The following is a 72,089-nucleotide window of genomic DNA, read 5'->3' as shown; positions in this document are numbered from 1 at the left end:
TCCAACCTTGTCCATTTTTAAACTCATGGACTTCAACTCCCAGAATTCCTCCTGCCAGCATGTGCTGGCTGTGAGAATTCTGGGAGTTGAAGTCCACAAGTATTAAAGTTGACAAGGTTGGGTCCCAGTTCTAGAAAACTAGAACAAAGGTAGCATTAATCCCTGGTTGGGAGTAATTGCCTGTTTCACTGATCAGTCAATGAACTAGTAATTCATTGTGTAATGTGTAATTCACACTAGTAATGTGTGGTGTTTTGGCAATTTTCCATTACCCAAGCTAAATACTGTGTTTTCCCGAAAATAAGTCCTTCCCTGAAAATACCATTTCCTCTGGTTAAGGTTAGGGAGACAGCTGGAAATCAGGTAAGACGGCAAGAGGAGCCCTGTTTTGTTCCATGCACCCCCAAATAATAAGACCTCTTTGAAAATAAGGCCAAATGCTTATTTCGTGGTTCAAAAAAATATAAGTCAGGGTCGTATTTTAGGAGAAACATGATATATGGATGGATTTTCTGAAGAAGGGCCTCTAAGTTTTTAATGCTTCAAAGTATTGATTGATTTGAGGAAAAAAGAGCAAGAGATTATGGGAGAAAATTATCAGAGAACAAAGAAATAATCTCAAACCAGGTATATTGTCATTTTGTTGTTGTTAATCCCATTGTGACCCCACCATGGGCAACGTTCCTCCAGACCTTCCTGTCCTCTACCATCCCCTGGAGTCCATTTAATCTCACACTGATTGCTTCAGTGACTCCATCCAGCCACCTCATTCTCTCACCTCAATCATTCCCAGCATTGGGCTCTTCTCCAGTGAGTCCTTCCTTCTCATTAAGTGGCCACGGTATTTGAGTTTCATCTTCAGGATCTGGCCTTCAGGGTTGATCTCCTCTAGGACTGACCAGTTGTAGGGGTTGTATATACAGTGCAAAAACAGAACTAACCTGCTGCTCTGGGTTTACAATCCTGTCAGATTTGAGCAGCATGCCTCATGGCAAGTAATGTATGGCAACTCTATTTTAGAAAATCTGAATGGGAATTACAGGGTTGCCTGTCTGATTTTCTGTACAAGTAGTCCTCAACTTACAACAGTTCATTTATTAACCATTTGAAGTTACAAGATTGGGGAAAGTGATTTATAACCATTTTTCACACTTACGACCGTTCTAATATTCCACATGGTAACGTGGTCAGATGCTGGGGAACCAATTCATATTTATGAGGAGTGCAATGTCTTGGGAACACGGGATCACCTTCTGTGACCTTCTAATAGGCAAAGCCAGTGGGGAAGGCAGATTCCATTAACAACTGGGTTATTATCTTAACAACTTCAGTGATTCAATTAACAACCATGGCAAGAAAGTAATAAAATGAGTCAAAACCCATTTAACAAATATTTCACTTAAGAACCAAAATGTTGGGCTCAGTTAGAGAATTTTAGAAAAAATTGAGTGTTTGGCCTTCTTGTGTCTTCTTTCTACCGTCAAGAAAAAAATAATGGCATATTTTAATTGGCAATGTATTGATTCATTGGGGTCACCAAAACAAAAAATGAGCTGTGGGCCAACAGCCTGTCCGATGTCATACTACGTCCATAACAGGCGTGGGTTCCACTTACTTTTGCCACTGGTTTGCATCTCAATGTTTTGCTATGTTTGTGCGTGCGCACATCCCCTCATGCAATTTCAATTCCACACATGTTCGGAAAGTGGATTCAGCCCGAAATACAGCTGAAGAGATCATCAGCTGTGCTTCGGGAGAAGAAATAAAGGTGAATATTAACCTGGGGGCAGGCGGGAAGGTTTTTAGATCAGAGAATGAAGAGAAGACATCCAAACACATTGATTGATTCTTTGATTCATTGATAGATAGATTTAGATTCAAATTTAGATTCAGATTTATATTCAGATTTAAAAGCCGACCTTCTCCTGACGGACACAGGGCGGCGTACAACAATAAAACCAAATATAAAATTTAAAAATCCAATACAGGAAAACACATATCCATCTATAATTCATACTACTAGCTGGAGCAAAGCGTTGTCGCTCAACGGTCCCAGGCCTGCTGGCACCGCCATGTTTTTAGAGCCTTTCAGAAGGCCAGGAAGGTGGGGGCGGTATGAATGTCTGGGGGGATATCCAGAGGATAGGAACTGCTACAGAGAAGGCCCTTCCCCGCGGTCCCACCAGTCGGCATTGCTTGGCTAACAGGACCCAGAGAAGGCCAACTCTGTGCGATCTAATCGGTCGCTGGGACCTGTGAGGCAGAAGGCATTAAAATTCACTGAAAAATCAGGGAAAAAATGACAGAACAGGATCCGTGACACCAACGTTTTATCACCAGCGGGTCACTAACAGTTTGGGCTATCTTGTAAAGAGGAATTCATTTGTGTATATGAGAGCTCTGTGTTGCTTTCAAGAAGAAGAAAATTTTGTGGTATAATTGATGGTAGTCTGGTCCATTGCTTTCTCTGTTGAACTTCGTTCTTCAGGGTGTGATGTGAGTCCAGTGACTTTCCAGATTCCTGACACTATGAACTGGGAGCAGTAATAAAAACAGCAGTTCCCAGCTGGAAGTTAGTCAAAACTCCAATATCAGCACTGTGGATGCCAAAATGGAAAAAACCAAGTTTCTTAGCCTTTGTTTTCTCTCCACCTCTTGGAGGAAAGACAGAGGATCACTTGCTTGACATCGTGCAGAATCTTAGTGAGGCAGTGAGAGTGTATGGCTTTTTATTTGTAGCCTCCATTGGCTGTAATAAAGCATAGTGGGAGATGTAGTTCAATATAGAAGTCTCTGTGCTGCAGATAAGACCTTGGAGAAGGCTGGATTTTCTTATTTAACAGCATGTGTAATAAATACATCTGTTAATTCGTTCACTGACTTCCTTGGTTAGTGGGGTTTATGTACCACTAAACTTTTGATAATTCTCTTTTTAACAGTGTTAAGGTTAAATACAATATAATAAAATAACAACACTAATCACTAATAATAACAAAAATTACTAAGAGAGAAACTAAGGCCTCCAAGAAGAAAGTCATCTAAAAACAGCCGAGGGTGGGGATTCTAATTTATTCTCGATCCCCTCCCAGGACTTTCTTTATAGGCCATGGGTGATGATTCATTATATGATGTAATGAACTAATAATTGGCTTGAGCATTTTGTGCAAACTTCCACTATTATACTTGTGAAGATGAATTCTCCCTCTACTAGCCTATGGTCCTAATTCATTTCAGTATTCCCCAGATTTACCGTACTTTTTGGAGTATAAGACACACCTTTCCCTTCCAAAGAGGGTGGAAATGTTGATGGGTCTTATACCCCAAATACTGCCATTTTTGGCCTCCAGAAGCCCTGGCTCAGAGTCCCATTTTTGTGGAAAAAATATTTTTTGCACAAATGGGGGCGTTTTTGCTTTCCCCAGCCCCTAGGAGCACTCTGCAGGCCTCCCAAGCCCTCTGTGTGCCCCATTTTTTGCAAAAACAGGTGGAAAAAGCAGGACACGCAGAGGGTTTGGGAGGCTTGCAGAGTGCTCTTGGGGGCGGGGGAGGACAAAAACCTTTTTTTCTTACTTACTTACTTGAAATGTTGGTGCATCTTATATACCGGTGTGTCTTATAGTCGTCCGAAAAACACGGTGTATGTGGAGAAAGAGCCATCCAGAAGATCTGAGCATAGATCTTTCCACATTAATATCTCTATGAGGATTGTAGCCAGACCTAATCTTTTTGGAAACATTCTGGCCCAGCCAACACGGGACCCTCCAGTTCCTCAATTTTTCAATGCTGCTTTAATTTGGCAATAAAAATTGTAAATTAGGAGTTAATAATCCTACATCTGGAAGGCCCAAGGCTAATCTGGTTGGTCATTAACAGAATGTTGGACTACAGGGAGTTGTTGGATCAGGACTTTTCTGGTTTTTCTCGGACAGCAAAAGGTCTGTACTGTTTCCTCAAGCAGCCAGTATGAGGTATAACACCAGAAAAGAAATAGAGAAAAAAAGGCTAAGTGATTTTTAGATTCTTTAACCTATTCAGTTGTTTCCGCCTTTGAGGAAAATTAAAAACTTTGGTGTCAGTTTGCTATTTGGTGTTTCAGTCAAAGCCTGTGATCTTTTTGGGAGTTGTGCAAATTGCAGTTTTACTGTCTTAGTTTCCTAGCATTCTATAAGCTTTGAACTTAGTTAAAATTGAATCACAAAGAATTTGAGGTCTATTTGAATGGCCTTTCAGCTTAAGCGTCTTTTATTACCACAAGAGATAGACTTCTGAGTTTCCTGGTTGGGCATCTTTGATTTACCCCATCAATCCGCTGTTACTCCCCGATGCATAATTACCTGCATCAACAAAAAATGCACTATATCTTTGGGACTGAAAATGGGTCACTCTTCTGAGATTAGACAAAGATATAAGATGGCTTCTCAAAGGAACCATTTCTTATATACAAAATTCCTTTTACACAGAATAGTTCAGCAGGAACTATTCACAAAACATTTTTTTTAACCTGTAGTGTTTATCTCTTTCAATGGCAACAGTGCCTGGTCCCGGGGACAGAGACATTTAAAAAAACAAGTTGCGTGAAGATTGGACACTTCGCTGTAGGTTCAACCAACTATCCTTCTTATCCATCTTGCATTTTGATGCAAAGATGGTAGTCATCAGGAATCCTCCATTTTTATACTTTACAGTTCAGTTGCTCAGAGCTCATCTTTCAAAATCTATCTATCATCTATCTATCTATCTATCTATCTATCTATCTATCTATCTATCTATCTATCTATCTATCTTTTATTTATTATTTATTTATTTATTCGATTTTTATGCCGCCCTTCTCCTTAGACTCAGGACAGCTTACAACATGTTAGCAATAGCACTTTTTAACAGAGCCAGCATACTGCCCCCACAATCCGGGTCCTCATTTTACCCACCTCGGAAGAATGGAAGGCTGAGTCAACCTTTTTGCAGTATTCGACAGAAGAGTTTATTTATCTCATGTTTAATTTTTTTTAATGATAATTTGATTTTATGGATTGCTTCTTCAGATTCATTATGGAGTTTTCTTACGGCTTTTATATCACAATTTTTTGTTTTTTTTAAATGTGTTGTTTGGTTTATTTCTTATTTGCAGAGTGACCAATTTTAGCTTGCATGGTTTTGTTAGCATTCTTGGATTTTGCTAAAAGCAATGCTAATCACACAGAAAGCTCCCCTCTCCCGCTTAAAAAAAAACTTTTAAAAGGCAGTCTACACCCAGGTTGTTACTGCGGCATGTATGGATCAAATGTGGTTCTGCTACCCTAAAGATCTGCTGAGCAGCCATTTGCTTCAGGGGATTCTTGCATGGTCCAATACCTGGCGTTGTGGTTTTTGAACTTGCTGACATCAATGTGACTTCTTCAGGCTGTTACTGTATAGCGTTAGAGAAATATCAACAATCCAATACTGTTGACTGGATTCACCATCACACTGAACCAGCACGAAACAGATCTCATTATGCTTTACTATATATCATATGATCCCAGTCATTAGATACATACACTAGCTTTTTGGATTGGCTTTTGTGGGCTGGGTTTCATACATATTAAATTAAAATGAGGGGTTCTAGTTGGCAGTTTGGTGTATTGTGCACAGGGCCGCCATCAGGAATTTTGGGGGCCCATACAGCCTAAGTGTCTGCCCCCCCGCCATTTTAAAACTACTTTTTTTAAGTTTTTAAGAAGATGTTAGATAATCATCTGAAAATAGCTGTAAATAAAACCCGATGTTCCCAGAATTAACTTTATTCATAAGATTATGATAGCAACAACTTGACCTTAGTTTTACTGGAACTATAGAATAATCATATAATAATCGCTGATGTTACATGCCGTATAACTATATAAAGAAGGAACTGTGAGGATAACAGTTCAAAAGGGACGGGGGTGGTGTTTGTTATGTTGTGTTGTTTTGTTGCTTGTCTTATAAAATGCAAATACAAAATTTAAACAAACAAATAAGTATATTGTAAAATGATAGATTATGTACTATCTTATTTTTTTAATGTTTACATAATAACTACTTTTTTAAAAAAAAATCATCTGTCTGAAGTAGTGTAGGATTCCTGTCTAAGCAAGGGGTTGGACTAGAAGACCTCCAAGGTGCCTTCCCAATGTTATTCTATTCTAATTATCCAGGGGGTTGTGTAGTTATCAGTGGTATTAAAATAGGAGCTGTTTAAAAAAAACCAAATACAATTTCATATTGCTTCACATCTCAATATCCTTTTCGATCTAGTTTTTACGCCCATCGGTGAACGCAGGTCTGAACGAGCCCGTGGTATCCAAGTTAATTTCAAAGTACACTGCTCAAAAAAAAGTGAAGGGAACACTTAAACAACACAATATAAACTCCAAGTTGTCAATCAGCATTGCTTCCTAAGTGGATAGTTTGATTTCACAGAAGTTTGATTTATATTGTATTGTTTAAGTGTTTCCTTTATTTTTTTGAGCAGTGTAGATAGAGCAGGAGGTCTCCAATCTTGGCGACTTTAAGACTTGCGGACTTCAACTCCTAGAGTTCCTCAGCCAGCAAAGCTGCCTGGGGAACTCTGGGAGTTGAAGTCCGCAAGTCTTAAAGTCACCAAGGTTGGAGACCCTCTGATAATACAGGGATTCTATCGTTGTATAAGTCAGTGTTTCCCAACCTTTTTTGAGCCGTGGCACATTATTCATATTTTCAAAATCCTGGGGCGGGGTTGTCTATCAAGGCGGAGGAAGGCGGATCTTGGCAAGTCGGAGCGACGGAAGCGTCAGCCAATTAGGGGGCCCTGCCCCAAATGTGTCAACTTCGGAGAGCGGTTCTGCTAGGCGAAGTTGCCACTGGCGGCAGCAGGGATTTCAGTGGGAGCGATGGAAGCTGGTGAGTGGGGTAAAGGCAGGCAGCCGGCAAAAGAGGGAGGGTACAGACTGGGCATGTGCAAGGAGCCGTTGACTGCGCCCCCCCCCCCCCAATTGTTCAATTTGCCCGGGCCCGGGACGGCACTCCCAGTAATACCGGTCTATCGGCAGCCCTGAGTGTTGGTTATGATCTATAAAGCCCTTCATGGCATCAGACCAGAATTTCTCCGGGACCTCCTTCTGCCGCACGAATCCCAGTGACCAGTTATGTCCCACAGAGTTGGCCTTCTCAGGGTCCTGTCGAAGAAACAATGTTGTCTGGTGGGACCCAGGGGAAGAGCCTTCTCTGTGGCGGCCCTGCCCCTCTGGCATCAACTCCCCCCAGAGATTAGGATTGCCCCCATCTTCTTTGCCTTTTGTAAACTCCTTAAAACCCACCTCTGTCATCAGTCATGGGGAAATTGATTCCCCTGGGCCTTTTCTGTTTTATGTATTGCTTATATAAGATTTATAATTGCTTTTTATATTAAGGGTTTTTAAATAGTTTTAATCAATTGGATTTGTACTGTTTTATTGTTGTGAGCCGCTTCGAGTCATCGGAGAGGGGCGGCATACAATTCAACTCAACTATAAATAAATAAATAAATGTGGTGAGCTTGTTCACGCCCCTTACAGACCTCGTAGAAATGGGGAGAGGTTGACTGTAGACGGTCTAAGGTTAAAGTTTTGGGGCTTTGGGGAAGAAACCACAGAGTCAGGTAGTGCAGCGTTTCCCAACCGGTGTGCCGCAAAGCTCCTAGAGAAGCTCCAGCTGGGCGGGGTGCTGCCGTTGCCGTTGCTTCCGACCTGGAGCTCCCACTCGCAGCTGTCCCCCGGCTACTGCCCGATGCCGCTGTTTCTGGCGCTCTCCTGCTGGGCCCCAAAGAAGGAAGGCGGGAAAAAGGAGGTGCGAAGAATGAAGCGGAGGGAGGTCTTACATCACAAGGGGCTACCTTCCACCCCATTGAATGCCACTGAGTCAGAAGACCTGCCTTGACTTAAGCCAGGACTAAAAACTCATTACCAGATGAGAACTGAAGCTCAATAGGTAAAATGAAAAGAGGCACATACCCCAGTCTTACTCACTATATGCCTGCTGAAAGGTGAGTAATTCTGAATTTTTTTTACCTGGACATATTAAGAAACACACACATTTTAAATAACTATGAGCAGCCCTGAATGGAAAGGTGACTTGGAATGAAGAAATTATGCAGCTTTAGGCAGAAATGGGTCACTGGCTCCCAGTTCATTATTTGCTCAAAAACTTGAATAAAAATTTCAATCAGTATGCACATATGAAAGAAATGAGAGCTATGTGATTTCCCTAAATAAAGTTCATCCCATATCAGTTGGATTTGAAGAGCAGATGGCAGTCATGGCTAGGAGGGCCCTTTGCACAACTTTGTGTCTTATGCCACTTGCGATTCCTAGATCAAGGGTGCCCACTCGGAGTCATTCACATTCATGCTCACTTATTATTATTATTTATTATTATTTATTAGATTTGTATGCCGCCCCTCTCCGGAGACTTGGGGCAGCTCACAACAGTAATAAAAAACAGTATAATAATGGAACAAATCTAATAATAAAAGTTACATAAAACCCCCCAACAATTAAAGCCATACAACACATACATACCAAACATAAAATATAACAAAGCCTGGGGGAGATGTCTTAGTTCCCTAATGCCTGGCGATATAGGTGGGTCTTGAGTAACTTGTGAAAGACAAGGAGGTTGGGGGCCGTTCTAATCTCCGGGGGGGGGAGTTGATTCCAGAGGGCCGGGGCCGCCACAGAGAAGGCTCTTCCCCTGGAGCCCACCAAACGACATTGTTTGGTCGACGGGACCCGGACAAGGACAACTCTGTGGGACCTTATCAGCCACTGGGATTCGTGCGGTAGAAGGCGGTTCCGGAGGTATTCTGGTCCAATGCCTTGAAGGGCTTTCTATGTAGTTCACATGGAGTTGTCCTTGAAGAGCATTTGAAAGCTTCAACTGGTGCATAATGCAGTAGCACAGGCAGTTACAGTATGTGTTTATAGTGGAGCTGCGTTGGTTACCAGTTTGTTTCTGGATCCACTTTAAAAGTGTTGTTTTGACCTTTAAAATGTGTAGCTGCCCGGACTTCCGGTCTGGCTCGGGACCGCAGCGGAGTCTCCTGGGCAGGGCTCTGCCCCGAGACTCCTTTCACCTCTGCAGAGGTCGCTGATTGCGATCGGATCGAGTCCGGATGGCTCAATCCTAGAACAGGGGACTTCCCTCTGTCCGAGGAGCCGTCGCCGAAGCTCCGGGGACAGCGATCTGCTCTGCAGCTCTGGAGTAAGGCGAACCGATCCCCTGCGAAGAGGATACGGCCATTGCGATCCCCCCAAACCATCGGGAAGCAAGAAAAGCTCAGCGAAAGTAAAGATTTTGAATTCTTTTGAAGTGAAAAAGGAATACACAAAGGCAAGGAAAAACCAAGGTAAATTCTTTTTTCGTTCCATGTTAAAATAAGAAGATTGGAGTTAAAGAAAGTTGAAAGTAAAAGTATTTCGAACAAGGCGAAAGAGAAAGTTATTTAAAAATTTGTATCCAAGCGCGAATCAACATCCGGATCTATTTCTTTCCACTTTCACCTATCGCTTTGAAATTGAAACTTGAACTTTTGAACGTTTAAAAATGAGAGAAAACTGCTTACAAAATATTTGAAATGAGATTATAAAAGATCAAATACATTTAAAGTGAAATACCACCAAATAAATTTTGAAATCAATTTTTTACTAAATATGGAACAATGAATCCCAGGCTCTAATTTGATTAGCGGAGGGATTACGACTGCTTTTGATTTAACTACTAACTTTTAAAAAGAAGATGAAGTAAACCTGCAACTTTAAAACAAATGGAAAGTAAAACGAATTGATACAATAAGACAAGGAATACTTTTCTATATTCTGGACTGTCTTTATTTGGATTGCTACATTTGGATTATTGGTGATTTTGTTGGATCTGCAGTGGAGAGATCGTTCACATTGTTTTAAGCAGAGAAAGATAGACTGACTCCATTTTAAAAATTTGGCAACTGACTTGAAATTAATTGGAGAATCGGGACAGTACAAATTTTAAGAAGATTTAATTTCCATTTTTAGCCAATGGGACCTTTTTAAATTTACACTAAAATCTTTTTTTTTGGCAAATTGACTAGATCTCCAATCAACAAGGATTATTTTACTTATAAGAAGAACTTAAGTATATAAATATTTGTATTCTGCTTTTTACATTTTACAGCGTTAATTTTTAATTTTTTCTATTTTTTCTCCTTTTTTCCGTTTGTTCTCCCCAAAAGAAAATTAATTCAGAACACATGCACTGCTAACAATCCTTGGTTTCCTGCTCTACCTTAGCGAAATTAAAACCTCCCTTTCTTTCTGAGACTGCTCCTTTTTTAATTTTCCCTTTCCCTTTTCTCCTTTTAGTTATACAGCTATTTTTCTATTTTTCTTCTCTTCCTATTAATATTTTTTCTTCCTTGTGCTGAATTTCTCGTTCTCCTTTCTCTTTCAAATTGTTTTATTTGTCTTCTCCCTTCTTGGTCTTGTTAATTTAAGGTAATAAGACAACGTATTGTGATAGTTGCTAATAATTTCATTGATATTTTTGTTATATTATTAGTTAAATTTTATTGTGATATTTTAAGGCAAATTTGTTGAAAAATTAATTGAATAGGTTTGGAATTTATAGTGATTTTCTCCTTTTCACTAATATAAAATAATAATAATTGTAAATTTGGAAATGTCCAGTACTTCAACCTATACTTCAACCTATACTATGGGGAGGAAGCAGGGGTGGGCTATTGCCCGGAGAAGGGGAAACGCAGTGCGGTAACGAAAATGGAGCTCCAGCCCAGAGCACCCAATTTGCACTGAAAGATGTTGAAAGAAAATGCAGGGCGTCTTGCATAAGCCACGCACACAGTGTGGTAGTAAAAATTTTGGTAGCCATTCACTGGGACGAAGTCGGGGGGAGGGATATTTCTGCAGCTGTGGCCTGGTTCACTAATGCAATAAATGGAACGTAGTTCCTTTTGTTGTGTCAACAGCCAATTGTGGTTTATATTTAATATAACATGGTTCATTTAGTCATCTGAAGCGTAGATATCAGAGGGTTGTTGTTAATGGCGAGCATTCTGAACAAAGCCTGGTTATCTTTTGAAAGTGACACAGGGGAAGGTTTGGTAGGGAAGGTTTGCCTATTTGCCAATGACTCTAAAGTGTGCAATAGGGTTGATATTCCTGGAGGCGTCTGTAATATGGCAAATGATTTAGCTTTACTAGATAAATGGTCAAACCAATGGAAACTGCAGTTTAATGTTTCCAAATGTAAAATAATGCACTTGGGCAAAAGGAATCCTCAATCTGAGTATTGTATTGGCAGTTCTGTGTTAGCAAAAAACCTCAGAAGAGAAGGATTTAGAGGTAGTGATTTCTGACAGTCTCAAAATGGGTGAACGGTGTGGTCAGGCGGTAGGAAAAGCAAGTTGAATTCTTGGCTGTATAGCTAGAGGTATAACAAGCAGGAAGAGGGAGATTGTGATCCCGCTATATAGAGTGCTGGTGACACCACATTTGGAATACTGTGTTCAGTTCTGGAGACCTCACCTACAAAAAGATATTGATAAAGTTGAAAGGATCCTAAGATGGGCTACAAAAATGGTGGAAGGTCTTAAGCATAAAACCTATCAGAAAAGACTTAATGAACTCAATCTGTATAGTCTGGAGGAGAGAAGGGAAGGGGGGGACATGATTGAAACATTTAAATATATTAAAGGGTTAAATAAGGTTCAGGAAGGAAGTGTTTTTAATAGAAAAGTGAACACAAGAACAAGGGGGCACAATTTGGGGTTAGTTGGGGGAAAGATTAGAAGTAATGTGAGAAAATGTTATTTGACTGAAAGAATAGTAGATGCTTGGAACAACCTTCCAGCAGACATGGTTGGTAAATCCACAGTAACTGAATTTAAACATGCCTGGGATAAACATATATCCATCCTAAGATAAAATACAGGAAATAGTAAAAGGGCAGACTAGATGAAACATGAGGTCTTTTTCTGCCGTCAGTCTTTTATGTTTCTTTGTTTCTATGTCTTAATGGCAGTGCAGGAACTTAATTTCGTATAAGGGAGATGTATTAACAAAATAACAGAGTTGGAAGGGACCTTGGAGGTCTTCTAGTCTAACCCCCTGCTCAGGCAGGAAACTCTCCATCAGGGATGTTATACCCACACCGTCACACAGCATCACATGAAGTATCAGGACTTTTTCCCACTTTGCTAAATTGGGAGTGGCCAGCGGGTGACCCGGGCGGATTACCATTACCGCCACTACCAATGAGCTGCACATACAGCTTCCGTTCTCTTGCGTGCATGGATGTGCGCCCCAGCATGTTTTTGCTTCTGCGCATGTGCAAGAAGCAAAAACACACTGAAAGGGATGTGCGCGCGAGAGAGATTTCGGCAATTATTTTGCTTTAGCACATGAGCAGAAGCAAAAAATTGATGAAATCTCACGTGCTTGCCCTCTTGTGAGATTTTGCTTCTGCGCATGCACAAAAGCAAAAGTACGCTGGGATGTGCACGGGTGCACGCAAGAGAACCAAAGCTGCGCTTACAGCTCACCATGTGCTACCGGTATGCAATGCACTACCGTAGTGGTAGCAACTCACTACTAGGTGTGACCAGTGATGGGTAGCCAAATTTGTACTGCCACACCGTGAGTATGGCTTATTATTCAATTCAATTCAATTTATTAGATTTGTATGCCGCCCCTCTCCGAAGACTCGGGACGGCTCACAACAACAACAAAAACAGTATAACAATGGAACAAATCTAATAATAAAATTACATTAAAAACCCTCAACAATTTAAAAACCATACAACACATACATACCAAACATAAAATATAAGAAAGCCTGGGGGGGATGTCTTAATTTCCCCATGTCTGGCGATATAGGTGGGTCTTGAGTAACTTGCAAAAGACAAGGAGGGTGGGGGCCATTCTAATCTCCGGGGGGGAGTTGATTCCAGAGGGCCAGGGCCGCCACAGAGAAGGCTCTTCCCCTGGGCCCCACCAAACGACATTGTTTGGTCGACGGGACCCGGAGAAGGCCAACTTTGTGGGACCTTATCAGCCACTGGGATTCGTGCGGTAGAAGGCGGTTGCGGAGGTATTCTGGTCCAATGCCATGAAGGGCTTTAAAAGTCATTACCAACACTTTGAATTGTGACCGGAAACCGATAGGCAGCCAGTGCAGGCAACGGAGCGTTGTAGAAACGTGGGCAAATCTAGGAAGCCCCACAATAGCTCTCACGGCCGCATTCTGCACGATCTGAAGTTTCCGAACACTTTTCAAAGGTAGCCCCATGTAGAGAGCGTGGGTGTGGCTTGATGATCATGTGACCAGATGGGAGTGTCTTGAACGATCATCATCGTTCTAGTGAACTCTTAAGTCCTCAACTTACAACCTTACTAGTGTTGCTCTCTGCGGTGACAATTTGCTTTGTGTTTCCCGCGCTGTCTTTCCTGGGACGCCCCCTGCCTCAGGCTAAGTAGCTAGGCGAACGGGTGCCGATCAGTTGTTGAGAAAAGAGGGGAGAGGAAATGGGCCCCCTGCAACACCTGTTTGTGCTGCTCTCCCTGCCGCTTTCCGAGGAGGAGGATGGGAGGTGGGCATGGTCAGCTAAAGCTGGGCACACAGCTTCATTTCCGCCCGTGGAACTGTGCTCCACGCTGTCCTGCCTGCTTCCCACCCCTGCGTGTGACCCATCCGACCCATAAGCTTGGAGTTTGATAGTCCTGCTCTACACCATTTCATACAAATGGTTATTCAATCTCCTCTTTAAAGCTTCTAGTTTTTTCACAACTTCTGAAGGCAAGCTGTTTTACTGATTCATTGTTCTGTCAGGAAATTTCTCCTTAGTTCTAAAATGGTTCTCTCCTTGATTACTTTCCATCCATTGCTTCTTGTCCTGATTTCAGGTGCTTTGGAGAATAGGTTGACTCCCTCTTCTTTGTGGCAACCCATGAGATATTGGAACATTGCTATCATTTCACCTCTAGTCCTTCTTTTCATTAAACTAGACACACCCAATTCCAGCAACCGTTCTGCGTTTTCCAACAGTGGCAGTTTCCGTGTGTAGATTTCAGTCCCCAGAATTCCACAACCAGCATGGCTGTTGAAACTAATTCTATGAGCTGACATTCACACTAGAAGTTGTCAAGGTTGGAAGACATGGGGTAAACTCCTTCAATCTTGGTGTAGGAATCGGTTAATAAAACAAAGAAAATGTTGCTTTCTAAGTTTCCATTTTTATCATAGGATAAAAAGTGAAACCCTTAGTATAAATAAGCTTTTCCACTTCTCCTACTGCCCCACGAAGGCCTATACTACAAGGGGCCAGTTGATGGATAGGGACCATATTACTGATTAAGATTATCAGGTAGTATGTATATATACTTTAATGCATATGTTATGAAATGTAACTTGGACAACAAGATACTTATCTCAATGGCAAAGACAACCTTCTGTATACTTTAAGGCATACAGTATCATTATGCATTAATATGTAACAATATTTTTATTTTCCTACATCCTTTTGACTTTATGTACCACCCTTCCCCCTTTCCCATTTAAAACTTAATAAACTATTTTCAAACAAAAAAAAAGAGTTGGAAGGAACCTTGTAGGCAGTGAAGGGTTACAATTTTTTTTACTACCACACTGTGGGTGTGGCTTGCTGCCTATGTGACTAGGTGGCAGTGGCTTGATGATCATGTGACTGGGGGTGGCTTAAAGGTCATGTGACTGGCTTAAAGATGGCCAACTTGACGTCACTCACGTCAAGGGTTTGGGTTAGGATGCCTGGCCTCTCCTCGCCTCAAAGAGATATAATTTCCCTATTTACTATTACTGTACATTCAAAATATACCATTTAATTCTATGTATATATGCCATATGTATACATACATATTACACACAGGCACACAAAAATATACATTATCTACTATATAAACTGTATGTGTATATACACACATGCAGGTATAGCCCTTCTGAAATTATACACATTCAACCTCATTTACTGTGATAGGAAAAACATACCCAGAGCCCAGAAGGGGGAAAAAATTCAAAATTTTGCTACCGGTACTGTGTACCTGACTGTACCTGTAGGAGCCCACCACTGCTTGTAAATCATCTGGTCCAAGCCCCCGCTCAAGCAGGAGAACCTATACCATTTCCAATAAATGGCAGTCCAATCTCTTCTTGAAAGTCTCGAGGGTAGAAGCTCCCACAATTTCACTGGTTGATTGTTCTCACCGTCAGAGCGTTCCTCCTTATTTCCAGGTTGAATCTCTTCTTGATCAATTTCCATCCATTATTCCTTGTCTAGCCTTTGGGTGCTTTGGAGAATAGCTTGATCCCCTCCTCTCTGTGGAAGCCCCTCAAATATTAGAAAACTATCATGTGTCCCCTGGTCCTTCTCTTCTCTAGACCAGCCATGCCCAGTCCCAGTTCTTCATGTTTTAGCTTCTAGTCCCCATTTCCTATATGCTTCATGAAAAACTGGAACAGATAGTATGTCACACAGAGAGAGAGAAAGAGAGGGGGAAGGAGGGAGGGAGGGAGGGAAGGAGATCCAACAAAACTGTTGAATTTTGAAAGTGCTGTATGTCTGACATTTCCTTAGTGAACATTCTCCACCCTGGCTTTCATGACGGTAAGGGGGTGATTGCCTAATCTGATTACTTTGTGTTTAAAAATACCAATGTATTGTGCAATCTCAAACACTGAGATTTTTTTTAAAAGGGTAGTGTCTTGTCTAAACACAGCTCATCTATGAATGTTAAAGGACCTAATCACCTGGATCGCTTTGGCTCTATTGAATAGGAATCTCTGGGTGAAACTATACTGGTTAGATTCCTGCTATCCTAACAACTGTTTAAGAAAGTCTTCTTTTCTTTTCTTTTTGACAAAACCAGCCTGATATTTGCTCACTTTTTCAACCCGATTCTTGAGTAAAGAGGGAAACTTTTCCAGAAAGTCCATTGGCAGGCAAATAAAAATCCCTTGCTAATGTCTTGGGGGGACATTATTCCCATGGAAGATACTTCCTCCAATTGCTGGACTGCCAAATGGCCAGCACTGCCCCATGTTGTCCTTAGGACCAATCAGAAAGGTGTAAGCCTTTAGCTTCCCCTCTAAGTCTTATTTGATTTCCAAATTCCATAACTTTTAGGGATAGAGGAAGAACTCTGCATTTATTAGGCATAGCATCACTATCTCAATTTTCTCTTTCCTGGGAGACAAAAAGCCAACACAGTTCTAGGCTGCATTAAGAGAGCGATAGAATCAAGATCTATCAAGATATTGTTGTGAGCCGCTCCAAGTCTTCGGAGAGGGGCTGCATACAAATCTAATAAATTATTATTATTAAATTAAGATAATGTGAAGTGTTAATACCATTATATAAGGCCTTGGTAAGGCCAATATTGGAATACTGCATTCATTTTGGTCACCACGATGCAAAAAGGATATTGAGACTCTAGAAAGAGTGCAGAAAAAAGAGCAACAAAGATGATTAGGGTCTGGAGGCTAAAACACATGCAGGAACTGGGCATGGCTAGTTTAATGAAAAGAAGGACTAGAGGAGACATGATAGTAATGTTCCAATATCTCATGGGTTGCCACGAAGAAGAGGGAGTCTACCTATTCTCCAAAGCACCCGAGTGTAGAACAAGAAGCAATAGGTGGAAACTAATCAAGAAGAGAAGCAACTTAGAACTAAGGAAAAATTTCCTGACAGAACAATTAACCAGTGGAACAGCTTGCCTCCAGAAGTTCTGAATGCTCCAACACTGGAAGTTTTTAAGATGCTGGATAACCATCTGTCTGAAGAAGTGTAGGGTTTCTTGTCTAAGCAGGGGGTTGGCCTAGGCCCTAGAAGACCTCCGAGGTCCCTTCCAAATCTGTTGTTATTATTATTTATTATTATTAATTTATTATTATGATTACAATTATTGTAAATAATAGCAATACTAATATTGTTTTTGTTTTTGTTATTATTATTATTATTATCCAGCAAATACGGTTGAGTTGGATTCCTCTCACAAGCACAAATTCCAAGCCCAATTTATCTTTGCAACTCTGCGAAGTGAATGTTTGTAGCTTAGGGTTGAACCGTCCCTGATGTCTGGATCGTTTCCTCACAGCCCTTTCTCTCATCACCCGATTCACTGATGATGTTATCTACTCGGGCCATGAAACATCTGCCACCTCAGAGAGCATCAAGGACCTGGGCGAAGTGGGACTGAACGTTTCTCCCAATACGTCTTAGAGTTAGTTATTATATGACGTGTATTATAGGGGAGTGTCGCTGGCAAGTCAGGCTGAGCGGGGGAGCCGCCCGTGGCAAGTGAGGCGGGCGCCGGAGCGGAAGGGGCGGGGCGGTCCGGGGATGAGCCCACAAGTATTAGAGCTGCTCCGACGTCCCGCCCAGCCTGAGTTGTTCTCTGCCGCTCCGCCGAGTCAGCCTAGGGATCCGCGCCGGGTAAGTCGCGGCGGGAAGCCGAGGACTGGACAACTTTGAATGGGTGGGCAGGGTGGGTAGGTGAGGGCGGGGGGATGGACGCGGCTTCGCCCTCGCGCGCCTCCACCGCCAACTTTTAATGTGGGAGGAAAACAAAAAACTCCGGAGCTCGCTTGGAAGGAAAAGTCTGCCTGTATCTGGATTGGGAGGCAGATCCGTCCCGCCTTTTCGGGAAGCCGTGTGGAAAAGTTGGCCGGACTTTTTCTTCTCTTCTTTCTTCTTTCCCGCTCCGCCCAAAGCAGCAATTTTGGAGAAGGGGTGGATTTCCCCAATGGAGGCTCCGCGAGGAGCCGCCAGTCAGGGCTGATCGGAGGGAGGAAGCCGCTCGAAGGGTCGAGCGCCGTGACGCGGGAGCTTCTCCCTAGAGATAATATAAAACTAGGGGTGTGCATAAGGGCACACATTGTGCCTATCGTCCCTGTCTTACTATCCTATTGTCCAAATTTACCTCTATCTACTTTGCTTTTGTTTATGTTATATTTGCCACCTTATACATGTTTTGACAGACAGAAAGATGGATGGATGGATGGATGGATGGATAGATGGATGGACAGACAGACGGATGGATGGATAGATAGACAGATGGATAGATGGATGGACAGACGGATGGATGGATGGATGGATAGACAGATGGATAAATGGATGGACAGACATAGGCGGACAGACGGATGGATGGATGGATAGTCGGATGGATAGACAGATGGGTAGATACATATAGTACAGGTAGTCGTCGATTTACAACAGTTCATTTAGTGACCGCAGTTACAACGGTCCTGAGAAAAAGTGACATGCCCACTTTTCACCCTTATGACCAGAATATCTGCGAGACTACCTTCTGCCGCACGAATCCCAGCGGCCAGTTAGGTCCCATCCCACAGAGTTGGCCCAGCGGCCAGTTAGGTCCCATCCCACAGAGTTGGCCTTCTCCGGGTCCCGTCGGCTAAACAATGTCAGCTGGCGGGACCCAGGGGAAGAGCCTTCTCTGTGGCGGCCCCGACCCTCTGGAACCAACTCCCCCCAGAGATTAGAACTGCCCCCACCCTCCTGGCCTTTCGTAAACTGCTTAAAAACCCACTTCTGCCATTAGGCATGGGGGAACTGAGACATCTCCCCTTGCCTATATAGTTTTATGTATGGTATGTTTGTGTGTATGCTTTTTAAATAATGGGGTTTTTAAGCTTTTAATGTTAAACTGTTATTTTAGACTTTTAATATTAGATTTGTTATTGTATATTGTTTTATCACTGTTGTGAGCCACCCCAAGCCTGCGGAGAGGGGTGGCATACAAATCTAATCAATAATAATAAATAATAATAATAATGATGAGCCGCACTTACCTTTTCCTACTAGATCGGTCCCAGAGGTCTGCACAGGTGTGCAAGCACGCGGGTGGCAGGCATACGCACCCCATGGGGTGATTTTGCTTCTGCGCATGCGTGGAATCAAATCAGCAAAAATCGCCGAAATCTCACAAGAGGATGCTTACACACATGAGATTTCAGCAATTTTCGGCAATTTCTTTGCTTCTGTGCATGCGTGGTCCATGGTCACATGATCAAAATTCAGAGTTGCTTGGCAACCAGACTCATATTTTTGACGGTTGCCAGATGGTCCCCGGGATCATCTGATCCCCTTTTGTGACCTCCTGACAAGTAAAAGTCAATGGGGAAGCCAGATTTGTTTCACAATCATATTACTGACTTAATAACTTTGGAGATTCTCTTCAAAACAGGGGCAGGCCAAAGTCATAAAATGAGGCAAAACTCACTTAACCAATGCTTAGCAACAGGAACATTCAGCTCAATTGTGGCTGTACGTCGAGGACTATCTGTACATGTGAATGATCAAAAGTAATAATGGTAATAATTCTTTGCACCACCAACGTTATGGCAAACTTTGCTGAGGGAGGCGAAATGGTAAACTGTTTGTAGTTAAACTAAGAACAGCCTACCTTTAAAAAGATCCCATCCTTCACCCCAGTTGTCACCCATTCAAGGCATACCTTCTTTTCAGTCTTGATAATGAGGGTCATTCAACAGTCATAGAATCCTACAATTGGAAAGGACCTTAGAGGTCATCCAGTCCAACCCCCTTCCCACTGCAGGATTTACTTTCCTATCCCTGATAGATGACCATCCACAGGAGGGGGAAATCTTTCATATACTCTATTCTACTCAAATAGGTAGAATTTCTGTCAAGGATTTCTTCCTACTTTCTAATAGGTACCTTAACATCTTGACATGATATTCCATTTCAATGTTACAGTATTTAAATAGCATCAGGTAACTGCAAAATCCCCCCAGTTATCAACTTCCTGAAAGCAGCCACCCCTGTAGAAGGTCAGACCAGGAATGGTTTAGATCAGGGGTCTCAAACTCAATTTACCTGGGGGCCGCTGGAGTCTGGGTGAGGCTGGGCCGCATCAGGTTTTCCGCAAGGAAAGCTCTTACAAACACATTCCAATGTTATCAAATGTCTTTATTTTTTCATCTTATTTTGTATTAAAAAATAAAAATAAATTAACAAATTCATAAGAAAAAAACAAATAAAACAGTAATAAATGAATAAAAGGAAAATGATAATGATATTAATGATAATAATACAGCAGATATAGAAGACTGAAGAAACCACATTCAGCTCCACACACAACACTGAAAAGTGCCATTCGTATCAAACTTGGGCTGCACTAACATTAAACTTTGATATTGAGGTGGCGGCTGCAAACTATTGTCCCGAGGGCCGCAGTTGGCCCGCGGGCTGCGAGTTTGAGACTCCTGGTCTAGATGCAGAATTTGAAACTTGCCATTATCAGACAGAAACAACAGAGAATACAGTGATCCCTCGAGTTTTGCGATCTCGAGTATTGCGAAACGCTATATCGCGAGTTTTCAACCCGGAAGTAAACTCCACCATCTGCGCATGCGTGCCCTTCCACGCATGCGTAGATGGTGGAGTTTCCCCGCCGGGCAGAGGCTTCCCTGGGTCTTCCCCCTCTTGCCCCGGTAAGGCGCGAGCAACGGCGTGGGCGGGCGGGCGGCACGCGTGCGGGGAAACCCTGGGGCCGCTTCCCAGCTGGGAAGCGGCCCCAGCAATGGCGTGGGTGGGCGGGCGGCACGCGCGCGCGCGGGGAAACCCCAGGGCCGCTTCCCAGCTGGGAAGCGGCCCCAGCAACGGCGTGGGCGGGCGAAGGGTGGGCGGTGCGCGCGCGGACAAGCGGCAGCAGCGAGGCGGCGGGGAAACCCAATCTTCGGCTCCTCGCTGCTGCGGTGGAAGTAAAAACACCATCTGCGCATGCGCAGATGGTGTTTTTACTTCCGCACCGCTACTTTGCGAAAAATCGATCATCGCGAGGGGTCCTGGAACGGAACCCTCGCGATGATCGAGGGATCACTGTACTGCAGTTTCAATCTCTACCTACTGTGCAGAAATCAAATGACAAATGGTGTCTTTGCCCCAAGTTTTAACAAATTGGGGGTAGCTCAAGTACAAAACAGTACTTTGATTGGCTTTCTATGTCACTAGTAGCCATGGTTAATGCTTAATTATGTATTGTGCTACAGTGAGTTAAATTAATGCAATATGCTAAATTATTAACTATAATTTATACATGGTATGCTTGTATGTATGAGTGGTTCTTTAAATTGGGGTTTTTTAGATTATTTTTAATATTAGATTTGTTTTCCATTGTCTTTTTATTGTTGTTAGCCGCCCTGAGTCTTCGGAGAGAGGCGGCATACAAATCTAATAAATAAATTTAAAAAAAAAATTAATGTTCAAATTACATTAGCTAGGTTCATGTAAGATATTCAGCCAAAGCTACATTTTGAGTTAATATAATATGTAAATCCAGACAAAGCTTAATTTCCTTCTCCTTAACTCTTCCTTACTTTATTACATTTAGTGCAAATTCAAATGTAATCTTTGTGTAAAGCATGAGTCTGAACTTATTACCTATCTGCAAAAGTTACTTCAGATTCCAAAATTATATACACACCACAGTTATATGGTTGCATTTTGGATACTCTCCAACCAGTCTGCATTTGCAGTAGTTTGCAGCACCTATGGTTGCATTACTGCAGTAGGCTACATTTTTTCCCCAGAAATCAGCATATGCTTTCAATATGTGAAAAAATATGCCCAATAGGGGAGATTGGTTTCATATCATGATCACAATTTATGAGCATAATTGCCAGGCTCAATTATGGTCACAACTTGAAGACTACCTATACAAATTTAGTAAACTTCAGCCAATTTTTATGTTACTCTATAAATGTGATATGGATATATTACTCTTTATATACAGTGATCCCTCGAGTTTCGCGATCTCGATCTTCGCGAAACGCTATATCGCGATTTTTCAGCAATTGTGACCATCTCGATCTTCGCGAACGCTATATCGCGATTTTTCCCACCCGATGAGGTCACTCTCTTCCTTCCTTTCTCATCTTTCTTTCTCTCTCTCTTTCTCTATGTTGCTTCTTCCTCTCTCACACTCTCTTCCTCCCTCTCTCATCTCTCTTTCCTTCTCTCTCTTTCTCTCCCCCTCTTGCTCTCGAGTGGCCGCCTAGCAGCTGATCTGCTCGGCAGCGCAGCAGCAGCGAGGAGCCGAAGATCTTCGGCTCCTCGTTGGTGCTGCGCTGCCGAGCAGATCAGCTGCTAGGCGGCTGAAGGAACCTTCCCTGGGTCTTCCCCGCCGCCTCGGATCCCGCTGATGCCCGCCCGCCGTTTGCCGCTTGCCCCGTTCGCCCGCCGCTCGCCTCGTTCGCCCGCCACTCCCCTCGTTCGCCCGACGCTCGCCTCGTACGCCCGCCGCTCCCCTCGTTCGCCCGCCGCTCCCCTCGTTCCCCCGCCTCGTTCACCCGCCTCGTTCGCCCGCCTCGTTCGCTCGCCTCGTTCACCCGCCTCGTTCCCCCGCCTCGTTCGCTCGCCTCGTTCACCCGCCTCGTTCCCCCGCCTCGTTCGCTCGCCCCGTTCACCCGCCTCGTTCGCTCGCCTCGTTCACCCGCCTCGTTCGCCCGCCTCGTTCGCTCGCCTCGTTCCCCCGCCTCGTTCCCCCGCCTCGTTCGCTCGCCCCGTTTGCTCGCCCCGTTCCCCCGCCTCGTTCGCTCGCCCCGTTCGCCCGCCTCGTTTCCCCGCCTCGTTCGCTCGCCCCGTTCACTCGCCCCGTTCCCCCGCCTCGTTCGCTCGCCCCGTTCCCCCGCCTCGTTCGCCCGCCCCGTTCCCCCGCCCCGTTCACCCGCCTCGTTCACCCGCCTCGTTCGCCCGCCTCGTTCGCTCGCCCCGTTCACCCGCCTCGTTTCCCCGCCTCGTTCGCTCGCCTCGTTCCCCCGCCTCGTTCGCCCGCCCTGTTCACCCGCCTCGTTCACCCGCCTCGTTTCCCCGCCTCGTTCGCTCGCCCCGTTCACCCGCCTCGTTTCCCCGCCTCGTTCGCTCGCCCCGTTCCCCCGCCTCGTTCGCCCGCCCCGTTCACCCGCCTCGTTCCCCCGCCTCGTTCCCCCGCCTCGTTCGCTCGCCCCGTTCCCCCGCCTCGTTCCCCCGCCTCGTTCGCTCGCCCCGTTCCCCCGCCTCGTTCCCCCGCCTCGTTCCCCCGCCTCGTTCGCTCGCCCCGTTCCCCCGCCTCGTTCCCCCGCCTCGTTCGCTCGCCCTGTTAACCTGCCTCGTTTCCCCGCCTCATTCGCTCGCCTCGTTCCCCCGCCTCGTTCGCCCGCCTCGTTCGCCCGCCCCGTTCACCCGCTTCGTTCACCCGCCTCGTTCCCCCGCCTCGTTTGCTCGCCCCGTTCACCCGCCTCGTTCCCCCGCCCCGTTCGCCCGCCCCGTTCCCCCGCCCCGTTCACCCGCCTCGTTCGCTCGCCCCGTTCCCCCGCCTTGTTCGCTCGCCCCGTTCACCCGCCGCTGTCGGGACACCCCCCACCGCAGCACTTTGAATCCCGCCGCTTCTGCTGGATACGTGCGATGGGGGGGCGAGCTGCCACAGCCCTGGCTTCCGCGCCGCTGGTCCCACCCACCGCCCGCCAAAGACGCCCAGCGAGAAAGAGGCCTCCGAGCCGGACTTGTTGCTTCTGCCTGCCAAGAGAGCCGGGCGTAGGCAGCAGCCGAGAAAAGTCGGCGCGGAGGTCTCTTTCTCGCTGGGCGTCTTTGGCTGAGGCTGCTTTCTTTTTTCCGGGGGGGGGAGGGAGAGAGAGCTTCTCCCCGCCACCTCTCCTCCGCCGGAGCTCTGCCGCGTGCGCCCCTTCGCAGCCCCCTCGCTCCTTGTTCTGACAGCCCCCCCCCCACCGCAGCACTTTGAATCCCGCCGCTTCTGCTGGATACGGGCGTTTCACTTTCCCTCCCAGGCAAAAAGATCCGGCCCCATCATCCCAGAATGCCGGCATCTTTTTGCCTGGGAGGGAAGGTGAAATGCCCCTCGTAGCAGCTGCTACGAGCGGCGTTTCACTTTCCCTCCCAGGCAAAAAGGTGCCGGCATTCTGGGATGATGGGGCCGGACTTCCCAGGCGGAAGGCGTGCCCCTCTCCCCGGCATCTTTTTGCCTGGGAGGGAAGGTGAAATGCCCCGCGTAGCAGCTGCTACGAGCGGCGTTTCACTTTCCCTCCCAGGCAAAAAGATCCGGCCCCATCATCCCAGAATGCCGGCATCTTTTTGCCTGGGAGGGAAGGTGAAATGCCCCGCGTAGCAGCTGCTATGAGCGGCGTTTCACTTTCCCTCCCAGGCAAAAAGATGCCGGCATTCTGGGATGATGGGGCCGGACTTCTCAGGCGGAAGGCGTGCCCCTCTCCCCGGCATCTTTTTGCCTGGGAGGGAAGGTGAAATGCCCCTCGTAGCAGCTGCTCCGCTTCTCAGCTGGGAAGCGGAGCTGGCAATGGTGGACGGCGCGCGCGAGCGCGGGGATACCCCAGCTCTGCTTCCCAGCTGAGAAGCGGAGCTAGGGTGTCCGCAAGCGCGCGCGCGCTTCGGGAAACCCCCAGCTCTGCATCTCAGCTGGGAAGCGGAGCTGGCAATGGCGGACGGCGCGCGCGAGCGCGAGCGCGGGGATACCCCAGCTCTGCTTCCAGCTGAGAAGCGGAGCTAGGGTGTCCGCTAGGGTGTCCGCACCCCCCCCGCTCCGCTTCTCAGCTGGGAAGCGGACCTGGCAATGGCGGGCGAAGGGCGGGCGGCGGTGGAAGTAAAAACACCATCTGCGCATGCGCAGATGGTGTTTTTACTTCCGCACCGCTACTTCGCGAAAAATCGATCATCGCGAGGGGTCCTGGAACGGAACCCTCACGATGATCGAGGGATCACTGTATACACATATGTATATACGTGTATATATATGTGTGTGTGTGTGTATGTATATATATATATAAGGCCGAAATAGATCTATCCTAGTCTCCCTTAATTTTCAAATTCAGCTTAAACATGTGACATATACATATATACATACACACACACACATATATACATAATGGATATATGTATGTATGTATGTATGTATGTATATGTATGTATCAAATGTTTTTAGCTGGAATTTTAAAATTAAGGGAGACTAGGATGGAACCATTTCAGCCTTGTTCTAGCCTCATCAGCTAGCCACACCCTTCCTTACTGGGATTCGATCTGGCAGCCTCTGCCTTGTAAGGCAGAGAGTTAGCAGTTAAGCCACCATACCCGTGAAAATCTATGAAAACATATATATATATAGACATTCAAAATATTACACAGGGCAAAACCCGAACTCAGAACAATCTACATATATATATGTATATCCATTATGTATATACTGTACGTGTATATGTGTGTGTGTGTATGTATGTGTATATATATATATATATATATATATATATATATATATACACACACACATACATACATACACACACACACACACATATACACGTATATACGTATGTGTATATATATAGAGTAATATATACATATCACATTTATAGAGTAACAAAAATTGGCTGAAGTTTACTAAATTTGTATAGGTAGTGTGTGTGTATATTATATATATATATACACATACATACATACATACATACATACATACATACATACATACGAAGGGATTGGATACTGTATCCTAGAGGATAATTCTCTGCCTTACAAGGCAAAGGTTGCAGGTTCAAGTCCCAGTGGGTTGGCTAGCTGATGAGGCCAAAATAAGGCCGAAATAGATCTATCCTAGTCTCCCTTAATTTTCAAATTCAGCAAAAAAACAATACGTGACTTATACACACACACACACACACACACACACAAACATACAGGTAGTCCTTGACTTCATTTGATGACTGTTTAAAATTACAACAGCACTGAAAAAAGTTACGTACAACCGTTTTTCTCACTTATGACCTTTGACTCATCCCCATAGTCACATAATCAAAATCCAGATGCTTAGCAACTGACTTAATATTTATGATGGTTGCAGTGTCATGTGATCGATCCCCTTTTGAGACCTTCTGACAAGCAATGTGGAAGCCAGACTCACTTTACAACCGTATTACTACCTTAACTGCAGCAAGTCACTTAACAACTGTGGCAAGAAAGGACATAAGATCAATTAAAAGGTCAAACTCAATTAACAATTGCCAAGCTTAGCAAGATAAATTTTGGGCTCAATTGTGGCTGTAAGTCAAAGACTAGCTGACTATAGGCCTGGGGCCATTAGGTTATCAGCTTGTTGTTGTAAGCCAGTGTTTCCCAACCTTTTTGGAGCCGCGGCACATTTTTCATATTTTCAAAATCCTGGGGAACATGGAGGGGGGGGGGCGCTAAAAAAAGTTTGGACAAAAAAAAATCTATCTTCCTCCCTTTCGCTCTATTTCTCTCTCCCTCCCTCTTTCTCTTCCTTCCTTTCTCTCTCCATCCCTCTTTCTTTCTCTCTTCCTTCCTTCCTCTCTTTCTGTCTCCTCCTTCCTCTCTCATCTCTTTCCTTCCTCTCCCTCCCTTTCTCTCTTTCCTTTCTCTTCCTTTCTGTCTATCCTTTCTATCTCTCACCCCTTCTCCCTCTTTCATTCCCTTTCTCTCCCTCCCTTTCTCTCTCATTCCTTTCTCTCCCTCTTTGCTTTCTATCTCTCTTTCTTTTTCTCCCTCCTTCATATCTTCTTTCTCTCTCCCCTTCCTCCCTCTTTCCTTTCTCCCCCTCCCTTTCTCTTCCTTTTTCTCTATCCTTTCTACTTCTTACTCTTTCTTTCTCTCCCTCCTTCATTCAATTTTCTCTCCCTCCCTTTCTCTCTCTTTCCTTTCTCTCCCTCCCTTGTTCTCCCCTGGGGCTGCCTATGCCTGCCCTGCACCACCCAACACGGACGGACAGCCCCCGGTCGTCGGTTCGTCGCCCCCCACCCTCCCACGGAGGGAGATCAGGCTGGCAAGGGCGGTAGATCTGCGTCACCAGCCATTGGAGGGAGATCGGGCTGGCGGGGGCGGCGAATCCACCTCCCCAGCCACGCGGAGGGAAATCAGGCGGGCGGGTGGCCGCGGCTCCCTGCATGCCCCTGGAAAAGCCTACAGAGAACGGTGCCCGGGGCCGCTGCAGCCGGCAGCCTCCTGTTTCCGCTGCCATTGCCCTCCCGCCGGGCCCCAAAGGACAATTGTTGCCACCCCCGCCAGGAAAGCTCCAGCTGGGCGGGGTGCTGCTGGTGGCTCCGCCCTGGAGCTCTTGCTCGCCGTTGCCATCCCCCAGCAACTGCCTGGGGCCGCTGCAGCCGCCCCCTGCCCCCCGCTCCCCCCGCCATCTCCCCGCGACTGCCCAGGGCTGCTGCAGCCGCCACCCCCCCCCCACTCCCACCGCCAGCATGATGTGTATATATACACATATACACATGTACTATATGCATATATGCATACATATGTATGCATACATGTATTACACACGCATATGAAGCAAACCATATTTGCTGTATGAGGAGATTCACTTGAGTAACATCTCAAGTAGCTTCAAGGCATTAAGTATCCGGCGAGGTTCCGCAGCCAAAAATGACCATCAGTTTCGTTTGCTAAAGCTACTCGGGGCTTTTGAGCTCCTCAAACTCCCAACTCCATTGAAATCAGGGAACTTCACTTCCTGCCAAGTGCTCTGGGAAGGTAGCTCGGAGTTTACCTCGGGGCAGGGCCGCCGATAGACGGGTACTACAGGGAGCCCCGTACCGGGCCCGGTGATTAGAGGGCCCCCGCATTAACGCCATCAATCAGAGCTTCCCTTCGGTAAAAGAAAAATAACCCGGATGAATGGACGTGAGGGAAACTCGAGGCGCCTTCCCAAAGCAAAAGAAGGGAGGTTTGTTGTCGTGTGGGGCTGGTCTTCAGAACCCGGTTGTAACTTATACCAGCGTTTCCCAACCGGTGCGCTCCTGCTCGATGCTGCGGTTTTCGGCGCTCTCCTGCTGGGCCCCAAAGAAGGAAGACAGGAAGAAGGAAAGCTTCATTCTTCGCACCTTTTTCCCACCTTCCTTCTTTGGGGCCCAGCAGGAGAGCGCCGAAAACCGCGGCATCGAGCAGAAGCCGGGGGACAGCTGCGAGCGGGAGCCCCAGGACGGAAGTACCGGCAGCACCCCGCCCAGCTGGAACTTTCCTGGCTTCAGCGGCAAGTGTCTCCCCAGCTGGGGAAACCTGTCGTGGCTCGGTGCAGGCAACGCTTCCGCGGATGAGAAGGTGTGGGAGGGCACTGGCGGTAGGAGGGGGGGCTGCAGCGGCTGCAGGCAGTCGCGGGGAGATGGCGGCGGCGAGAGGGAGCGCTCTCTCTCTCAGCTGACTGCAAGCGGGAGCCCTGACGTGGCGGTTGGACGTGCTGCTGGACATTGTACATGCTGGCACTGCGGGCCTGGCATATACGGTGTCCAGCAGCACGTCCAGCTCCCGCCGTCAGGGCTCCCGCTTGCAATCAGCTGAGAGAGAGAGAGAGAAAGAAAGAGACACATATAAAAGAAGCAGAGAGAGAGAGAAAGAGAGACATAGCAAGAGAGGCAGAGAAAGAGAGACAGAGCAAGAAAGAAAGACAGCAAGAGAGGCAGAGAAAGATAGAGAGAGAAAGAGAGAGAGAAAGAGAGACATAGCAAGAGAGGCAGAGAGAGAGAGAGAAAGAGAGACATAGCAAGAGAAAAAGAGAGACTTAGCAAGAGAGGCAGAGAGAGAGAGAGACAGAGCAAGAAAGAAAGACAGCAAGAGAGGCAAAGAAAGAGAGATAGAGAAAGAGAGAGAGAAAGAGAGGCAGAGAGAGAGAGAAAGAAAGAGAGACATAGCAAGAGAAAAAGAGAGACTTAGCAAGAGAGGCAGAGAGAGAGAGACAGAGCAAGAAAGAAAGACAGCAAGAGAGGCAGAGAAAGATAGAGAAAGAGAGAGAGAAAGAGAGACATAGCAAGAGAGGCAGAGAGAGAGAAAAAGAAAGAGAGACATAGCAGAGAAAAAGAGAGACTTAGCAAGAGAAGCAGAGAGAGAGAGAAAGAAAGAGAGACAGAGAGAGAGAAAGAGAGAGAAAGAAAGAGAGATAGCAAGAGAGGCAAAGAGAAAGAAAGAGACATATAGCAAGACAGTGAAAGAGAGAGAGAGAGAAAAGCAAGAAAGAGATAGCAAGGGAGACAGAGAGAGAGAGAGAGCAAGGGAGAGAGAAAGACAGAGGAAGGGAAGGAGGGAGAGAGAAAGAGAGCAAAAAAGGGAGGAAGAAAGAAAGAAAGGGATGGAGAGAGAGAAAGAAGGGAAGGAAGGAAAAGAGAGAAAGAGGGAGAAATAGAGCGAAAGGGAGGAAGAGAGAGGGTTTTTTTGTCCAAACTTTTCTTTAGCCCGCCCCCCCCGCCCCCCACTTTCAATGTTCCCCAGGATTTTGAAAATATGAATAATGTGCCGCGGCTCAAAAAAGGTTGGGAAACACTGACTTATACAACGATAGAATTCCTGTATTATCAGAGGGTCTCCAACCTTGGCGACTTTAAGACTTGCGGACTTCAACTCCCAGAGTTCCCCAGGCAGCTTCGCAAGTCTTAAAGTCGCCAAGATTGGAGACCTTCTGCTCTATCTACACTGCTCAAAAAAATAAAGGAAACACTTAAACAACACAATATAACTCCACGTAAATCAAACTTCTGTGAAATCAAACTGTCCACTTAGGAAGCAACGCTGATTGACAACTTGGAGTTTATATTGTGTTGTTTAAGTGTTCCCTTCACTTTTTTTTTGAGCAGTGTACTTTGAAATTAACTTGGATACCACGGGCTCATTCAGACCTGCGTTCACCGATGGGCGTAAAAACTAGATCGAAAAGGATATTGAGATGTGAAGCAATATGAAATTGTATTTGGTTTTTTTTTAACAGCTCCTATTTTAATACCACTGATAACTACACAACCCCATGGATAATTAGAATAGAATAACAGTGGGAAGGCACCTTGGAGGTCTTCTAGTCCAGTGTTTCCCAACCTTTTTTGAGCCGCGGCACATTATTCATATTTTCAAAATCCTGGGGAACACTGAAGGGGGGGGCGCTAAATAAAAGTTTGGACAAAAAAAATATCTCTTCCTCCATTTCACTCTATTTCTCCCTCCCTCTTTCTCTCTCTTCCTTCCTTCCCTTCTTTCTCTCTCTCTATCCCTCTTTCTTTCTTTCTTTCTCTCTTTTTTGCTCTCTTTCTCTCTCCCTCCTTCCCTCCCTCTATGTCTTTCTCCCGTGCTCTCCCTCTGCCTCTCTTGCTATCTCTCTTTCATTCTCTTTCTCTCTCTTTCTCTCTCTCTCTCTCTCTTGCTATCTCTTTCTTTCTTTTTTTCTCTCTCTTGCTATGTCTCTCTCTCTCACTCTGTCTCCCTCCCTCTTTCCTTTCTATCTCTCCCTCCCTCTTTCCTTTCTATCTCTCTTTCCTCCCTCCCTCCCTCTTTCCTTTCTATCTCTTTTCTTTCTATCTCTCTCTCCTTCCCTCTTTCCTCCCTCCCTCTTTCCTTTCTATTTCTCCCTCCCTCTTTCCTTTCTATCTTTCTCTCTGTCCCTCAGCGGCGGCAAAAAAGAAGGAAGGCAGGCTGCAGAGGGCACCGAGGACAAGAGCGCTCGCTCGCTCCCTCGCCCTCTAACTTCCCTCCCTCGCTGCTGAAGGGACGAGCGCGGGCACGCTGCAAGAAAGGCTTTTTTTGCTTTTTTCCCCCCTTCCCCCGCCTCACGGGAGAGAGAGAGAAAGAGCAGCGCCCTGTCGGTTCCAATCGCAGCCAGGGAAAGCGGCCTCGTCAACCAAAAAAGGGGTGGGGGTGGCAAAGGCAAAGCCTGGGAGGCGGGGAAGGGAAGAGCGGGAGACCCCCAGACAGAACGGCTGAGGGGAAGGAAAGACGGAAGGAGGGAGGGATTGAGAAGCGAAGCCAGGGAGGGCTGAGAGAAAAGGGGAGCGGCGCGCGCGCGAGAGGGGCGGGGCGTGCATTCCCGAAACGGATGGAGAAAGCCCTCTCTCACAGCGAAAGCGCTCCCAGCCAGGGGGCTGCGAGAGAGGGCTGGGAGCGCTTTCGTCTCGAGGAGCTGAAGCTGCAGCCGCAGCCGCCGTGAGAGAAGTCGCGCCCCAAGGCAGGGGGCGGTGGCGGAGGAGAGGGGGCAGATCAGGCGGGGAGCTTTGCGGCACACCTGCCTGTGTCTCGTGGCACACTAGTGTGCCGCGGCACACCGGTTGGGAAACGCTGTTCTAGTCTAACCCCCTGCTTAGACAGGAATCCTACACTACTTCAGACAGATGATTTTTTTTTTTAAAAAGTAGTTATTATGTAAACATTAAAAAAATAAGATAGTACATAATCTATCATTTTACAATATACTGTACTTATTTGTTTGTTTAAATTTTGTATTTGCATTTTATAAGACAAGCAACAAAACAACACAACATAACAAACACCACCCCCGTCCCTTTTGAACTGTTATCCTCACAGTTCCTTCTTTATATAGTTATACGGCCTGTAACATCAGCGGTTATTATATGATTATTCTATAGTTCCAGTAAAACTAAGGTCAAGTTGTTGCTATCATAATCTTATGAATAAAGTTAATTCTGGGAACATCGGGTTTTATTTACAGCTATTTTCAGATGATTATCTAACATCTTCTTAAAAACTTAAAAAAAGTAGTTTTAAAATGGCGGGGGGGGCAGACACTTAGGCTGTATGGGGCCCCAAAATTCCTGATGGCGGCCCTGAGCATGACCTTTAGGAAGGGAGGGAGGGAGGGAAGGGGGAAGAAGGAAGGAAGGAAGGGACACAAATTGGCATAATCTAGTGGCAGATAGAAGAAGTAATTTGGTGTGGTAGTGAGGACATCAAGCTAATAACTGGGAAACTGAGTTCTTTTTTATTTTATTTTTTTTATAATGTATTTAATTCTGGGGGTTTTCACCATCCAAATAAATTTCCTGTCTGCATTATCCAACTGATTATAAAAATGTTGTTCATTTCTTATTGGGGCGGTTTGGAATAAATAAAAAACTTTTCTCATAATTATTTTCTTTTATCAAATTACATTTAGCTGATAGCCAAATTCCTAAGTATTTCACTTTTTAAACAGATTTAATAATAATAATATTTTCTTCCAATTCCTGTATATGCTTTTTTGACATGTTTTTAATTATTATTTTTGTTAATTTTGTATCTTTATTAATTTTGAGATTAATAAAATTGGTCTCGAAACTGTGAGTTCTAATCCCATTTTAGGCAGAAGTCAGCTGGGTGACCTTAGACTTGTCACTTTATCTCAGCCTTGAAGGTAGAAAAGAAAAAGGAAAAAGGAGTTGGATATTTTACATTACAGTAAATGTATGGTCATTACTGTATTTGTATGTTACAACAATAATAATAAAATAATAATAAATAATAATAAAAACAGCATCTTTAATCAGCAGCTAGGTAGCCATCCAGCAGGCATACAGTAATACCTCATGATACGAACTTAATTGGTGCAAGGAGGAGGTTCGTAAGACGAAAGGTTCGTAAGACGAAACATTGTTTCCCATAGGAAACAATGTAAAATCAATTAATCCGTGCAACCAACCCCCCCCCCCCGCAAAACCCGGCTTTCGGCGACTGCTGGGAAGCCGCGCGGCTGTTTTAAAAGGTGACAGCCGGCCTGGGGGGCTTCCCAGCACCCCCTGAACCCCGAACCCGGGTTCTGGGGGGTGCTGGGAAGCCCCCCAGGCCGGCTGCGACCTTTTAAAACAGCCGTGCGGCTTCTCAGCTGTCTCCCGAAGCCGAACGCCAAAACCGAACTTCCGCCTTCGGCGTTCGGAGACAGCTGGGAAGCCGCGCGGCTGTTTTAAAAGGTGACAGCCGGGCTGGGGGGCTTCCCAGCAACCTCCCGAACCGAACCCGGGGTTCAGAAAAATTTTGCCTCTTCTTACGAACTTTGTTCGAGTTACTAACCGGCGTTCGGGAGGCTTCTGGGAAGCCCCGCCGCCCGGCTGTCACCTTTTAAAACAGCCGCGCAGCTTCCCAGCAGTCTCCGAACGCCGGTTCGTAACTCGAAAAAAGTTCGTAAGAAGAGGCAAAATTTTTCTGAACCCCGGGTTCGTATCACGAGTTGTTCGTAAGACGAGGAGTTCGTATCTTGAGGTACCACTGTATTTTAATTTGGATACCCCACTGAGAGGTAGTGTGTGACTTTTTGTAAATCTAAGCTGTTTTTGCCTCCCTCCTGTCCCCACCCTTCCCCTGGGGCTTTGCATTCCTTCTCAGATGAACCCTGATGTTAGAAATGAGAACATTGCAGAACAGGAGAGATTGCAGTAAGAACAGGAGGTTTCTGGCCTACTTCCCCTTCCCCCTGCCAAAACGTCAGGACCTGGTATCCCTTCCAATTGGCTGTATGGCTGCAGGTGTTGGAAATAGCACCAGAATACCTTCAGGACCGCCTTCTGCCACACGAATCCCAGCGACTGATTAGGTCCCACAGGGTTGCCCTTCTCCGGGTCCCGTCAACTAAACAATGCCATCTGGCAGCACCCAAGGGAAAGAGTCTTCTCTGTGGCGGCCCCGACCCTCTGGAATCAACTCCCCCCAGAGATTAGGACTGCCCCCACCCTCCTTGCCTTTGGCAAACTCCTAAAAACCCACCTTTGCCACCAGGCATGGGGAAATTGATTCCCTTCAGCCGCTCCATTTTATGTATGGTTTGTTTGGGTTGTATGAGTGTTTTTAATCAAGGGTTTCTAACTGTTTTGCTTTTTTAATCATCGGATTTGTATTTTGTATTCCTGTTGTGAGCCGCTCCGAGTCTTCGGAGAGGGGCGGCATACAAATCTAATAATAAATAAATAAATAAAATATGTAAATAAATGATCCTTCAGCAGTACAGAGCCATAGGTTTCAGTACAGGAAAGAAAACTGCAGTGTGAGGGGAATCTTACCACTTACTCTTACCTTTCGAGGAAGGCAGATCATGGTTCTAGCAAGTGGATCTGATTCCCTCAGCTTGGTTCTTTTCTTGTAGGGGTCTGGTTTACCCTAAACTAGGTAACTTCGTTAGTACTAATGATGTTACCTAGTTTTAGTAATGAAACGTTTGCTAGTAAACAACCAAGCTCAGAGAACATCAAGGACCCCTCATTTCAACGTTGAGCTATTTATTGATTGATTGATTTTGTCCATTTATTTATTTATTTTATTTATTTATTAAATTTGTATGCCGCCCCTCTCCGCAGACTCGGGGCGGCTCACAACAGCAACAGAAAACAATATATAATACAAATTCAATAATTAGAAAGCTAAAAACCCATAATTTTTTTAAAAAAATTACACAATGAGGGTTATAGTGAGTATACATATAGTAAATACATAATGAAGGTTATAGATGATATACTCATAGAAAAATATATCTAAGAAAGAATAGAAGACAAGATATAGGAATAAAATATATCAGTGAAAGAATAGAAGAAATATATGAAATGAAAAATGGTAAAGGATAGTGTTTCCCAACCTTGGCAACCTGAAGATATTTGGACTTCAACTCCCAGAATTCACTTATGCACTTATGCCCGCCCATTATTGACCTCTTAGGAATCTGGAAATGTCTATAGTTATTTCCAGATTCCTATTTCCAGATTCCTAAGAGGTCCGTAAGGAGCGGGCATAAGTGCACTAGAGTGCCTTCCACCCCCTGTCCTATTGCTCTCCTATATCTCCTATACCAGTGTTTCCCAACCTTAGCAAATTGAAGATATCTGGACCTCAACTCCCAGAATTGTAGTTATAGCTATAGTTGTTCTCCTTTATTATTTCTATACAACTACATAGGTATAGTTGTACTGTAGTTATAGGTATAGTTGTTCTTTATTATTTCTGTTTCCATGGCAAGGCTGGGCCTCTTTGGAAAAGAAAAGAAATTTTACTCGTGGTCAGGTATTATGTCCCCTGACAAATACAGCTGTGTGTTACTTGATCGGCGTTCTCCTATGACACACTTACCCAGGTCAGTAGGAGGAAGGTGAGTGTGATACAAGAACAGCACGAAAGAGCCAGTCAACTGAATCAGCTAACTCTGAGAATTAGATTTAGCCCAGAATAAATTCAGCCATTCATAGGATTAACTAGTGCTACAATCAGTTGTGTTGCATAATCAGTTGGGGGGTAGGACAGATCAAGATTTTCCATCATAGAACACAATGTGGACATCTAGCAATGGAGAACACGCCTGCGGACATTGTATACAGTGTCCACCTTGAGGCTACTGCTGCCTGGTTTTCCAATGAAGAAGGAGCTAGTGATGCAAGGAAGTGTGTAAGGGTTCACTTGGTAATTCCAAAATGCTAGTTAGTGTGATTATGTGCAGCTAGAACCATCAGGAAGAGGATTTGATTGAGATAATTGATGATGATAATGATGGTGCCAACAGGCCTGGGGCCATTAGATCCTAGCCCCTGGCTGATGAATGAAATGTATGTTTGATTGTTTGAATGAGAGTGATTGATTTTTAAGAAATTGGGATTTTAGACCAATTAGTTTAATTTTAAAATTGATTTAGGATATTTAAATTGTTCATTTATATGTTGTAAGACGCACCGAATCCTCAGAGAGGAGCAGCATATAAATCCTATAGATAGGTAGGTAGGTAGGTAGGTAGGTAGGTAGATAGGAAGGAAGGAAGGAAGGAAGGCTGACTGATCTAAGGATGTGGTGGGAAGGAATTACTATTCTCCATTGCATCTGGAAGGAGAGTCCAATATGGGTTATTCTCAATCCTATTGGTCGAGACTGAGTTTAAAATTAACATAATATTAGGCACCGCCCCTTGCCTGCCCCCAGTGAGCTCAGTTTTAAAAACTCAGTCCATGTAACGAGACGTATGAGTTAGTTGTTGTGAAGAAATGGTTTTAATTAAATGGCTTTACCTTGCTTTTAACTTGTTTTAACGTTTTTTCTTCTTGTTATTTCTGTTGTTACAGGTGCTGCAGAAGACAGACGGGGTTTCTTCCCTCCGTGGGCAGATTCCCCCATCGAGTTTCCCCAGGAGACCTCTTCCCTCATAGAGGGTACCGTCCCACAAGGGGATCAGCCCGGTGTCACTGGCCTCCGTGGCCAAACTCGGCTGGGAGCCGAAGGTGGGGGGGTCCGCCCCCCCCACTGGGAGGCTCGGGGACACGGAGTCCCCCGAAGATAATATTATTTCCCTCACGGCCCCCCAGAAGTGCCGTTCACAAGATCCCGAGGGAGAGAAACCTTTAACAACAGCAATAAAGGGAAGTCAAGCGCAGCGCCGCAGCCGCCGTTTAGACAAGTCGGCAGACTTCAAAGAGGCAATTACCGCCGACCATATGTTTGGCGGCCAGGCGCGCGCGCAATTAATCTGCCGGGTGAGGTGGCCGGCTGAGCCGGCCTATTAATCAGCATGTGTTTGGCGGTCCTCCGAACCGCGGGGAATGCGGAGGCATGATTCCCCTGTAAATTCAAGCCGGCAGTGGGGACTGTAGGGCGAGCAGCCCTCTCGTTCCTCTCGCTTCTTAAGCTGCAATCCGCGCCCGCCATTTTGGACGGTTGGCGGGAAGCCCTTCCTCCCCCCGCCTGTGTTCTCCCAGCGGCCTCATCTAGGCGCGAAAAGCGGTTGGGAAGGCTGGGACGCGCATGCGCCCTTCATAGCAGGCACGGGGGGCCATTTTGAGGAGTTTTGTTTGTCGGTGAAAACAGCAGTTATACAGAGCTCCGTGCTTATTAATTGCCTTCTATTACCGTCTTGTTCTACCTCACTGTGAGTACTATGGATGCCTGTGGCACTACAGATTCAGCCCCTGCCTTGGGGTCTGTTGTTTCTGCCCCGGTGCCCAAGCCCAAGGATAAGGGGAAGATAAAGGTGAAATCATCCCAGTCATCTTCCTCAGCCATCAAGGAGGCCGAGAGGCGAATTCAGGCCCTTGAACAAAAGTTGGAGGCAGCCCTCAATAGTGCTCCCTTGGCCAAGTCTGGACCACCATTGGGCCTTGATATGGCTGCTGGCCCGCAAACCCCAAGAGAGAGAGTTGATAGGGACTGGTCTCCTGATCACCCAGTTCTGCCTCAGCTTCATGCTCCCAGAAGTAGGCCGGGATCAGCGAGCCAGGACAGACCAGTGTGGGGTTTCTCCCCTCAGGCCACAGCGGTGCCAGCAGCTACCTTCACTCCTACAGCTGCGGGACTCAGGGATCACCCTGATACGTGGCAGGACATGCCATTGGCCTTTCAGGAGTTACTTACCAATGTCTATACAAAGGGCATAGCAGTTGGAGCACAACAGGGGCCTCAACAGCCAAAACAAGCCACAACCCGGGATCTCTGGTCTGCACCGCCCCTTTCAGGTTTGGGATCTGTGATTGAAGAGCCAGTGTTAATGGAGGATAGTGACAAGGACTATGATATGTCAGAGGATGAGGCACCTCCAGAACAACCGCTGGTAGCGGGGCTGTTCAAACAATCCTCGTTCAGGACTCTTCTATATAAGGCAAAGCAGACAATGGAGTTGAAGGATCCGGCCCAGCCATCCCAGGCCGTACCATCTAGATCCTCTACTCTGTTAAAGGAGCCTAAGCCTGAAACAGACCATGTCCCGGCATCAGAAATTTTTGTACAAAGTATTAAGAGACCGTGGCAGTATCCGGCGGCAGCCCAGGGGCCATCAGTGATAGAGAGGAAGTTCTACACGTTTGACGACGAAGTAGAGGCTCTTCTGCAATTTCCCCCAATAGACCAGCCAGTGGTGACACTGGTTTCCAACGCTCTGGTTCCTGCTGAGATGGGTGACAACTTGAAGCCAGAGGACAAGAAGGCTGAGGTGCTCCTCAGGAAGACCCACATGATGGCCGGATGGGGGTTTCGCGCAGCGGCGGCTGCCTCGTTCTTTAATAGAGCCTCCATCGTCTGGATCGAGGACATGATGTCTCGCTTGGGGCCAGAGGACGTACGGATGCGCCAAGACCTTAGTAAGTTGTTGGCTGCGGCAGAATTTTCCGCTGATGCCACCTTACATGCTGCCAAGTTCGCAGGGAGAGGGATGTCTGCTACCCTCGCATCACGCCGTCTGCTATGGCTGCGCAGTTGGCAAGCTGACACCAAATCTAAGTGGCGCCTGGCATCATCGCCCTTTCAGGGGTCTCAGCTTTTTGGAGACATCTTAGAAAAAGTCCTCATAGAGGACAAGGACAAACGGAAGATACTTCCAAGGTCCAGGAGGGGGCAAGATCGTCGCCAGACTCCGTACAACCGACGTCAGTCCTTTCGTTGGGACACCTCACGGTCAAATCAACAGTTTAGGTCTTCCTCTCAAGGCAATTTTAACCAAAACGCCTACAGGAATGACCGTACCTCATTTCAAGACAGGACCAGAGGCTATCAGCCAAACAGACGCCCATTTCGGGGTTCCAACCAGCGCGGGTTTAAACGCCCCAAGTGACTTTACCGTGACACAGCCAGTAGGAGGGAAACTCCATCTTTACAGTACCTCCTGGCGTGCCACATCCACAGACAAATGGGCACTATCGACTGTGACACAGGGACTGCGGTTGGAGTTCATTCAACCCCCGCCCAACCGATTCCTACGCTGTCCAACACCAAAGAATCCCACCAAACGGACAGAACTGCTCCAGGAGGTCAGCCACCTCCTGCAGATCCAGGCCATAGAACCTGTGCCAAAACACACAGAGGGCACGGGATTTTACTCTATGGTGTTCACAGTCCCCAAGTCATCCGGGGGCTGTCGCTTGATTCTAAATCTAAAGCAATTAAATCAGTTCATTCTTTACCGGAGATTCAGGATGCACAGCCTACATACTATTCTAGCGGCCATACGGCCTCAGGACTTTCTCACCTCCTTAGACCTGAAGGAGGCTTATTTGCACGTACCGATATTTCCACCACATCGCAGATATCTAAGATTTTGTGTGGAAGGAGCACATTATAAATACCGGGCCATGCCATTCGGCCTATCATCGGCTCCTCGCACCTTCACGAAATTGCTGGATGTGCTCACAGCACATCTCCGTGCACGGTCGGTCCGCCTGATGGCATACTTGGACGATATAATCGTCTTGTCCAAGTCCCAGGCAGGGGCGCACCGAGACCTCCACCTTACAATGAACCTTCTGGAAGAACACGGCTTTACCATCAACTTTCCCAAGAGCCAATTGATCCCCTCTACAAAGCTGCTACATCTGGGATCGGTGATAGACACCTCTACGAGCATCGTGACACTTTCACCAGACAGACTGGACAATATCTTGGCCTTGATAGCTTCCATACAGAAGCAGCCGAAGGTGTCCCTAGCCCTTTTGTCCAGGGTGCTGGGAACCATGGTCTCCTGTATAGGAATTGTGCCATGGGCCAGGCATCACATTCGCCCATTACAAGGTCTTCTGCTACCAGCACAGAAGGCGAAGCTAAGTCAGTCAAACCGGCAAATCAGGCTACCGCAGAAGGTCAAAACTTCCTTGGCCTGGTGGACTTCTCCAGCCATACTTCGGGGCTGTTCCTTCCAGCCTCACGATCAAATAGTCATGACTACGGACGCAAGTTTGTCGGGTTGGGGCGCACACATCGGCCCCCAGGTGGCCCAGGGACTCTGGACCAAGGAGGACCTCAACCCGGTGAACATCAACCTCCTAGAGCTCAGGGCTGTGTTTTTAGCGCTCCAACACTTTGTGGACTTGGTACAAGGGAAGCATGTGTTAGTCCTAACGGACAATGTGGCAACAAAAACCTACCTCAACCATCAGGGAGGCACGAGATCACCTCGCCTCATGAGGGAGACCTTGGCCCTCTTCAACTGGGCCGAGTACAACCTGGCTTCTCTGTCCGCGGAGCACATAGCAGGCGTCAACAACGTCCAGGCCGATTGGCTGAGCCGAACCACCTTAGATCCCACGGAGTGGAAGCTGGATCCGCAGTTGTTCCACAAGATCACACTACGATTCGGGACACCGCTGGTGGACTTGTTCGCCTCTCACACCAATACGCAGCTCCCCAGGTTCTATGCTCGGTTCCACTCACACATGGCGGAGAAGGTCGACGCCCTGCGGTCGAGCTGGCCTCGCGGCCTTTTGTACGCCTTCCCTCCGACAAATTTGATCCAGAGAGTAGTAGACAAGATTCTACTGGAGGAAGCGGAGGTGTTACTCGTTGCACCACATTGGCCACGCCGCCCTTGGTTCTCGGATTTGGTAGCGCTGTCGATCTCCCCACCTTGGAGAATCCCGGACAAGATAATCTCCCTCAGTCAGGGGTCAATCTTTCACCCAGACCCCCAATGGCTCCAATTAGCCGTTTGGCATTTGAGAGGAACAAACTGAGGGAGCATTCTTTGCCGGACAGTATTATTGCCACAATGCAGGCTGCCCGCCGGCCATCCACGTCCAGGATTTACCAGGCCACGTGGTCGGCCTTTTGTAAGTTCTGCAACGAAAAAGGCACGCAACCGGATCGAGCCCAAATTCTGACTGTCCTAGAATTTCTGCAATCGGGCCTTGAAAAGGGACTGTCTCCAAATACCCTTAGGAGACAGGTGGCAGCATTGGCCACCGTTATTCGGATACCGGAATTCCGGTCCTTGTCTATTCACCCTTGGATACGAGATTTCCTTAAAGGAGCTACTAACAGACATCCCCCACCTCTTCATAGATTTCCATCGTGGGACTTATCTCTGGTGCTGAAGGCCCTGACTGGGCCCCCCTTTGAGCCTCTGAGATCCGTTCAGCTCAAATTTCTTTCCATCAAGACGGCCTTTTTGGTAGCTGTCACATCAGCCAGACGTGTATCGGATTTGTCTGCATTATCCATCAGACCAGACCTTTGTATCTTCCATCCGGACAGGGTAGTTCTGCGTTTGGACCCGACCTTTCTTCCTAAGGTCAACTCGTTATTCCACAGGAAACAAGAGTTAATTTTGCCGGACTTTTGCTCGCACGGAAGCCACCCTACAGAACTTAGGTGGCACAAACTAGATGTTAGGCGAGCTGTTAAGATCTACATTAGAAGAACCGAGTCCTTTAGAAGGTCCGAGTCATTGTTTGTTTCATTTGCAGAACCAAAAAAAGGTCTGGCCGTCTCTCCCAGTTCGATCAGCCGGTGGATCCGGGACTGCATAGGGGAGGCGTATAAGGCTAGAGCTCAGAATCCACCTCAAGGGGTCACGGCGCACTCCACTCGAAGCGCAGCCACGTCAGCAGCTTGGAGGACTCAGGCCTCCATCGAGGACATATGTCGGGCTGCGACGTGGAAGACTCCTTCTACTTTCACTAGACATTACAGACTGGATGCCTATGCTTCAGCTGAGGCATCTTTTGGGAGAAGGGTATTACAGAGGGTGTGTTCCTCTCCAGCTGCCCTGATTTAACAATCTCCCTCCCATTAAATTGGAACTTGGGTATATCCCATATTGGACTCTCCTTCCAGATGCAATGGAGAAGAACCATTGTACCTACCTGAACGGTCTTCTCAGTGCACTGGAAGGAGAGTCCAAACCCACCCAGCATTGGATTGTTTCAGGGAAGCTGGGGTTGAGGGTATAATTCATGTTGTATATATATCTACATAGTTACTTGTTCAATAAATTGTGTTGGATTATATTACCTTTCGTTTTTAAAACTGAGCTCACTGGGGGCAGGCAAGGGGCGGTGCCTAATATTATGTTAATTTTAAACTCAGTCTCGACCAATAGGATTGAGAATAACCCATATTGGACTCTCCTTCCAGTGCACTGAGAAGACCGTTCAGGTAGGTACAACGGTTCTTTCATCTCTTGGTTTAACCAGATTAAATGGGTTGCCACTGAATATGTAACATGGTAGAGTTAAAAATTGGCATTGATAGAAATACCTGTATAACCATTTTTCATTTAATGGTGTGAGTTGCACAAAGGGGACTCAGAAGAAGTTTAGGTGGGATATGGGTCGAGCCTTAATGAAGTATTTAGAAATTACCATAAATTGTTTTCCCAGTTGCAATATATGGCTGTGGAAGCTGGACCATTAGAAAAGCTGAGCAGTTGAGGTCTTTGAACTATGGTGCTATAGAAAAAATATTTTCTCTACCACACAATACTAGGACAAGGGGGCACTCCCTAAAGCTCATAGGTAAGAAAGTGAGGACAAATCAAGGGAAATATTTCTTCACCCAGAGGGTCGTTGGTTTATGGAATTCACTTCCAGAAGAGGTTGTGACAGCTGTCAGCCTGGATAGCTTCAAGGCAGGATTAGACAGATTCATGGATGCCAAGTGTATGGGTGGTTATTGAAACGGGTGTCCATGTGCTGCTTCTATGTTGGTTGAGGCAGGCAAGATTCCCTTGAGTGCCATTTGTTGGGGGGTCAAGGGAAAGGGAGGGTCTTTCCTTCTCTTTCTGCTCAAGATCCCTATGGACAATTGGTGGGCCACTGTGTGACACAGAGTGCTGGACTCGATGGGCTTTGGCCTCATTCAGTATGGCTCTTCTTATGTTCTTATGTTCTTAAGGCTGCTTTGTGCAATCTTGCCATGGCAATTTGTGAGGCATTTAGAGGCCCATGAAGATGTCTCCATTATGTTCTTAAAGGATAGAGAAAACAGAGGAGGATCATCCTTTACAGCATGTAATAAGCTATTTGGTTTTTTACCCAGTTATCAGGATTATATCCTCTGGATTGAGGCATATTGATACTATATTTCATTGTGGGAATTGAATCTCATGATTCATCCCATGTTTATTTTTTCAAGATGTTCAATATGTTTGATTCTATACTGGAACCCTCGGATAGAGGTATCCAAACCTGTTAAACTGGTTTAGAACATGTTTGAGTACAAATAACTCCTATCCTTATTGATTTGGCTAAGTTCCTTTGAATGCTTGATATGTAGCTTCTGCCTCACATTTTAAACATTTTTATTTCTTCTGTCACTGATATTTGCCCAGAAAGAGGAGGATTCTTTTTCAATTCTCTCAATTCTCAAATCAGAAGGGGGGGGTTAAATGACCTGGATTCATTTGTGAAGCTGCCAAATTTTGAGTATTTTTATAGCTCTCCAGTAAATTCCAATCTTGACATAGTCAGACGGACAAAGAAATATGTATCTTTTCATTGTTTTTTATAGGATTATTGATGTGCTTCCTTCTAAGGTTAGTCAATCATCAATCAGTTGTCAGAGAGACAGCCTTAATATTAGTGGCTACTGTTTGCCTATGATTTAGGCTGTTTGTTGAAGGCTATAGTCCTTTCCTTGTTACCTAATTTTTAAACCAACCCAGCCCAAAAGAATGTGACAACCAGGGTATCTGTATGCTAAATTTTACTAACGGATTTTTAACACAATGAAAAGCATAAGAGAAAATGAAGATAATAAAGAATAGCAAATAGTAGAAAAATGGAATAGATAAAGGAAAAGAAAGATGTACCAAATGCTAAATGATATTGGCATTTAATATTTTGCTTTTATTCTATCCCGAGCAACCTTCCTAAACATTGTCGTCCTCCAGATTAGTTAGGATCACAACTCCCAGAATTTTTGACCATTTGATGGGGACTTGTAATCCTAACTCAACTGGAATGTGCCAGATGGGAAGCTTTTCTAAACGCGGAGAAGAACAAAGAGAGGCACTGGTTTCACACATTGCAATAAACCATATTATGATTTGTTTGGTTTTTGTTTAAGGAGGTATATGACTCAGCCAGGTGTTTCCATACAGAAAGTTAAACAAATGTTTATGTATTATCCTAGTTGAAGACTGGTTGGGAATCAACATTTTCAGCAATGAAATAAAATGGAACAAAAATTCTTTGGCAAACCTTGCGATACATAAATAAACTAGATTTCCATCTCAATGAAGATGCCCTGTAGACTAGCAGTTTTTGAAAGGATATATCTCTGAAAGATTTTTGCTCCTTTCCCTTCCTCTTGGCATGCAGCTAAAGGAATGTGCAAAAAAAAAACCCTCAGCATATTTACAGTCAGCAATAAAATCTAGATACCACAATAAATCTTCGTTTCATTTATGTGCTAGAATGCCACAGGGAATAAAGAGGTTTTGGTCATTGACTTCTGCAAATCAGCTTTAATTAAGGAATAGGTCATGGTAGACATGGACTCAGAAAAAGCTTTCCTTTTTTTAAAAAAAGTATTTTTTATTAATTTAATTTTTTTTTTTAAATCAGAAAAAGCTTTCCTGTGAGGATGTGTTGTAAGAGAGTTATCTTCCACAACAGAATTATGATTTTTATTTTTACTTAAGCACCAGAACAAAATCTGTGAACACCAGATCAGTCACTCACTTAGTCCTTCGATACCAATGAAATCCTCCTTTTCATTGGCCAAATCACAATGGGCCATTGGATTATTCTATATATTCTGCAATATTGGGACTGTTGGTGAGGGAACAGCAGATCAAAGAAGGAGTCGCAGCGGGACAGAGTAGCTTTTTAAAAATTATGATTTGAATTGAGTTGATTTAAATCAAGCTTTTTTACTACTTATTTAAATTGCGATTTAAATTGTGATTTAAAGTGATTTGATTTAAATCAAATCCACCCTGCAATCATTAAATTTCAGATATTTTTTTATCAACAAATATAAGTTATCATCTCTTTACTGTCTGACCATTAGCTTACTCTCTTAGTGTTAATATTCAGGCAAGCTAGCATGTGAAAAATCAGTATCAAATAGATAGAAGGACAACAAGCAGAGTTGGGGTGTTTGCCGTTTGACTGCAACTGGGAACATATTTAAAAGTGTGCAGTGGTTTTTGCTATAGGCAAACAGCAAACTGCTTGGGTCTTTATAGTGAGAAACTGTGTTTTCAAGCCGCAAAACATTGGTTTAAAAAAAAAAAATGACAAGGACCATTTTTGGACCAGAAAGGACATTGTGAAACACATTTTCCATTCTTGTTGTAATTAGGATCATTTGGACTACTGCCTCGTCTGGAGTTGTTTGTTAAAACTGTGACCAAAGCAGCAATGCAGATTATGCCACACAACAAAGTATTTTTGAAACTAGGACACGCTATTGGCTGCTGTTAAAAGTGTGAGGTTATTTGTTATGAAAGAATTTCCTATAGCAGAAAAATGAAGTGCAACTTTCCTATAGTGCATCTGATGAAGTGTGGTGCATCTGATGAAATGAGTTGCAGCTCATGGAAACAGGTCTTTTAATACAGGTTGTTAGCCCAGAAAAATTGCTCTCATCCCTCACATCAGCAAGGTTCTGCTTAAAATTATAGGATAATGTTTAGCACCCTTCCATCAAAAGGAAATTCCATTCCCCTGTCTAAGGGGTATGCATAAATGCACCAGCGTGTCATTATTATTATTATTATTATTATTATTATTATTATTATTAATTAGATTTGTATGCCGCCCCTCTCCGTAGACTCGGGGAGGCTCACAACAACAATAAATCAATGTATAGCAAATCTAATAATTTAAAAGTCACTAAAAACCCCTTATTAAAAAGCAAAAACATACACGCATAAACTGTATAGGCTCGGGAGAGATGTCTCAATTCCCCCATGCCTGATGGCAGAGGTGGGTTTTAAGGAGTTTATGAAAGGCAAGGAGGGCGGGGGCAGTTCTGATCTCTGGGGGGAGCTGGTTCCAGAAGGTCAAGGCCGCCACAGAGAAGGCTCTTCCCCTGGGTCCTGCCAAACGACATTGTTTAGTCGACGGGACCCGGAAAAGGCCAATTCTGTGGCACCTAACCGGTCGCTGGGATTTGTGCGGCAGAAGGCAGTCCCAGAGATATTCTGGTCCGATGCCATGGTCTTCCGTCCCCTGTCCTAATGTTTCTTTATATTTTTTACTAGTACCATGTATATGAATATTATTATATCTAATGTTTTTTTCTTTTTCTTTTTACTAGTATCATGTATATAAATATTATATCTTACACACCTCCAATATGTACTTGACAAAACAGATAAATAAAATAAATCAATAAATCAAAGAGAATCAGGCCACCAAAGAACATGGACACCATCAAAGGTGCCACCAAGCCAGAGCATTAAAAAACTCAAAGAAGTAGTGCAAGATTGGAAGATGTGGAGAGACTTGGCCCTTGGAATCTCCAAGAGTCAGACAGGACATTCAGCTGCAGCCAGAAAAAGTGTTCGTTTATTTATTTATTTGTTTGTTTGTTTATTTTTTATTTATTTATTTTATTGGATTTATATGCTGCCCCTCTCTGAGGACTTGGGATGGCTTACAACATATAAAAGAAAACAATATATAATACAATGTCTTAAATCCAATTAATCTAAAATCCCCAATTATTAAAAAATCAAGCATTTCCACTCAGACCACAAAGATACATTACATTCATGGCCCAGGGGGCTACAGAATAATAGCCCCAAGCATGGTGGCATAGAAGAGTCTTAAGACTCTTACAAAAGGCGAGGAGGGGGGGGTCAGTATGAATCTCTGGGGGGAGCTGATTCCAGAGAGCCGGAGCCCCTACAGAGAAGGCTTTTTTAAAAACATTTTTTAATTTATTAGATTTGTATGCCGCCCCTCTCCGAGAACTCGGAGCGGCTCTCCTAGGCCCCGCCAAATGACATTGCCTAGTTAACGGGACTTGAAGAATGTTGACTCTGTGGGACCTAACCAGTCGCTGGGACTCTTGCGGCAGAAGGAGGTCCCGCAAATAATCTGATCTAATGACATGTAGGGCTTTATAGGTCATAACCAACACTTTGAATTGCGTCCGGAAACCAATCTGCAGCCAATGCAGTTGAGTGTTATCAGACTCCTGATATTTTTCAGCCATTGACTATAACACACCTTTCCTCCGCTGGTGCCTGCAGGCTGGCTGAGATTGGAGATCTCAAACGTGGAGCTTTTGATTTCTTCCTGATACAAGAGAGAAAACTAAAAGGCTGCCTAGGACAGAACATTTGGATTTGGATAGAGCAGATAAAGCCCTGAATTGTTGGCAGGTGTTTGGGGAGGTTTGTCACAACAGTCAAAGATGGCATCTACAACAACTGCATGATCGAAACCTTGCCCTTTTTGACACAATGCATGTCAGAATTAATTAGGGATTAATTGTACTGCAACTATTGTAAACATGACAGTTGCCTAGCATCTGAATTTTGGTTGTATAACAGCAAGGATGCTGCAACAGTTGTAAGTCCGAGGACTGTTTCTAAGTTACTTTTTTTTCCAGGGCCACTGTAACTTTGAATGATTGTGAACAAATGATTGTAAGTCGACAACTACTTGTAGATAGACTTTCTCCAGGATGATCTGTCACCACTATTGCCCTTCAGGTCTTTCAACAGCGCACACATCACTGCAGTAATCATGTCCACCCACCTTGATGTCAGTCATTCTGTTTTCTTTCCCTCTATTATTCCCAGCATCAGGAATTTCTCAAGATAACCAGGTGTTCAAATAATGTGTCAGGAATATGACTCTTTGAACTTGCCTTGAGTTAGACCAACCGAGATGGTCTTCACTTTACTGATGGAAAGATGAAACACTGAGTCCGTCATGAGCCAGTTAGGATCGAACTCCTGGCAGTTGGCAGAGTCAGCCTGCAATGCTGCATTCTTACCTCTGCACCCCCTCGGCTCTTGTTTTCATGACATTTCCAGCAATCATTCTCCAATACCAAAATTTGAAAGCACCAATACCCTATTCACCCTACTTCTTCAAAGTCCCAATTTTCACTTCTGCAGAGTGAAAGCCCAGATACAGATAAAGAATAACAGACTTTAAAGGGACCTTGTAGGTAATCTAGTCCTAACAGGATATCCTGCCTATACTGTTTCTGATAAGTGGCTGTCCAGTCTCTTCCTTGTCATAGAAGGAATACAGAGAGAAGAATTGTTGAATCCAAACCCTTGGCGTGGGAACTCATGACTCGCGTTTGCACAGGGCATATACTTGACACTACACAAACAATGACAGAGTATTTTCTAAAGAGGCTTCTATAGCACGTGCCCTTAGAACACAAAGTTTGCTTATATATGTGTGTGTGCTTTTGAAGCTTTCTGCGATATGTGAGGTTTGTATACAACACAAGCTTCAGACACCAGCCAAAGGATTGCTCTCTCTCAACAAACAATTCTATTTATGTTATAGAAACCAACAATGTTTTCATTGTTCATTATAGGATGAGTCCACATCATTCTTCTAGAAAGCAAAAGCTAAAATTCATTGGATTGCTCAATGCAAAGTTTTGACATTGGGCTGCTTTTGGAATCAGACTTCTTCAGAAATCTATTATTTTTTTAAAGTCCACCTCAAAACCTCCCCCATTCTATTTCCCCTTCATTTATCCTTTGATTTTCCTCAGTTTGAGTCCATTCATTTGAATCTGAGAATTCTAATTTCCACTCTGGAGGCATTTGGAAGGCAAGAATATCTCAGGGACCGCCTTCTGCCGCACGAATCCCAGCGACCGATTAGGTCCCACAGAGTTGGCCTTCTCTGGGTCCCGTCGACTAAACAATGTCATCTGGTGGGTCCCAGGGGAAGAGCCTTCTCTGTGGCGGCCCCAACTCTCTGGAACCAGCTCCCTCCGGAAATTAGAACTGCCCCTGCCCTCCTTGCCTTTCGTAAACTCCTTAAAACCCACCTCTGCCGTCAGGCATGAGGGAATTGAGGCAACCCCCCCCCCCCCCCCCCGGCCTATACAATTTATGTATGGTATGTTTGTGTGTATGTCTGTTTTAATAATGGGGTTTTTTAAAGTTTTTTAAATTTATTAGATTTGTTATGAATTGTTTCATTGTATGCTGTGAGCTGCCCCGAGTCTATGGAGAGGGGCAGCATACAAAGAAAGAAAGAAAGAAAGAAAGAAAGAAAGAAAGAAAGAAAGAGAGAAAGAGAGAAATAGAGAAATAGAGAAAGAAAGAAAGAAAGAAGTGGCGGAAGGAATTAAGAGCAAGCAAAAGACACCTGAAAAGCTTCATTTTTCTGCATTAAAATTTGACCAGAGGTCCAGCCTAGTCTATCTGTAAAAAGGGAACTTAATTTTTACTTATAAGGCTTCTCATAGTTATCTCCCACACTCACCACACCCACAATGAGGAAGATAGGAAAAAAATCCTCTTCCATAGAAACATAGAAGATTGACGGCAGAAAAAGACCTCATGGTCCATCTAGTCTGCCCATATACTATTTCCTGTATTTTATCTTAGGATGGATATATGTTTATCCCAGCCATGTTTAAATTCAGTTACTGTGGAATTACCAACCATGTCTGCTGGAAGTTTGTTCCAAGGATTTACTACTCTTTCAATAAAATAATATTTTCTCACGTTACTTCTAATCTTTCCCCCAACTAACCTCAGATTGTGCTTTTTTAATATGTATCCTAATGTATTTTGTACATTGGGCTCATCTAATTGAAATTGCCTCCACTGAAAATTCTGGTTGGCCTAGTGGTTAAAGCACTAGGCTAGAAACCCAGGAGACTGTGAGTTCTAATCCCAATTTAGGCATGAAAACCGTCTGGTTGACTTTGGGCCAGTCAATCTATCACAGCTCAATCCAATTCAGAGGAAAATTTTGAGGAAGAAAGCAGTATGTTTTTGCCACATAGAATTATTTTGATTTTATTATTTTTTAAACATGTAAAATGGGATATAAATCAAATTTTTTTTTAAAAATTACTGCAGGACAAATGAGCCTTTTCAGATAGTTAAAACCATTTTACAATTCTATACATTCTTGTGTATGCCCCGTCCAACAAACCACATATTACATTTTTTTAAAACTGGAATTAAAAATGTTCATAAACTGATGAAATTTCATGCAAGAATATAAATTTGATTAATAGATACGATTAGCTCATGAGATTTGGAGCACTGAACTGGATTTTGAATGATTTTCAGTTTTGATATTATTTAAAGTCCTGGAGCACCCTCTTTTGAGATCATAGACTTCACTGTGTCCAGGGAAATGTTGTTACTTATCCCTTTTCTTCCCTCTATGTAATAAGAGGGAAATAATAATAATGATTATTTTATTATTATTATTTATTAGATTTGTATGCCGCCCCTCTCCGTAGACTAATAATAATATCATAACTATATTCTGTGATCCGTGAAAAGGATCATGGAGACTGAGACCAATCAAAATGTACAAGATTTGAGTTTTTCATCTCATCATCAGCCTGTGCTTAAATGGCCAAAACAGAGGAAGAAATGTGAATCTAGGTACAACACAACACCACACATTCTTTTTCCAGCAAGATAGTCATTGGTTACATAGCAGTAGTGAAATCCAATTTTTAAAATTACCGGTTCTGTGGGTGTGGCTTGTTGGGCGTGGTATGGCTCGGTAGGCGTGGCAGGGGAAGGATACCGCAAAATCTCTATTCCTTCCCCACTCCAGGGGAAAGATATTACAAAATCTCCATTCCCACCCCACTGCGGGGCCAGCCAGAGGTGGTATTTGCTGGTTCTCCAAACTACTCAAAAGTTTCACTACCGGTTCTCCATAACCTGTTAGACATTGCTGGATTTCACCCCTGTTACATAGATTTTATTGATTTAGTTTTTCTATTCTGCAAGAGCAGGGGTGCCCAGACTTGGCAACTTTAAGACTTGTGGACTTCAACTCCCAGAATTCTCCAGCCAGCTATTCTGGCTGGAGAATTCTGGGAGTTGAAGTCCACAAGTCTTAAAGTTGCCAAGTTTGGAGGCCTTTGTACAAAAGACACCCAAATATACATATCCTTAGTTTCACATTTTTTCCTCTCTGTCTTACAACTGAAGTTCTACCAAAATCTGGGCTGGACCTGAAAGTCTCTAAAAAATGCTGAGCTCTGCTAATTATCCTGTTGTCTTTTTTGTTTCAGGAAGATGTCTGACGGATTTTCGGTAAGTCTGCAGAAAATGGTGCTTTACTTTTCCTTTTGCTTTTAATTATTATTAAATTTATTACCCATTTTCAGTTTGTCTACTCTAGACCCGTGGTCTATCGTCATTTAAAGAAGGGGCAGTAATAATTTGCCGTGGATCATGCAACCTTCTGAGAAAGCCAAACATTCCCAAAATTCAGAAAAAATATTACTACTGGCTTAGGAAAAAAGAGTTCTATATAACAATTTTCTTATTTTCTTCACAGCTATCAGATGCCCTATCGGGGTCCAACAATCGTAATCCAAGTATGCAACCGTCTCCTTGGGGAAATCAGCCGTGTACTTTAAGTTATCCTGGTGCGCCAGGCGCATATCCTGGAGCACCAGGCGCATATCCTGGAGCACCAGGAGCATATCCTGGAGCACCAGGAGCATATCCTGGAGCACCAGGAGCATTTCCCAGCACACCGGGCTCATATCCCACAGCACAAGGCACATGCCCAGGAGGAGGAGTACCTGTTTCATGCTTTGGAGGCCCACATTTTTGAACACACCAGGAATGGGTCCACTAGGAGCCTCAGGAATGTATCCTGTTCCTGGGCAGCCCCCAAGTGACAGTGGAGCACAGCCCACTGCACCACAAAGTGGACCTGGAGGATTTAATGCTCCATTGGTGAGAAAAATATATTCATGTTTCTGATTTGTGCACGGCAAGGGGGTACCTGCGTTGCTTTTTCAGTTTTTGATTAAAATTTCTCTTTTTTAAACAAAGAAACAGCAATTCTTCTTGGTAAGACCAAAATTAAACTCTGAATGTTTGCTGGGTGTTCAAATACAGTATTTCACTTCTAGGACAAGACCTTTTGGCTCCAAATTGAAGATCCCAAAGTTTAGTCAATTAGATGCAGATTGAACATCAGTGATGATTTATTGTAAATGCATTTAATGACACTCAAGCCCAACACATAGAAGGGAATTTAGCAAGATTGTCTAAGCTCCAGAAACCACGTTGAGGATCTTCTGAGCAGCTTCCTTTGCTGTTCCTCACCCATAGCCGGAAATTTTGCTCAACAAAGCAAACTACTTGCACCATTAAACATACACTATGAGAACTTAGAGGGAGTAGATGCCTTAATTTTTTCTTCCCAGATAAAGCTGTCCGACACAAGGAATCAAGGGATCGTTCAATAGCACAGTGAGTTTATTCCATGCAAACTATACTTAAGAATCAGATCTACTAATGGTCAAGGTGAACTGATGCCAGATAAGAGTTCGCATACTTCAATGGGGATACTGGACTTAAGGTCTCTTTTGGGGGCATTAGGGACTCCAGGCTGATGATACATTTGACCCTGCCCTCAGGCTCCATCTGGTCCTCTCCTATATAAACTAAACTTTGCCTTTCTTGCTCTTCTGGAATGCCCTTCCTCCCTCCTGGGGATCAAGACCACAGGTCAGAGATAGAAACTAGAGGCGGAATAATGTGGGAGAAAGCCTTTATCTGAGACCAAGAGGGGGCCCAAAGGAAAACAAGTTCAGAAATAACTTTACAAAAAAAGTTGTGGGAGGGTTAATAATGACAAGAGATATATTTATAATAAAAAGAAAGTCAAAAGTCAAGGCAGGCTACAGCATTAGACCTTGTTGGACTGTGGGCTCTTCAATGTTGTTAATTGGTTTGACATGATGTAATCTGTTTTTTGTCTTCAGATTGTCCCTTTTGACCTACCCCTTCATTCAGGACTTGTGCTTCGCTTGTTAATAACTATTACTGGGACAGTGAATCCAAAGCTGGACAGGTAACAAGGCAGGAATGATGGGGTGGTGGGTGATAGTAAGCCCGTTTCTTACAGGACACTGTTAGGTTTACTGCTGGATGGACTGCCCTTCGACATCCATTACTTGGGTGGGTGGGTGGGATTAGGAGGAACAAATTAAATCAAGGATGCATTAGGATTTGTGTGTGTGTTATAAGATGATGGCCATAATCAAAACCCTCCCCTTTATTACATGTACTGTAGCCAGTGGGATATAATGCGTAAGGTGTTAGGACAAGGGAAGAGGCACTAGGGTGGGGGTTCAAGACAACTAACAAATACTTTTCCAACAGGCTCTGTTTTGCAGGAGGGGGAAACACACTTAAAAGTATGTAAAATGGGTGAAAGAGTTCTATTGTCATTAAATGTGAACGGACTGTCATCGCAGAAAAAACGTTATAGAATCATGAAGCTGGCCAGGGATAAAGTATTTGGTTATCAGATCACGCTCCATTGTTAGCAGTGATTGAAATGGATGGTAGTAGACAACAAAGGATGTGGAGATACAACCCTGTGGTTTCGGCCAGTGAAAAAAATAGACTCAAATTACAAAAGGAATTGTGTGAATTCTTTAGTATTAACGAAACAGGAGAAATTAAGCAAACAATAGTTTGGGATACACACAAGGCTGTTATGAGAGGTAATTGTATTAGCACTGAAGCTTTTATTAAGAAATCTTGGGAAGTTGAAAGAGAAAGATTATTAAAAGAGATAGACCTAATCCAAGAGAGTCTGAAAATTACAAGAAATAGAGGCTGGAGTACATTATTATTATTTAAGAAAAAGAAACTACAATCTCTTGAGGAAAAGAGATGGAATAAAATGAAGATGATTGTAAAACAGAGAATTATGGGATGGGGGAACAAATCAATGAAACAAATGGTACACTATTTGAAAAAAAGAAAGGAGAAATCCCATATCCCTGCTTTAAAGGATAAGGAAGGTGCAATAAAACATAGTAATATAGAAATGGAAAAAATGAGAGACTTTTATGGGAATTTATACAAAAAAGAACATATCACAATGCAAACTATAGAAGTTAATGAGAAATTAACGGAAGAAGATAGACAAATCTTAAATACAAAAATAACAAATGATGAGATATCTAGAGTTATTAAAGGGTTGAAACCTGCTAAAGCCCCAGGCCCAGATGGTTTTACTGGTGAATATTATAAGACTTATAAGAATGAATTATTACCGCATTTGGAAAAATTGTTTAATAATGTTTTTCAGACCTTTGAAATTCCACAGTCATGGAAAATTTCAGAGATTATAACTATCCCAAAGCCGGATCGTGATTTAATGGATCCAGGTTCCTATCGCCCTATCAGCTTACTTAACCAGGATTACAAAATATTTATGAAAATATTGGCAAACAGGATAGAGGATATTTTACCAAAGATAATTGGAGAAGACCAATATGGATTTGTTAAAGGAAGAAGGATTTATGAACCAATTAGAAACGTTGTTAATGTGATACACCATGCTACCACTACCAAAAGAAAACTAGGTATTTTAAAGTTAGATGTGTACAAAGCTTTCGATAAAGTTAACCATGATTACTTGTTTCAATTGTGTAAAGATTTAAATATGGGAGATAGCTTCTGTAGAATTATAAAAGCAATTTATAAGGATAATATAGCTTATATTAGGGTAAATGGTAACAGAACAGAGAAGGTTAAAATTCAGAATGGAACTAAGCAGGGTTGCCCACTATCCCCAGTGTTATTTGCATTGGCAATTGAGGTCTTAGCAAATAAAATTAGAAATGACAAGGAGTGGAGAGGTTACCAAATAGGAAAACTTCAATTAAAATTAAATCTTTTTGCAGATGATGCTATAGTATTGACTGAAACCCCAATTGAAATGATGAAAAGAATAAAGATCTTATTCCAGGAATTTAAAGACCAGTCGGGTCTTACAATTAATATAGAGAAATCAGAGATAATTTGTTTAAATACAGGCCCTAAAGAGCAAATTGAGATACAAAAAGCGTCAGGATTGAAACTAGGATGTAAAAAAATGAAATACTTAGGAGTTTGGTTGTTAAAGAATCCCAACAAAATTGCGATGGTTAATTATAATTCAATATGGAAGAGACCTCAAAAGCAGATAAAAAACTGGAGGAAAAAAAGGTTGTGAAGAATTGCTAAGAGCCCTTAAAATGATGATTATACCAAAAATGATGTATTTATTTCAGGTTTTACCAGGTACCTTTCCTGGTGCAAAATTGAGAGAATGGATTGAAGGAAACAAAAGGCCTAGAATAAGGAAAAAATGGCTGTTTGCCCACGAGAAAGAGGGGGGGGAAGCCCGAGCTTAGAATTATATAGAGAAGCATTTCAAATAGAAAGATTAATGGAACTACAGTTATGGGGGGAAAAGAAGTGGGTGAAATTGGAAAAGGAAATTAATAATATAAATAATAAGGAGTTATTATTTAAAAAATGGAGTAAAATAGAAATTAATAATTTAACCGACCCTCTGAAAGCAGGTTTAGAAATATGGTTTAAATGGCAGGGGAAATGGGGAATTAGAAACTCAAAATTATCAACGTTACATGTATTGAATACAGGTAATGACGTTAACTTAAGCAGAATTATAAAAGAGTTAAATAGCAAAGGGATAATGAGAATTGAACAATTATATGAGAAGGACGGGAGAGTTAGCAGAACTCGGCTGGAATGGTGGCTGGGTCAACAGAAATGGCTGCAGATTAATGCAATAAGTAAATACTTAAATAAAAGTGAGAATAAAGAAGCTTTCTTGAGAGAAGAAAATTGTTTAGAGAAAATAATAAAAGAAAAGATTAATAATACAAAAGCTCAAGCTAGCAATATATGTAGAATGTTATTGTAAGCAGAAGAGGAAGTAATAAAAGGTTTGACAAGATGCTGGCAAAATGATTTACAAATAGATGAAAGTGAAATGAAAGAAATAGTAGAAACTATACATAAAATTAAAAACACAAGAGTTAAAGAGATGAGAAGAAAAATCTTACACAAATGGTATTATACACCAGCACAACTTGCACACTTCCAGGGGAAAGAGAAAGGTAATTGTTGGCATGGTTGCCAAAAGAAAGGAATTTTCATGCATATGTTCTGGGAGTGTGTAGAAATTCAGAAATTTTGGAAGGAAGTGCAGAATGAAATAAATAAAATGTTAAATATTAATTGGACAATTACAAAAGAAATAGCAATTTTAATTAAACAAAGAGAACTAAGAGATTTTAAAGAAATAAAAACTGCAGCATTGGAAAGTGCTCAAGCGGTAGTGGTATTGGATTGGAAAGAGTCTATAAAATGGACATTACAGAACTGGTACTGGTACTGGTACATGGTGGATCACATACATTTTGAAATCATGGAAATAAGATTAAACAACTTTGATGAAAACAAACTGGAGAAGCTGATGGTATGATGGAATAAGGTGAAAGGTTATATGTTGAGTAGAATCTGTGATGCAAATGTGAAAAATAAACTCCAATCACTCTTTCAGTAATAACAAATGCAAAGTAGAGCCAAGGAAATAAATATATATATATATATATATATATATATATATATATATATATATATATATATATAAACTAGTAAATTTTTGAACCCCCCGCAATGGGTGGTGGTGGTGATGGGGGTTCTTTTGTCGGTCAGATGATGGGCACATGCACTGTGCACTGTTTTATGTTTGTTTTTTATGTAACCATATTTACAAAATCAATAAAAATATATTTTTTTAAAAAAGGTGTTAGGACAAGGATTGTGAATAATCCTTCACAGGCTTGCTATTGTAAGAAAAAAAAAGGAAAGATGGTCTCTTTGAGATCTAAGATTAAAAAGCAGGATATAAATCTAACGATCAGAACAGGGCACATTTTGACTCGATCAATTTGGAGGGTTCTGGAGGCTGCAGAAAGCATGCTGAAGGCTTACATGCAGTCTCTCCTTCCCAGTTTGCAGCTGTGGATTAAATGGACAATTTAATTCAAGTTGCTGGGGGCCATGAGCGATAGTTTCGCTCTGGCCAGTAGTATGAATGAGGGATGATTGAATATTATTTATCCTGGGTTTTATTTTTTACTTATTTTTATCCATTGTACTGTAGAATTTTACTCTTTGTTACTATTTTATTACTAGGATAGCGCTATTTCGGTCTTGTTCTGGCCTCACCAGCTAGCCATACTCTTACTGGGATTTGATCCTGGGGCTTCTGCCTTGTAAGGCAGTAAGGGTATGACTAGCTGATGAGGCCAGAACAAGGCCGAAATAGCGCTATCCTAGTCTCCCTTAATTTTAAAAATTCAGTAAAAACATGTGATACATATAGAACATAGTTTGTTGGCTATGAATAAATTAACTGCCTTGAAATGGCCGTGGGTTGGGCCTAGAGGCAAAAAGAAGCTGTGACGTTCCTTCAATATACCAGGGTAATCCAACAGAAAAAAACAATATATATATAATTGAAATTAAATGAAAGTCCTTGTCTTGTATCACTCACCTCTTTGCATTTGCAAGACATTTGGCATATTTGCTATAGCTAGAACTGCTGGAGCTTATGTAATGTCTCCCTTGGGCCTTCCTAGTACCCCACCCCACCTCATCTTCTTCATTATTGTTGCTGCTGTTATTTTAAATGCCATGCTGGTAGGATGCAAAGCAAGGTGCCAGCCTGTAACATCCTCCTTCATTGTAAGGATACCTCTGATGAGTAGCTGTCCTCTAGTACAGTGTTTCCCAACCTTGGCAACTTGAAGATATTTGGACTTCAACTCCCAGAATTCCCCAGCCAGCATTTGCTGGCTGGGGAATTCTGGGAGTTGATGTCCAAATATCTTCAAGTTGCCAAGGTTGGGAAACACTGCTCTAGTACTTGGTCTGGGATTGTGTCCACCTGCCCAGAAAACTCTTGACTTGCTTCAAACACTCAGAAGATAAATAGGAGACATTGTAATAGACTGTTCTACCCCACTCCCCTCTTTGGCTTCTGGTTTTATTAAGCTTCTGTGATTTTAACTTTCTAAGAATGTGTATGGAACCGAAATGGATATAGAAGTATGATTACAAATAAAATTTGTATGTGAGAGGAATACTTTGCTTTACAGCCCACAAGGTTCTCATTTAAAGTTTTTATAGTAAAATAAAATAGCCTGACGATTCCTATAAGCACATTGACAACTGGGGAGCCAAGTTTTCAAGTTAATAATTAAATTGATGAATGTAATAAATAGAGCAGCTTTGTTTTGTAAGCTTCCTGTAGAGCATGAGTCTATGGAGATTCTCAGTCAGAGGTGTGCTTTTTTTCTTTCAAGAGGCAACTGAACTTTCTGGTTTTTATTTATTTGAACTTACATGCCGCCCAACTCCCAGAGGACATTTTTAAAATTTATTTTTATTTTATTTATTTGTTTTGTCAAGTACGTATTGGTGATATACAAAGATATAATAATATTCATATACAGGATACTAGTAAAAGAGAAACATTAGGACAGATGACAGAAGGCACTTTGGTGCACTTATGCACGCTCCTTACTGACCTCTTAGGAATTGGAAGAGGTCAACAGTGGATAGTCCAAGGGTAAAGTTTTGGGGGTTAGGTGACGAAACCACAGAGTCTGGTAGTGAGTTCCATGCATCAACTACTTGGTTACTAAAGTTGTATTTCCTTCTCATCCAAGACATTTCTTCAACTCTGATTGGATGGTGGGGGATGGAAGGATTTATATGCCTTGCAGACAGCTGGTTATTTCATTGTATTAGTGAAGAGTCCAGAGACAAGAGGCTAACAAGACGGTTTCTTTTATTCAGCTCTTTAAGACAAGTGACATTCAGCTGGAACACGTCTGCTTTAACAGAGAACAGGCACTCCTTTTATACTTTTGCGGCTCCCGCCATAAGAGAACTGTCAGCGTCTGAGCCAATCAGGCGCCACTTCCATTTTTACACAGTTTGCATAGAGACAGCATTTTTTTTACATAGGAGCAACTATTTACATAGGATTCAACACCCCTCCCTCCTTAGTCAGAGACAAGTCAATCTGCCAGCCATGTGACAAAGTCCTCCAATCGGCTTGGCCTACACAGAGTTCTTTCTGACCTGCGCAGATCATTCGAGTCCTCGCTTTCAACGGTGGAGGTCGGTTCGCTTGTACCTCCACAGTGCGGCTGGGGCCGAGGCTGAGCTCCGGCCTGCTGTGTTGAGTGGGCAGGCACAATACCGACCTCCGAGGACGAAGATGGCTCGACATCGCTGGAGGACCTGTCCCGTCTTGGTAAGTCCATTTGTATGTCCATTAAGACGGGTTGCGCGCTAAAGTCTGATAGGGGGGAAGAGTCTGTATTAGCGGTTTGTACAGGGGAGGCTTCAATGCACCTTCGTAAATGATCGATATGCCTTCTCCACATTCGGCCATCATCCAATTTTACAACATAAGTTTTAGGGGCTGTTTGCTGTACAATTGTTCCCTTCATCCAATTTAACCCCCCATCAAAATTTTTTGCAAAAATACTTTGACCCAAGTACAATTGTCTTTCAGGATTTACATACATAGGATTATGAGTGCAATACCTTGGGTGTAATCTATCCAGTGGGGATCTGAGTTTCCTTCCCATTAGGATTTCAGCAGGACTTTTGTGTGTGTGGGAGTTAGGTGTGATATGCTGTGTTAACAAAAATTGGTCCAGATGCTGTTGTACATCCCCAGGGCCTGACCTGCGCAATGCCTCTTTTGCCACCCGAACGTACCGTTCTGCCAACCCGTTAGCCCATGGCGAGTAAGGCGAGATGAGAGCATGTCTGACCCCCAAGTTATCTAAGAACAATTCAAATTGCCTGGCTGTCAATTGGGGCCCATTGTCTGACACTAAGATGTCAGGACAGTCATGGGTGGCAAACAAATGGCGCAGAACCTTTATGGTAGCACTAGTGGTTATGTTATTCATTGCAATAATTTCAACCCACCTTGAAAATGCATCTACCACTATCAAGAAATATTGAGACCCCACTGGCCCTGCAAAATCAATATGGACCCTGGACCAAGGCCCTGCAGGTTGCTCCCACTCGACTGGAGCTGTTTTGGGGGGATTTGGCCGTGACTCTTGGCATGGGTCACACTTGGCTACCCACCTTTCAATGTCTGCATCCAGACCAGGCCACCATAAGTGCCCCCTGGCTAAGCCCTTCATCCTTACAATACCAGGATGGCCCACATGTAACATAGTGAGTACTTGATTACTCTATCACCCCACAACAGACAACCCTTTACATATGACAGTTCCAGTCTTTTGTTTTTAAACTCAATTAAGTTTGCTTCTAAAGAGTCGTTATGCCACCCCTTCAGAACACAATTTACCACCTTTTGTAAAATCTGATCTTGCTGAGTGTGGTCAGCAACCTCTTTTGCTGTTGTTAGTGGGTTATCCTCAAGCTCTAGAATTAAAACATCAGCAGATGGGGCTGGGTCCTCAACTATTTCTGCCATGGGGCACCTACTTAAACCATCTGCGTGGTTGATGGCTTTACCTCCTTTATGAATAAGGTCATACTGGTAACCTGAAAGAAACAATGCCCATCTGATTAGTCTAGGAGACATAAATGGAGGTGTTGGTTTGTTAGGGGCTAGCAGGCCTAGCAAGAGTTTGTGGTCAGTGACTAACTCAAATTTCCTGCCAAAAAGGTAGTTATGAAACTTTTTTACGCCAGCCACTATAGCTAGAGCCTCTTTATCTAGCTGGCTGTAATTTCTCTCTGTGCTAGTCATTGTCCTGGAAAAGAAAGCAATTGGGGCTTCTGTATTATTTGGCAAGACATGTGCCAAGACCCCCCCGACCCCATACTAGGGACGCATCACACGTAAGCCTGACGGGTAGCAAAGTGCTGTACTGAACTACCACACTTTTGGAAGTTAACAACTGCTTTATTTGCGAAAAGGCTTCGTGCACAGTTCTCCTCCATGTCCAAGGAGTTCCCTTCTGAAGCACCCGGTGTAGAGGCTCTGCTGCTGTTTCCTTCTGCTTTAAAAAAACAGAATAAAAATTTAGAAGGCCTAAAAATGCCTGCAATTCTGTCTTATTCTGTGGCTCTGGGGCTTCTCTAATGGCTTTTAATTTTTCAGTAGTGGGGTGGATGCCTTCGCCATCAATCCTATACCCTAAGAATTCCACACTGCTAGTTCCCCAAATGCACTTGTCTGGTTTGATTCTTAGGCCTTTAGCTTGCAGTCTATGTAATACCTCCCTTATTCTCTGGTTGAGTTGAGATTGGTTTTCTCCTGAAATTAATATGTCATCAAAATAGGGAATAGTGCCCTTAATTCCTGACAACAAGCGTTCCATTATGCTTTGAAAAATCCCAGGGGCTATGCTTACCCCAAATTGCAATCTGGTACATTTAAACGCCCCCCCTGTGAGTGACAATAGTCTGCGCGAGTGCGGTTGGCTCATTGACAGGGAGCTGTTGATAAGCTTGCACCAAATCGATCTTGGCGAACACTTTCCCTTCCCCCAGGGAGTGAAGAAGTTGTTGCACCACAGGAATGGGGTAAGGGTGATGTTGGAGTGCCTTGTTAAGCGTTGACTTATAGTCAGCGCAAACCCTCAAAGAGCCATCAGGCTTTAAAGGCGTGACTATGGGTGTCTTCCAAGGCCCTTGATCCACAGGGACTAAAATGCCCTGGCCTATAAGCTTGTCAAGCTGTAGATCAAGCTTTGGAAGAAGAGGTAGGGGAACCCTAAGGAGTTTTAGCCTGACAGGGGGAACCTTAGGGTCAATAGAAAAAGAGATAGGTGGCCCTTTGTAAGACCCCAAGGTGGAGCTAAAGACCTCAGGGAATTCCTGCAAGAAGTTGGGAATGTCAACAGATTTGACATTACAAATACCAGAGATTTCAATACCCAAAGGATCCATCCATGCCAATCCCAGAAGAGAGTCCAAAGACGGGCTACAAGAATGGTGGAAGGTCTTAAGCATAAAACGTATCAGGAAAGACTTAATGAACTCAATCTGTATAGTCTGGAGGACAGAAGGAAAAGGGGGGACATGATCGAAACATTTAAATATATTAAAGGGTTAAATAAGGTCCAGGAGGGAAGTGTTTTTAATAGGAAAGTGAACACAAGAACAAGGGGACACAATCTAAAGTTAGTTGGGGGAAAGATCAAAAGCAACATGAGAAAATATTATTTTACTGAAAGAGTAGTAGATCCTTGGAACAAACTTCCAGCAGACATGGTAGATAAATCCACAGTAACTGAATTTAAACATGCCTGGGATAAACATATAGCCATCCTAAGATAAAATACAGAAAATAGTATAAGGGCAGACTAGATGGACCATGAGGTCTTTTTCTGCCGTCAGACTTCTATGTTTCTATGTTTCTAAGAGAGTGCCTAGCCCCTGCAACAACAATCAAAGGAAGGTTACATTTGACATTTTTGAACATAATTGGTACATTTACCTTCCCCAATACTGGTATTATTCCCCCCTGAAAATCCTTAATTACTAAAGTAGTATGCATAAGAGCAGATTTTGAGAGACTAGGCATGTACAATTTTAGCTTTTCCCATGGCATAATGATATACTTAGACCCAGTGTCCAGTTCCATGCTGCACGGCTTGTTGTTTAGGAGCAGCAAAATTATGATTTTGCTCCTGTTTTTTGTTGCCGTGCTATTTATGGAAAAATGTTTTTTACCTCTTGCGTAGTCACGGTTGACGGTTGAGCTGTTTCTGCGGGCGGAAAACCGAGGAAGTCTGTTTTCGCGCGGTTGAGCTGTTTGGGTCTGGAACCGAGGAGGTCGCGGTGTGGAAAAAGAGTCTTCTGGCATGGGGGCTCTGCAGGCTTCAGTGATATGGCCCTGCCGGTTGCAGCGGCAGCAGATGGCATCCCGGAAAGGGCAGCGTTGGCATGGATGGTTCCCTCGGCAGCCGGAGCAGGGGGCGACGGGGCGAGGGTATCTGGGTTGTCTCGACTGATCCTGTTGCAGCAGGAAACAGCTGTCCTCGGTGAAGGCAGGTGGGCTGAGGTCGTCTGGGGCCTCGGCGCGGGAAGCTTTGGAGTCGATCTGGGCGACGACTTCCTGCTTGTCATGTTTCTTTAACTCCTTGGCAGCAGCGTCGGCGACTTCTGCGGTTTGTGCCAGCTTGATTACTGCTTGGAGAGAAGGCTCGTCTTCTGTGAGGAGCTTGTTGCGGACCGTAGCATTTTTCATGCCGAAAATGAGGGCATCGGTGAGGCGAGCTTCTGGGTTGTCAAATTTACATTTTGACAGCACCGTACGAAGACGCGTAGTGAACTGGTTTATTGACTCGGATTCGAGCTGGCCCATTCTGGAAAACTGGTGCCGGAACACGATGGCTGGCTTCGTGGGCTTGAAGTGGGCGGCGAGCTTGGTTTTCAGGACGTCCCAAGCGACGGAGTTGGCCGGGTAGCGGATCGGTTAGTGTCTGGGCGAGATCGAATATCTCTGAGCCGCAGTAGTTCAGGAAGATTGCCCGCTTCCGTTCGGTGTCGGCGTCCAGTATCCCGGCAGCTTCGAGGAAGATCTCGAACTTGGCCATGTAGGCGTCCCAGGAGGATTTCTCCGATCGAAGAACTCAGGAGCCCGGCGACTGGCAGGTTGTTCATGGTGAGAGCGTGGTTATCCCATCCTCGTCGCCAGTGAAGAGTCCAGAGACAGGAGGCTAACAAGACGGTTCTTTTATTCAGCTCTTTAAGACAAGTGACATTCAGCTGGAACACGTCTGCTTTAACAGAGAACAGGCGCTCCTTTTCTACTTTTGCGGCTCGGCCAAAAGAGAACTGTCAGCGTCTGAGCCAATCAGGCGCGACTTCTATTTTTACACAGTTTGCATAGAGACAGCATTTTTTTTTACATAGGAGCAACTATTTACATAGGATTCAACAATTAGAACCTGGAATAACAAGTTTGTGCCCTCATTTCTCGCAGATTTCAAGTAGATTTGAAGAAAGGCGATGACATTGCTTTCCATTTCAATCCTCGCTTCCCTGAGGACAACAGGAAGGTGATTGTATGCAACACCAAGATTCAAAATGTTTGGGGGACGGAAGACCGGACGGCACCCAGGTTTCCTTTTGAGGCTGGCAAACCTTTTAAGGTAAAGTTTTTGTGTCAGGTGTCCTTTTGATAGCTATTTATTTATTTATTGGATTTGTATCCCACCCCTTTCCGTAGACTCGGGGCGGCTAACAACAATTATAAAAACAGCATGTAACAATCCAATCCAATACTAAAATAACTAAAAAACCAATCAAGGATGAACTTGATTGCCTGGAAATTATTTATGTGAATATTGCAAGGATAGTTTAATTTACCTGATTCCATTTCTATTACTCATGTTCACGCTTAAGACCATCCATCAGAATTCCCAGAAATACCCAAACTGAGTGGGAATTTTAATAGTTGGGGAATTGTAGTACCCCTGGAAGGGCTTCAGGCTAAGAAAGACGGGTTGCATGTACAGTATTACATTCATTCAACAAAAGCTGGAAAAATACTTAGTGATTGCATTTGAACCATTTGTTTCCCTTTACTGTTAATTTCGGTGTGTATCTTTGCTGTTGGATATTGTACAAGTCTAAATTATTTGATTAGTAAATGGTTCAATTTATTACACAGAAAATGGCTCAATCACTAACCATTTTAAGCGAGCCCTGTGAACGCTTCTAATCCTGCCGCCTTGTTTCTACATAGCACCTAAAGCAAGATAGAGAACTGGTTCTGATATGAGGGTTGTAAATCAGATGACATCAAAGGATGAATAGGAAGCTTCTTACTGCCCCCCCTCCCCTCCAGGGATGCCCTGACATCCTCATTTTTCTGCATAGGAAGCAGAGCATTGTCGTTCCCAGTGTACTTCAACAGAGGCAATCATAAAGGTTCTTGGATGATTACCAGAAAGTGATTAAAAACTAGACTTAAAATGAGAGTAAAATGCAAGAGAACATTGTCAGTTTAGTTGGATTGAGTTCCATAAGTTTTTGTCAGTATAGTCTGATTGCACTAGTCCAGTGATGGCGAACCTATGGAGATGGGCGCCAAAGGTGGCACACGGAGCCATATCTGCCTACACGCGAGCCGTTGCCCAAGCTGAGCTCCAACGTGCATGTATGTACCGGCCAGCTGATTTTTGGCTTGCACAGAGGCTCTGGGAGGGTGTTTTTGGCTTCCAGAGAGGCTCTGGGGGATGGGGGGGGCATTTTTACACACACACACCGGCTCCAGGAACCTGGGGAGGAGAAAACACGAGCCTGCTAGGCCCGCCAGAAGTTGGGAAACAGACTGTTTCTGGATCCAAGAGGGCCTCTGGGGGCCGGAGGAAGCTGTTTTTGCCCTCCCCAGGCATTGAATTATGGGGTGTGTGCATGCATGATATTTTAAAAAAAATCACTCACCCAAAAACCTCTGATGCTGAATTTAGCATTGCTCTCTTTTGAGGCTCATGAGGCTGGAAGAGGCCACTTTTCTCACTACATTTCCTGGTTTCATACAATATTTGTGGTGGGGTTTTTTTGTGTGTAAGCATATCAAACACAAAATGCTAGTTCTGCAAGTCCATAGTGCCCAGTGCAAAAAACCAAGATTTAGGTTACATGAATTCATGGTGTTTCTGTAATTTTTATTACAGTGATCCCTCGATCATCGCGAGGGTTCCGTTCCAGGACCCCTCGCGATGATCGATTTGTCGCGAAGTAGCGGTGCGGAAGTAAAAACACCATCTGCGCATGCGCAGATGGTGTTTTTATTTCCACCGCAGCAGCGAGGAGTCGAAGATTGGGTTTCCCCGCCGCCTCGCTGCTGCTGCTTGTCCGCACGCGTGCCGCCCGCCCGCCCACGCTGTTGCTGGGGCCGCTTCCCAGCTGAGAAGCGGCCCTGGGGTTTCCCCGCGCGCGCGCGTGCCGCCCGCCCCCCCACGCTGTTGCTGGGGCCGCTTCCCAGCTGAGAAGCGGCCCTGGGGTTTCCCCGCCCGCGCGCGTGCCGCCCACCCCCCCACGCTGTTGCTGGGGCCGCTTCCCAGCTGAGAAGCGGCCCTGGGGTTTCCCCGCGCGCGCGCGTGCCGCCCGCCCCCCCACGCTGTTGCTGGGGCCGCTTCCCAGCTGAGAAGCAGCCCTGGGGTTTCCCCGCGCGCAGCGCGTGCCGCCCACCCCCCCACGCTGTTGCTGGGGTCGCTTCCCAGCTGAGAAGCGGCCCTGGGGTTTCCCCGCGCGCGGGCGTGCCGCCCACACCCCCCCCACGCTGTTGCTGGGGCCGCTTCCCAGCTGAGAAGCGGCCCTGGGGTTTCCCCGCGCCTGTGCCGCCCACACCGCCCACGCCATTGCTCGCGCCTTACCGGGGCAAGAGGGGGAAGACCCAGGGAAGCCTCTGCCCGGCGGGGAAACTCCACCATCTACGCATGCGTGGAAGGGCACGCATGCGCAGATGGTGGAGTTTACTTCCGGGTTGAAAACTCGCGATATAGCGTTTCGCAGTAGGTGAGATCGCGAAACTCGAGGGACCACTGTATAACTTTTTAGGAATGTTTAAATCTGTCTTTTTACAGATTCAGATTCTGTGTGAAGCAGATCAACTGAAGGTAGCTGTTGATGACGCTCATCTCATGCAGTACAAGCACCGCATTAAAGAGCTGCAGCAGATCACCAAGCTGTATGTTTCTGGGGATGTCACCCTCACCAGTGTCACGCCTTTCATGATCTAAGCCAAGACTTTGGCCCATTGCAGCCTAGTGCTTAACATCCCTATAAAACTAAAAAGAGATATACTGTATTATATAGACTAAGAAATAAAACTCTTAAAGGCTACCAGTCTTGTGTATGAATAGTTTTGCTCAGAATGATAGCTATAAGCATTGCAGTCATAAATTTCTCACTACATTTCCTGGTTTCATACAATATTTGTGGTGGGGTTTTTTTGTGTGTAAGCATATCAAACACAAAATGCTAGTTCTGCAAGTCCATAGTGCCCAGTGCAAAAAACCAAGATTTAGGTTACATGAATTCATGGTGTTTCTGTAATTTTTATTACAGTGATCCCTCGATCATCGCGAGGGTTCCGTTCCAGGACCCCTCGCGATGATCGATTTGTCGCGAAGTAGCGGTGCGGAAGTAAAAACACCATCTGCGCATGCGCAGATGGTGTTTTTATTTCCACCGCAGCAGCGAGGAGTCGAAGATTGGGTTTACCCGCCGCCTCGCTGCTGCTGCTTGTCCGCGCGCGTGCCGCCCGCCCGCCCACGCTGTTGCTGGGGCCGCTTCCCAGCTGAGAAGCGGCCCTGGGGTTTCCCCGCGCGCGCGCGTGCCGCCCGCCCCCCCACGCTGTTGCTGGGGCCGCTTCCCAGCTGAGAAGCGGCCTGGGGTTTCCCCGCGCGCGCGCGTGCGCCCCCGCCCCCCCACGCTGTTGCTGGGGCCGCTTCCCAGCTGAGAAGCAGCCCTGGGGGTTTCCCCGCGCGCGCGCGTGCCCGCCCACCCCCCCCACGCTGTTGCTGGGGTCGCTTCCCAGCTGAGAAGCGGCCCTGGGGTTTCCCCCGCGCGCGCGCGTGCCGCCCACCCCCCCACGCTGTTGCTGGGGCCGCTTCCCAGCTGAGAAGCGGCCCTGGGGTTTCCCCGCGCAGCGCGCGTGCCGCCCGCCCCCCCACGCTGTTGCTGGGGCCGCTTCCAGCTGAGAAGCTGCCCTGGGGTTTCCCCGCGCGCGCGCGTGCCGCCCACCCCCCCACGCTGTTGCTGGGGTCGCTTCCCAGCTGAGAAGCGGCCCTGGGGTTTCCCCGCGCGCGTGCGTGCCGCCCACCCCCCCACGCTGTTGCTGGGGCCCGCTTCCCAGCTGAGAAGCGGCCCTGGGGTTTTCCCGCGCGTGTGCCGCCCACCCGCCCACGCCATTGCTCGCGCCTTACCGGGGCAAGAGGGGGAAGACCCAGGGAAGCCTCTGCCCGGCGGGGAAACTCCACCATCTACGCATGCGTGGAAGGGCACGCATGCGCAGATGGTGGAGTTTACTTCCGGGTTGAAAACTCGCGATATAGCGTTTCGCAATAGGTGAGATCGCGAAACTCGAGGGACCACTGTATAACTTTTTAGGAATGTTTAAATCTGTCTTTTTACAGATTCAGATTCTGTGTGAAGCAGATCAACTGAAGGTAGCTGTTGATGACGCTCATCTCATGCAGTACAAGCACCGCATTAAAGAGCTGCAGCAGATCACCAAGCTGTATGTTTCTGGGGATGTCACCCTCACCAGTGTCACGCCTTTCATGATCTAAGCCAAGACTTTGGCCCATTGCAGCCTAGTGCTTAACATCCCTATAAAACTAAAAAGAGATATACTGTATTATATAGACTAAGAAATAAAACTCTTAAAGGCTACCAGTCTTGTGTATGAATAGTTTTGCTCAGAATGATAGCTATAAGCCATTGCAGTCATAAATTTAGGCGTCATGTCACCGGACCTGATTTTTTTCCAACCTTCTTTGCAATGGTTGTTAAGTGAATTAGTTTTTCCTGAGTCTGTGTCTTAAAGTTGCTGACATTGAGAAACATGACACAGAGCATAGGGCACATCTATTCTGATGCCAACAGTATCATGGACATTCACCACTCTAAGAAAGTTATGAAAGGCACATGCCTTTAATCTTTTGAATTGCTGCTTTTCATATTGGAAAGATATGAGTCCATCAGAAGGGCGGCCTATAAATCAAAATAATAAATAAATTTTTAAAAAGCTACACTGGCTTGATTCACAATTGCACTAAATTATGGATCGCTTCAGGCTTTGTGTGAAATTAGCTAGTTAATGGTTTGTCGATCAAGATTTATAGCTGAAATAGATAACTGGTTGGCAGGAACGCCTTTCTTCCCATCCAAACTCTATTTTGGGATCCTAACAACATTGTCAGGAAATTTGATAGGAAAATTGATGATTTTCAGGTCATTTTATACAAAAATGAGACCTGAAACATGAGACCTAGGTAAGAATTTTGATTTAAGTTCATAAAACCCAACATTTTTCTTCCCTTTCATTCAGTGATATCAATATACAGTATCAGCAGGCATGCCCTGTAACTCTTAGAGGTTTAATAGAACTGTCCACATTTGATTTATAACTTAATATTGTTAACACCCAGCCAAATTAAAGGTGATCCTTGATTTATCATTTGTTCAGTGACCTTTTACAGTTAGGAGGATGTTGAGTGGTGATGCTACAACTGGTAATTGGAATTATTGCTGCCCAAGAACCCTTGTGGCCACGTGATCATAATCTGGGTGCTAGACAACTCATTCCATTTTTTGCAAAGCACCCAAAATCATATGATTGCCATTTGCAACCTGCCCTCCTTGGCTTTCTCAGAAAGACAGTGGGGGAGCTGGCAGAAAATATCACAAGTTGCTTGGAAGAGCCTCCCCCACCTGTACCCCCTCCCACCTGTTCTACATTTGCTGGATGCAGACCTTGAACTCTCATTATACCTCTCATGCATCCTCCCTAACATATATTGCACTTCTCCTACACTCTCACCAATTTGGGTGATGCCTCTTATGCACTCCTGCAAGCTTTTCTCCACCCACATAGTGCAAATACTTCCTTACCCATACCTCTCATGGATTATCCCTTGCATCCTCTTGCGCCCTCTTCTACCTGGCAGCAGCCTCTTATCTACCTGGGACCTGGAACTTCCCGTCAGCTTCTCCACCAACTTTGGTTATGGGAAGCCAGTAGGAAGTTGCCTCACCTAAAGACATTGGGATTCAGTTAATAATAGCAACTGGGATTGCAGTGACTGCTATCACTGGAAATTCCAATCTCAGTTGTGAATGTAAATGAAGGACTTCCTGTAATCATGACTTAATGTAATGTGTGAATTGGCTTCTACTCAATTATGATTCAATGTTTAGATCTACTTAACATTTTTTTTCACACTGTAAGACGCACCTGACCATAAGACGCAGCTAGGTTTAGAGCAGTGGTTCTCAACCTGGGAGTCGGGACCCCTTTGGGGGTCGAACAACCGTTTCACAGGGGTCACCTAAGACTATGGGAAAGACACATGAATGTGTTTTTGCAATCTGACCAATCAGGTATTTACAGTGGGGGTGTCCCTCTGATCTTCCTGCCAATCAGCTTATAGCTCTGTTAGGATAATTGGTGGTAGACTTATGGTTGGGGGTCACCACAACATGAGGAACTGTAATTAAGGGGTCGCGGCATTAGAAAGGTTGAGAACCACTGGTTTAGAGGAAGAAAACAAGAAAAAACAAAACAAAACAGGCAGAGCCTGAGAGGACTACAGATATGTGTCCTCTCCTGTGCCAGTTCTGGCTATTGACTCCAGCATTGCGGAGAAAAAAGATGGACAATGACTAAGACAGAAGAAGCAGGGTTCGGCACTGTTAAAGGACCCCACCGCTGCTATTCACCAAAGGACCGGTACTGATGCACAGACATTTCCACCCACTTTTTTTTTTTGGGGGGGGGGGGGGGAGTGTGTGTTATAGAGTGAAAAATACGGCACATATGTGGAAATGGTTGGAGAAATATTGTAAAATCCAAATAAAACGCGGATACAGATCTAGTTTACAGAACTTTAATAATAAATAAATAAATACTTTATTTTAATAAATAAGTAAATACTTTATTTTAATAAATAAATAAATTTAATTATTAAAATATTAAAAAACAGACATTTGAAAGGCAGCAGCCTTTTAAAATATTTTCCCCCACTCCCTCTTCTACTCATTTAACGACAAGCAGAATTTTACTATTCAAGTCTTAAGTCCAAAACATTTTAACTGATCAAGTCACGTTAAGCCAATTGAGAACATTGTTGCATTAAAATTCAATAGACACAGACCACAGAACATTCTAGAATTCATATTCTCCGTAGGTGTCTTCTCCAGCAGAAGTATACTTTTGAAAAGGCAATTGAGTTTAATAACAGAACTAAAGCTTATGGATTCCAAGATTAGGATTTTAAATGTAACTTATTTCTTCTTTTCCGGAAAAGGAGAGAATTAATAAGGTTTCTGCATGAATCAACTGAAATACGTTTTTCAGCATTGTTTCTCAGAGGAGTGAAGAAAATGCTGATATCCAGATTTAGCTGTGGGGGCAGAAGAAATACATTTAATGTGCAGTTAAAATGCAAGCCTTTCCAAATCCCTTCAAGCTGTTTGCTTGTGGCTGAGCTTTCAGATAGAAATATTTGTTGCCATTTTAAGTCAATTTAACGCCACCCCTCTATTCCAATTTTAATAAGAATTGTATAAATATTTCTTATAATGCCAAATTTAAAACTTAAAAGCGCCCAAGACCAGACTAACAAGATGTGCAGTAAATAGACTGACAGATGTAAAAAAAGTCTCCCATCTGAGTTCCATTGGACAGATATGTGAATCTATGCACTCATCTCCAACCATAAGCTGACATAGCAGTGAAGATTCTTTTACTCATATTTATTTATTTGTTTGTTTATTTATTCATTCGTTGGTTCGTTGGTTCATTCATTCATTCATTCATTCGACTTCTATGCTGCCCAATTGCAAACGACTTAGGGCGGCTTACAACAGCGGTATAAATATAAGAATAAATACAAAACAGTAAAAGTAGTTGAATACTTACCTGAGATTAAAACATAACAAACTAAAAAACCCATTAAAAAGTTATAAAAAAAAGAAAAAAAGAAAAAAACACACTCATATACATACACACCATTCTTACAGTTAGTTTTATACTGCTTCCTAACCAATACTCCATGGTGGGATCGATATCATGATTCTAATACAGTTTTGTCCCAAGTGAAACTGTCATGTGTGCTCATACCCATATTATTTGAAAATACTGAGAGCCGTAATGCAAGATAGATGAAGGATAGCAAATGAGGAAAATTATATAAGAATTGTTGCTCAATTTGGTTCCAATTATATTTCTGCGCTCCCTTTTTCCTCTGATGTTGAGATTCAGAATGTAAGCCTTTCTGGGGACAGACCCCAGCCCTTTTTGATGACAAAACTATCATATATTTCAAATGCACAGGCAATAAATTGATACTACAGTAAGAAAGGATAAAGCTAAATAAGACTAGCTAGACCATTTCCTATCCTGTTTCTCCGAAAATAAGTCACCCCCGAAAGTAAGATGTAGGAGACGTTTCATTTCGCAGCATTCCCGAACAGAACATATATAACACTGCTGTCCATAAATTGCATCCCAAAATGCTGCATCAACCAGATTTAAAACACATCCACATGCATCCAACATGCAGCTGCGTGTTTGGATGCGTTTTTGCTGCAGGAGGATACCGGATACAATTCATTGAAAAAAAATAAGACATCCCCTGAAAATAAGACGTAGCACATCTTTGGGAGCAAAAATTAATATAAGATACTGTCTTATTTTTGGGGAAACGGTATTAAAAATTTTTACGTGCTGTTTAGGTGCACCATAAGTTATCTTTAGTAAGCAATTAGCTTTGGAGTGATGCATCATAATTGCTACAATAAAAACAGATGCATTTCACCTAAACTAATCTTAGG

At 44.3% G+C, this 72,089-nt stretch overlaps 1 pseudogene; it reads left to right on the top strand.

Annotated features, from left to right (window-relative positions):
* Positions 1-17,367: 17,367 nt before the first annotated feature.
* On the top strand, positions 17,368-66,370 carry LOC139156622 (galectin-3-like; annotated as a pseudogene).
* The last annotated feature ends 5,719 nt before the right edge of the window (positions 66,371-72,089 follow it).

The sequence above is a fragment of the Erythrolamprus reginae genome, chromosome 1, assembly GCF_031021105.1.
Source record: "Erythrolamprus reginae isolate rEryReg1 chromosome 1, rEryReg1.hap1, whole genome shotgun sequence".
In the NCBI taxonomy this organism is placed as follows: Eukaryota; Metazoa; Chordata; class Lepidosauria; order Squamata; family Dipsadidae; genus Erythrolamprus; species Erythrolamprus reginae.
Note: the sequence above shows the minus strand (reverse complement) of the source record. Positions and strands in the feature narration are given on the sequence as shown.